The following is a 72,089-nucleotide window of genomic DNA, read 5'->3' on the forward strand; positions in this document are numbered from 1 at the left end:
CTACTCCTCCTTCAAAATTGGTCTAATTTTGTCCAAACATGTGCTCAAATGATCTTCGGACTGAGCCGCATAAAAGTACTGTCCCCGATTTTTTTTATTCTTCTCTGATCAAAAGTTATGACGTCACAAAGTTAACAAGTTCGACCTAAAATTGGTTCAGCGGCTGTATCTCGGCCAAACTTTGATCAATCGAAACGAAAATTGGTACGCTTCATCGGAAGCATGATCTGAGGTTCCATGCCAAAGTTGGGAACAGCGCCACCTACGGGTCATGAGATATGGAAAATGCATATTTTGGCCAATAACTTGTGAACGGTTTGTCAGAAAATTATAAACTTGGTGTCTATCGATTCCTTGGGTCATGATGAATCCGTGGATATTGATTTTGCCATGATGGGATGTACCACGTGTCCGCCATTTTGAATTTTGTCATAATTTGCAATATCTTTTAAACTATTTGAAATTTCTTCACCAAATTTGGTATGGATCGTCATTAGCATGGCCCGAAGGTACCTGAGAAGTTTGATCACAGCGCCTCCTAGTGTTCCAGAGATATCATTGTTTTTTTTAAAAACGCTTATAACTTTTGCTAACATTGCTTGAAATTTGATTTCTTTATGTCAATATATTCCTTGGCTTATGCCGATTTCAACGATATCTCATATGTTATTTTTCAACAATGTGACTGGCTGCCATATTGGAGTGAATGTAAAACAGTTTTTTCGCTACTCCTCCTTCAAAATTGGTCTAATTTTGTCCAAACATGTGCTCAAATGATCTTCGGACTGAGCCGCATAAAAGTACTGTCCCCGATTTTTTTGCTATACTGGAAAAAAAAAAGTTATGATGTCGCAAACTTAATGAGGTCGACCCATAATTGGTTCAGAGGCTGTAACTTGTGAACAGTTTGTCACAAAATCATAAAATTGGTGTCTATTGATTCCTTGCGTCATGTCGAATCCGAGGATATCTATTTTGCCAGGATTGGATGTACCATGTTATAAGCTACATTAGCATTAAGATAGCTTAGCATGCTAATCTGGTTAACTTGCTTTTGTGTGCTCATTCTTACACTGAAGCCTCTCCTCTGAAGTTTGTGATTGTACGTCCTCTGAGTGGTGCAATCTGCTAAACCATAAATCTAAAATCCTGAGCCATTCTGGTCGTGGGTTCGAGTCCCATGTGGGATGACTTTAAAGTTGTCATTTAAATTCCTTCCGGCTCTGCACTGCTGTTGGTGCTTAAATGCTCGCTGTGCTTCATTTACATTTAATTTCTGCTGTTTTTGTTCTTGCGCTCTGCACTGCTGTTGGTGCTTAAATGCTTGCTGCGCTGCTGTGCTTGATGTACATTTACATGTATATTCAATTTCTGCTCTTTTTGTTCTTCTGGCTCCGCACTGCTGTTGGTGCTTAAATGCTTGCTGTGTTGCTGTAATTGATGTGCTTACAGAACTTGCTGTGCTTGATGTACATTAAATTTCTGATGTTTTGCTCTTCTGGCTCCGCATTGCGCTACAGTGGCTTTTGCTTGCTGTGCCTTGCAGGGCTTGGCCCCGTATTGCTGCTTGCAGCTATATTTATTATTATTATTCTTCCCGGTGGAAGTCTATGGCAGCCCTATGAACCGTACACAGGAAAATGATGAAATTTGGCACACTTGTAGTGATGGTAATTAAAAGTAATTGTAGCAATTTTGGAGTCTCTAGGACCAACTCTATAGCGCCACCAGCAGTTCAAAAATTCAACATTGAAATGGTTATAACTTTTGAATCCTTTGATCTAGAAAAATGAAACTTAGTACACTTGATTCCTCTCATCATGCTGATCAGAACCAATATCTTACATTAAGACTCCGCCCATTACAGTAGTGGCCATTTTGAAAAGTACAGTATGCAGTTTTTTTGCTACTCCTCCTTCAAAATTGGTCTAATTTTGTCCAAACGTGCTCAAATGATCTTCGGACTGAGCCGCATAAAAGTACTGTCCCCGATTTTTTTGCTATACTGGAAAAAAAAAAGTTATGATGTCGCAAACTTAACGAGGTCGACCCAAAATTGGTTCAGAAGCTATAGTTCGGCCAAACTTTGATCAATCGAAACGAAAATTGGTACGCTTCATCGGAAGCATGATCTGAGGTTCCATGCCAAAGTTGGGAACAGCGCCACCTATGGGTCATGAGATATGGAAAATGCATATTTTGGCCAATAACTTGTGAACGGATTGTCAGAAAATTATAAACTTGGTGTCTATCGATTCCTTGGGTCATGACGAATCCGTGCATATCGATTTTGCCATGATGGGATGTACCACGTGTCCGCCATTTTGAATTATGTCATAATTTGCAATATCTTTTAAACTATTTGAAATTTCTTCACCAAATTTGGTATGGATCGTCGCGCAGTGGCGCAGTCTGCTAAACCATGTGTTACTAATCCTGAGCAGTTCCAGTTGTGGGTTCGAACACCATGTTGGATGACTATAAAACTTGTGTTGATTCTTGCATTGTTCTAATATTTTGCTCTGCATTGCGCTAAAGCGGCTTGTTTTGATTTCATCCATAAGTACTTCTGAACCTATCTCTTCTTCATGTACATTCTATTTCTGCTCTTTTTGCTCTTCTGGCTACACATTGGCTAACTATAAACTACATTAGAATTAAGCTCTGTTTTGCTCTTCCGGCTCTGCACTGCTGTTGATGCTTAAATGCTCACACTGAACACTCTTCTCTGCTGCTTTCAAATTCACGTTCTCTGAGTGGCGCAATCTGTTAAACCATTTAACTCGAATCCGAACCATTCTGGTTGTGGGTTCGAGTCCCATGTGGGATGACTTTAAAGTTGTCATTTAAATTCCTTCCGGCTCTGTACTGCTGTTGGTGCTTAAATGTTCGCTGTGCTTCATTTATATTTAATTTCTGCTGTTTTTGTTCTTGCGGCTCTGCACTGCTGTTGGTGCTTAAATGCTTGCTGCGCTGATTTCTGATGTTTTGCTCTTCTGGCTCCGCATTGCGCTACAGCGGCTTTTGCTTGCTGTGCCTTGCAGGGCTTGGCCCCGTATTGCTGCTTGCAGCTATATTTGTGGTTCTGTTTGTTTGAGAATATAATATGAATTAAATATTTGTCTGGCTTTGAAAGAAGATGTATGAAAATGATATATTCTATTTTTCATCCAGACCAAGTTCTGTATTAATACACTAAATTCAGCCTTTCACCTAGACCGTTTCTACTTGTCTGGTTGACATTTGGCTGCATTTAATTTTTGAGAAAATTAAATATGTACTTATCTGATCTCTGAGGAGTTAGATGTCTATATTAATGTAGTATTCAGCATTTCATCCAGACCGTTTCTACTTGTCTGGTTGATATTTGGCTGCATTTAATTTTTGAGAAAATTAAATATGTACTTATCTGATCTCTGAGGAGTTAGATGTCTATATTAATGTAGTATTCAGCATTTCATCCAGACCGTTTCTACTTGTCTGGTTGATATTTGGCTGCATTTAAATTTTGAGAAAATTAAATATGTACTTATCTGATCACTGAGGAGTTAGATTTCGTTATTAATATGCTATTCAGCCTTTCATCCAGACCGTGTTGATTGTCTGGTTGATCTTTGGCTGCATTTAATTCTGAGGAAATAAATGGTGAAATTCCTGGGGGGAAATTTATAACACCTCATTATACGGTGCCCATCTCCCTTCGGTGCTCTCAGGGGCCGTTCTGCCAACCCCATCATCTCGTGTGCTTTGGGGCGCAACAGTCTCCAGTGAATTCTAGTCTCAGACGAGCCTTTATCTCACTGTCCGCCCGGAAACGTAGCGGCGCTGGGATTCTTGCCCCCTCCGAGGAGGGTCTCAGAGCAATCATTTCGGCTATTCCCTGCCGGTGCGCCGTTTCAGGGCAACGAATTGGTCGCTTGATGATACCAGAGACCAGTCTTGAGAGGCTGGTTCTCTTAATTTCCGGGGGGAAGTGGTTAACACCTCACTATACGGATCCCATTTCCCTTTGATGTCTTCGGGGGGTCATTCTGCCAACCCCGCCACCTCGTGTGCGTCGGGGCGCAACGGTCTCTGACGAGCCCACATCTCCGTGTCTGCCCGGAAACGTAGCGGCACTGGGATGTACAGAGGACCACTTTTTCTAGGCGTGGTTGGGACTTAATGTTGATGCAGGCATACCTCTCACCTGCACGCATAGAGTACATCCTGTCAGCTGTGAAAATAATAAAGCTAGGCCAGTCACTCACTGTGAAACAGTTTCCGAGACCTATGGGGTCTGATGGCAGCAGTGTCCAACGTGATACCTTTTGGCCTGTTGTACATGAGACCCCTGCAGTGGTGGCTCAGGACCAAAGAGTTTCCCAGAGGGGCAACCCCTTTTGCATGATCAGGGTCACGCGGCGATGCTTACGTGCCCTAGTTATGTGGAAGAAGCCTTGGTTCTTGTCCCCAGGATCCTGTGCTGGGAGCTCATTGTCGTTGCTTAACGCTTACGACGGATGCTTCCCTCATGGGCTGGGGTGCGATCATGGATGGTCGCTCGGTGCCCGTGGATGGGTCACCATCTCACCTGGCACTTAATCACCTGGTGATGATGGCTCAGGCTCTACATCCCTGGGCACCAGATTCAGGGAGCAGACATCCTGTCGAGGCAGGGGCTGAGGCCCAGGGGAGGGAGACTCCACCCCGAGGCGGTGGAGCTCATATGGACTTGCAGACGTGGCAGTTCAGCATCTGTACATGGTTTCCCTGATTGTTCTACTTCCGGGAGTTCTGGAGAACAGAGTTATGGGAGTGTGGGTTTGGCCCCTGAGGGGGCCCGACTCATAGACTCGAGTCTCTCAACTGAGGTTGTTGAGGCCACAATCTCTCTAGAGCTCCCTGCACAGGAAACAAACCGGTTTCCTCCGTGGTGTGTTGGAGCAGGAGCAGTATGGCGGCTTTGTAGCCTTGTATTAGGGGTATCCCTACAAGAGGTGTGTGATGCGGCGGGCGGTTCCTTTCCGCACACACTCATTGGGTTTAAAACCTACTTTTGGGCTTCACTCCTGGGTCCCAGGTTATTCTGTCTTTGTTGTGCTCGCCTGATTTCACACAAGACAGGCACTGGTCACTATGGTGGCGTTGGTATAGACGTTCCCATAGCGTCAATCTCGACGCAACGCGAGTTCCCTTGAAAGGGAACGCCTCGGTTACGACTGTAACCTCGGTTCCCTGAAGAGGGAACGAGCGTTGCGTCACCTTGCCATACTTCCGGCGCGCCTGTGATCGACTTGTTTCGACCTATCAGAAGTTGACAATGTTTGGTCTGGGTGCGCTTTATAGCTTCCTGCCATGACGTCACCCGCCTATACGCCATTGGACTGATTTTACAAGTGCTTCATGATGCAATCACGCAATGCGTTCCCATAGCGTCAATCTCGACGCAACGCTCGTTCCCTCTTCAGGGAACCGAGGTTACAGTCGTAACCGAGGCGTTTTTATGGTAATCCTGAAAAATATTGCAGAATGTCCTTCTGTCTAACAGTATGTCATTCCGGCTAATGTAAGCTCGCGCTCGATCGGCCCAAAGTCCGGCATCCGACCAGCACGGAAGGTCTTAACGTGTTACTGTCCTTTTCTCGAGGCAAAGTATTTTTTGATTAAATGCAATACATTTGAATATGTATTCTCTCGTTATTTCATCTGACTCCATAAATGAAAAGGTTTTTAGATATCTTTAGCGAATGTTTGACTATCCCTTTTAACTCTTTAATGAAAATAATGTCAAAGTCAGTTAGAATAATCAAATGTAACAATTTATTTGTCAGGTAAATGTATCATGCCAATTTCATAATCAATTCAAAGATAATCGATACAAAACATAGAATTCTCTGGAATAAAGAAAAGAGATGCATACCCAACATTAAGAAATACATGAGGCTGAGAGATCTCTCTCTCAGCCTCACGGGCTAATCTGAGTTACAGAAAAGGCCTCGAACTCCCTGCTGCATTTCATTAAATAGCCAGACCTCTTTCACATGGAAACATGTGCTAACAAAATAAATTTGCATTCAGAGGTTGCACCTTTTGGGAGTGTGTGACCATTTGACTTGAGAGACCACCTTCCTTTGTAAGTCAGTTATCTTTAAACTCTTAAAAACCTTATTACCTTTTGTTTTACTTATTGGACATGAGACATTTGTACCAGTCGCACTGTGACATTTTAAATGATACCAAACATGAAAAATACTCTGTGATAATCATTCACATTAAACTATACATTTTCTTGGGTGAATTCAGGTGATCATCTGAGCATGAGAGAGAGGGGGTGAGGGGAGAGGTAAAGAGATGTAGATTAAGTTGACTCGGAGGTGGGACTTTCTTCTCAATGGTGCACGAGGGCCAGTTCAAATGGTAATCTCCAGACTGGTCCTTTTGTCCTCTAAGGGGGTCTGGTCACCCCCGAAACAGACTGTCTGGCATTTTGTAATTTCTCAATTCTTACACTAACAATGACAAAGGCAATTAACTTAATTTAACCCATATTTTTGTCTTAGATAACACAATTCTGTTTTTTGTTGAGTTAATGATAAAACAAGTCTTATTTACTTTATTGGAAAACATTTTTAAACATTTTTCAGCTTTTTTTATTTTTATTTGGTTCTGAATTTTGAGTTAACAGCAGCCAAAAATGAGCCCATGTCTATATGAAATCCCAAATTGATTATATTAATTGTGATTAAAATGTAGTTTTCCGAGCATTAATTGTTTGTTGAGCTCCATTTATGGATATCAGTACATTTGTATATGCCAACAATGGTAGAAATGTTATTAATTTAAAAATTCATTATGTTACCCAGGAATGACATTTTCATGGGGAAAAAGATCTGATTCAGCAACAAAATGGTTAATTACATTCTTGAAATGTGTACATAACATTGCATTACATACACAACACTCTAATAAGTATAGAAAGTCCTAAAATTTTATTTTCTTTGCCCGTTTTTTTTTTTTTTTTTCACATTTTAAATCCTTATCCGTCATTCGCCCTTTTACTGTATTGTACCTGGTGAGCATAAGAGATTTCTATAAAAACACACATCTGACAAACCCCAATCTTTTGAACAGTAGTGTGTCCTTTTACTGAAACAATTTTATGATCTTTAACTCATAAAAGAATGTCTAGTTAAGCATAACTTATGTAAGATAATGCATGTTAACATACTTAATGAGTTTTTAGGCAAGGCAAGTTTATTTATATAGCACATTTCATACACAATGGCAATTCAAAGTGCTTTACATAGAATAAATTAAAATAATAAAAAGAAATAAGAATAATTAAAATTAAAAATAAAATAAAATACAGTACAGTACAAACAGTCGGACGAACAGTGGCACAGTGCTCATTCATTAAATGCACAGCTAAACAGAAGTGTTTTGAGTCTGGATTTGAATGTGACTACTGTAGGAGCACATCTGATCTCTTCTGGAAGCTGGTTCCAGCTGCGGCTGGCATAGTAGCTAAAAGCAGACTCGCCATGCTTAGAGTGAACCCTTGGTATTTTCTTGGTACAAGTGATCTGTTGGGTTTATATTCAGTGAGCATATCTGCAATGTATTGAGGTCCTAGGCCATTGAATGATTTATATACCAGTAATAATACTTTAAAATCAATCCTAAATCTAACTATTTATATATAAATATATATATATATATATATATAAATATATATACTGTATATTTTTTTTTTTATTATTATTTTATTTTTTCTTAACACATACGTACAGAATGCATTCTCATTTTCTGAGTGACCTTTTAAAGGACATCAGTGCTTTGTGATCATCGGCTGTCAGTACTAGGATGGTCATAGCATCCCCCCGTGGAAAAGACAGGGCTGTCATAATGCATTTAAAATGTCTCATCACCATCGTAAACGGAGTAAAACAAACCAATTGTGCCCCTCTCGTTAGTGATGTAGAGGATGGGCGTCATATTGGTGCCTCTCACAGCGATGATGATGATGATAATTTGGGCTGCTATATTTAGATAGCAAACTCCCTGCAGGCTTGCTGCCATGTAGCTGCTTTTATGGAGAATCCAAACACAAAATTAGATCTTCAGGTGTGGTCCTGAAACTCAACAGACTGTATGTCTCTGATGTGAGACTGAATCTCTTTGTTTAATCTATGTTTGTGTTCACTCCAAAAACGAGCATTAAAAAAAATAACATATTAATGCATTTAGTTTTTGGTTAAAGGAATAGTTCACCCTCAAAACTTTTTAGTATAGTACTTTTTAGTATAATTTATGCACCCTTCATAGAACAACATTCAAATAAAATCTTCATTCCTCATATTTTATTAATTTATTATTTTTTAAATACTTGAATGTCCACATCAACACATGTAAGAAGCAGTTGAGTTTGGTGTCAATAACACCCAACCTGCCATGAGATGTCAGTGTGCACAGTTTCTGAAACTGATTACAGATGTGAATAAGATTTCAAAACTTTGTTGGGATGAGTGAATAAAGAATAACTTAAATTTGGGTCTGTTCCTTACACAAATCTAGTGTATGATTTGATAAGTGATGGAGAGGAAAGGATACTGCTAGGCTCTAGTTCTACTTAGTAGCAGTATACACTCCTGGGTGTCGGTCAGGACACAAAGAATGAGGAGACTGTTGCTTCTTTCCAAAGTGTATTGAATATTAGTCTAAAATAACACACAAAAAACATATTACATTAGTAAAAGTATAAATCTGTACATTTCACAGATGAATCAGTCACTTCTTAATTAAGAATACTAACATATTCAATATTACCTCGAAATCACAGTTAAATCTCACAATATGCATAGGATGAGCAATTGAAGACAATAAAACTATTGGTCTGGTAACAAAATGGCTTTGGCATTAACATATTAATGAATCCAGATGCATCACCAAACAATCTAATTTCCGAAATTAGTATAATCAAAAGGAAATAATACTGGATAATTCTTCTGCAGAATAATTAGTTAACAGATTACAGACATATAACTTAATGTTCTGCCCATTGTCATGGTATATAATCGCCATCTAGCGGACATTTGCAGTATTGCAGTTGTTATTTTTCCTGTACATGCGCACTTGCAATGTTGATTTAGTAGTTTGGCAGCAGTTCAACGTGCAGCATACTGTAGATTTTAATTCGACGCTCAAACAGTCTTTGCCCTGGATAAAGATATGCCTGTAAGTTTATTTACTATTTTAAGCGATGTTTAAAAGTGTTATGAGGTAACATAATCTTTCCTCTTGAAAAATAAGTTTGTGATCGATATGAAAATGTAAGGAAGTTTTCTATCACATGTATACGCATGTGCAGATTGTAATGCACACGTTTATTTGTATTTCAAACAGATTAATGTGCAAATTGTAATTTCATTTCTTGTTTATTGTATTTCAGTTTTACAAATAAGAAAAAGGATCACAGAAGTAAACATTGTGGAAAGGATAAACTGCTTCATGTGTGTTTGTTAGCTAGCTGTCTAGTTTCTTCAAAGTTGCAAGGACAGCATAGTAAAAAGGCATCAACACATCGGGAAAGATTAACAAGAGCTGTATTTACCATCATATGCTGCACAATTCTGTGATCAAAAAGTGAAAGATTGCACTTTACATGGAAGCAAGATGGATCCAGATAAGGATGCTGAAAAGGCCCAGCAAGCTTCTGAGAGGCGATCTCAAGTATCTGGCTCCAGATATTCTTCACGCTCGAGTAGATCATCTGCCAGTTCAGCAGCTATTCGTGCTAGAGCAAAAGCCAAGGCGGCCCGCGCAGAGGTGTCTTATGCTGAAAAAGAGGCAAAAATGATGAAAGAGAAAGCAGAATTGGAAGCGGAAGCAGCGAGACGCAAAGCAGAATTAGAAGCTAATTTGCATGTGCTACAAAAACAAAGGGCAGCGGTTGCAGCCTCGGCCGAAGCAGCAGTTTATGAAGCCGCAGTCGAACCGGAGGATCCACTTCAGGACTTCCCCAGAAAATTATTGGGCATGGAAGACATCATTCCGCAGTGTGATAAGAGACCTCAATTTAACCGCCAGAGAGGAGTTAGACCTGCTCATAAAGTGGCTCGGGCCAGAATCATCACAACAGGTCAAAAGAATCAGGTCAGTACATGTTCATAATGCAGCACAAGGTGTTCAGATGGCATGGCAGAGAATGGAGGAATGCTATGGTAGCACTGAGGTCATTGAGGATGCTCTGTTAAAGAAACTGGAGAATTTTCCTAAAATCTCTAATACAGACAATGTAAAGTTGAGAGAGCTTGGAGACCTTTTGTTAGAAATGGATGCAGTAAAGTCAGGAGGCCACTTACCAGGATTGGCTTATCTAGACGCAGCTCGTGGAGTTAAATCAATCATCGAAAAGCTGCCATACAGTTTGCAAGATAAGTGGATTGCACAAGGCTCCAAGTACAAGGAAGATTACCATGTTTCCTTTCCACCATTCAGTTTCTTCACCAGATTCATTGTTAATCAAGCAAAGATCAAGAATGATCCAAGTTTTTCATTCTCATCGAGTAGTAACCAAACTTCTGCAAAAACAGAGCCGTATGCAGCAAGGTACAGCAACCGATCATCTGTATCAGTTAGAAAGACAGACGTGTCAACTGTGCATACACCCTTTCAAAGGAAAAACCCTGAAAAGAAATCCATTGAACCAGACAGTCAGTGTCCAATCCACAGTAAACCTCATCCATTGGCAAAGTGTCGTGAGTTCAGAAGTAGACACATAGATGTAACGGCTTGCGAGTATGAACCAAACACAGACTAATCTTCTTCCAGAAAATTAATTCAAACTCTCCGCTTCTCGCAAATGAAGGGGGGGGGGGGGGGAGATTTGTTCAGAACGTCTCATGATCATCATCAATCTTGCCATCGGGTCCAGGCGCCAACCAGTCTGGCAATTTAAAAGAGCCCCCAGCACTAGCTGGTCAATGCTAGATTTGTTGCCGAATACTGATTGGTTAAGAGAATGACCAACGTCCCATGAGAGATGGACAAAACATATTTTAGCAGGAACTATCCATGACCTCAGATTGGAATGTCTTTACTGTCACAAACTTTACACACCAAGAGACTTTACATACATAAAACTCATCCCAGAACAATTCTTGACTGACCTATAATCAACTACATAATTCTTTGATGTCTACAACCTATGTGTCTATACTTTTAATATTTTATGTATATGTGTGTTTAGAACCCATACAAGTCAGGAAAATCGTTAGATATTAGATGTGTGAATGAAAGTGTGTACTGTTTCATATCAATACTATCTTACGAACACAACTAGCAAGATGGCTGGAATTAAATCTGTGTAAAATGTTTCATATTCTGATAATAAGAAATCATGCCTAAAACTGTTGCATCTGGTCTCTAATTAGAGCTAGAAAAACGACACCCCCAGGGAAGACATGATTTATGACTTTGCAAACAAAGCAGCAGTCAGAACTGCAGAAACCCTTTAAAAACCCAGCTCAGAGCGTTAGGAACTTTGGCATAAGTTGGGCAGAACTTGGGCAGAGGGCAGAGAAGTGAGCAGAACTTGAGCAGAACAGGGGCAGAACAAAGATGAAGAAGAGCAGACGATGGTTATAGCCTAACCATGTAACAGATGACCAGACCAACCCAAATTAAGATCAGATGGGTTAGATTAATTTCCAGTCATCTAACTACTTTCCGTATCTCATTTTATTTCTTTCTTTGTGTTATTCTTCTTTTCTGATTGAAAGTCTCGGTTTTAAGTTAAGTTTTGCTGCAAAGTTTCGGTCCACGATTCACGGCTGCAACGCACGCTTTCAACTTCAAAGACGCTTCAACCATCCGCCAGCCACCACGTGACTGGTTCTCCCTAAACTCTATCCAAGCACGAGGAGATCAACCAACGGACCCCGAAAAACACCCTTGTACCCAACAAAAGGGAACCCTCAAACGGAACGCAGAAACGCAAGTACCTCCAGACTCTTAACTGAAATGGTGCATTATACCCTTTTATAACCTGCATAAGGAACGACCAGGGTTAAGTTAATGATTGATGGTTCGTTCAGGTCATGTCTTGAGTGCATATAGAAATTCGGGATTTCTTCCTCTTACCCTTAAACTCATTCTTTCCAAACTCTTTCTTTCTTTCTTTCTTTATTTATTTCTTTCTTTCTTTCTGTAACTTGTATGAATGTGTGCGTATGCGTGTGCGTGTGTTTGTGTTAGATATTTTAGATATATTATGTTATGTGTTAGTATATAATCAATAAAGTATTGTTTGTATTTGAAAAGAGGAGTATTACTTGTGTTATGTGCTTACGAATTTATTGTCTTGAACTTCGATCTAAGTTACCTATGCTTTTACCCTTGATTATTTCTTAATTTATTGTTAGCTGGGGATTATTCTTTCTTGGCCAGGAAGATATTATATTTCCTAGAGTTAATAATTGTTTATGCTTTCTGTTCATTGGATGAACTGATAAAATGATCATACTATTGATTCTGCTACAGTAAATTCTGAAAATAATGAAAATATTAATTATTGATCATAATCCGTTATGAATAATAATTAATTATATTTATACGTGGGCGTATAAACGCTACATAGATGATCGCAAAAAGTACCTAAAAGAAAACGGCATTTGTTTTAGATGTTGTTTATCCACTCAGCATGTTGCCAAAGACTGTAAAGTCAACATAAAGTGCAAAGAATGCAACAGTGAGAAGCATACCACAGCACTGCATCCGGGTCAAGCTCCCTGGGTTACAGAACCGCCTGTGGGAGACAGCCAGCATGGCGGGGAGAAAGAAGAGGCTACTTCAACAGACATTGTATCCAAGTGTACAGAAATCTGTGGTAACATGACAAAGCCCAGATCGTGTTCTAAAATCTGCTTGGTGACAGTATATCCTTGTAACAGACCTGAAGATGTTGTGAGGATGTATGCAGTACTGGATGATCAAAGTAATCGATCATTAGCCAAATCAAAGTTTTTTGATGTTTTCGGCATCACAGGAGAATCATTCTCATATACCTTAAAAACATGCTCGGGATCTATGGAGAAAAAAGGGCGCAAATCAGCTGGCTTTACAATTCAATCCATCGATGGGAAAACTCAGGTAGAACTTCCCTCACTCATTGAATGTGATATGATCCCTGATGACCGATCTGAAATTCCAACACCTGATGTCACACGGTACTTCCCACATCTGAAATCTGTTGCAGATAAGATTCCAGAACATGATCCTGATGCACCAATCCTTCTGCTGTTGGGAAGAGATATCTTAAGTGTTCATAAAGCACGTGAGCAAATCAATGGACCTCTTAACATGCCTTACGCCCAGAGACTAGATTTAGGTTGGGTTATTGTCGGAGAAGTCTGCTTAGGGGGAGCTCATAAGCCGACGGATGTGAACGCATTCAAAACGAATGTGCTATCAAATGGACGACCATCTCTGTTCAACCCCTGCACAAATTACATGAAGGTAAAAGAGACTTTCAGTGCTCCTAAGCAACATGATAGTGCACATTCACTGTGTCATCTAGGCACTCCCACATGCAAAACTGAGAGTTTAGATGATAATGTGTTCATCAGAACTCCTCCATCCATCCATCCATCTTCTACCGCTTATCCGGGGCCGGGTCACGGGGGCAGCAGTCTAAGCAGGGATGCCCAGACTTCCCTCTCCCTAGACACTTCCTCCAGCTCTTCCGGGGGGACACCGAGGCGTTCCCAGGCCAGCCGGGAGACATAGTCTCTCCAGCGTGTCCTAGGTCTTCCCCGGGGTCTCCTCCCGTTGGGACATGCCCGGAACGCCTTCCCGGGAAGGCGTCCAGGAGGCATCCGGAAAAGATGCCCGAGCCACCTCAACTGACCCCTCTCGATGTGGAGGAGCAGCGGCTCTACTCTGAGCTCCTCCCGAGTGACCGAGCTTCTCACCCTATCTCTAAGGGATCGCCCAGCCACCCTGCGGAGAAAGCTCATTTCGGCCGCTTGTATCCGGGATCTTGTCCTTTCGGTCATGACCCACAGCTCATGACCATAGGTGAGAGTAGGAACGTAGATTGACTGGTAAATCGAGAGCTTCGCCTTGCGGCTCAGCTCCTTCTTCACCACGACAGACCGGTACAGGGACCGCATTACTGCAGAAGCTGCACCGATCCGCCTGTCAATCTCCCGTTCCATCCTTCCCTCACTCGTGAACAAGACCCCAAGATACTTGAACTCCTCCACTTGAGGCAGGAGCTCTCCACCAACCTGAAGCGGGCAAACCACCCTTTTCCGACTGAGAACCATGGCCTCGGATTTGGAGGTGCTGATTTTCATCCCAGCCGCTTCACACTCGGCTGCAAACCATCCCAGTGCATGCTGGAGGTCCTGGTTTGATGAGGCCAACACGACAACATCATCCACAAAGAGCAGAGATGAAATCGTGTGGTCCCCAAACCTGACCCCCTCCGGCCCCTGGCTGCGCCTAGAAATTCTGTCCATAAAAATTATGAACAGAACCGGCGACAAAGGGCAGCCCTGCCGGAGTCCAACACGCACCGGGAACAAGTCTGACTTACTGCTGGCAATACGAACCAAGCTCCTGCCCCGGTCGTACAGGGACCGGATAGCCCTTAGCAAAGGGCCCCGGACCCCATACTCCCGGAGCACCCTCCACAGGCCGCCGCGAGGGACACAGTCGAATGCCTTCTCCAAATCCACAAAGCACATGTGGATTGGTTGGGCAAACTCCCATGAGCCCTCCAGCACCCTGTAGAGGGTATAGAGCTGGTCCAGTGTTCCACGACCGGGACGAAAACCACACTGTTCCTCCTGAATCCGAGGTTCTACTATCGGCCGGATTCTCCTCTCCAGTACCCTGGCATAGACTTTCCCAGGTAGGCTGAGAAGTGTGATCCCCCTATGGTTGGAGCACACCCTCCGATCCCCCTTCTTGAAAAGAGGGACCACCACCCCGGTCTGCCAGTCCAAAGGTACTGTCCCCGACCGCCACGCGATGTTGCAGAGGCGTGTCAGCCAAGACAGCCCCACAACATCCAGAGACTTGAGGTACTCAGGGCGGATCTCATCCACCCCCGGTGCCTTGCCACCGAGGAGTTTCTTGACTACCTCGGTGACTTCAGCTTGGGTGATGGATGAGTCCGCCTCCGAGCCCTCAGCCTCTGCTTCCTCAATGGAAGACGTGACGGCGGGATTGAGGAGATCCTCGAAGTATTCCTTCCACCATCTGGTGATATCCCCAGTCGAGGTCAACAGCTGCCCACCTCCACTGTAAACAGCGTTGGTAGGGCACTGCTTCCCCCTCCTGAGGCGCCGGACGGTTTGCCAGAATCTCTTCGAGGCCGACCGATAGTCCTTCTCCATGGCCTCACCGAACTCCTCCCAGGCCCGGGTTTTTGCCTCCACAACCACCCGGGCTGCAGTCCGCTTGGCCCGTCGGTACCCATCAGCTGCCTCAGGAGTCCCACAAGCCAGCCAGGCCCGATAGGACTCCTTCTTCAGCTTGACGGCATCCCTTACTTCCGGTGTCCACCACCGGGTTCGGGGATTGACGCCACGACAGGCACCGGAGACCTTACGGCCACAGCTCCGAGTGGCCGCGTTGACAATGGAGGTGGAGAACATGGTCCACTCAGACTCAATATCTCCAGACTCCCTCGGGATCTGGTCGAAGCTCTGCCGGAGGTGGGAGTTGAAGATCTCTCTGACAGGAGATTCGGCCAAGCGTTCCCAACAGACCCTCACAGTACGTTTGGGTCTGCCGAGTCTGTCCAGCTTCCTCCCCCGCCATCGGATCCAACTCACCACCAGGTGGTGATCAGTTGACAGCTCCGCCCCTCTCTTCACCCGAGTGTCCAAGACATATGGCCGGAGGTCGGATGAAACGACCACAAAGTCGATCATCGACCTCCGGCCTAGGGTGTCCTGGTGCCATGTGCACTGATGGACACCCTTATGCTTGAACATGGTGTTCGTTATGGACAAGCTGTAACTAGCACAGAAGTCCAATAACAGAACACCACTCGGGTTCAGATCGGGGGGCCGTTCCTCCCAATCACGCCCCTCCAGGTGTCACTGTCGCTGCCCACGTGGGCGTTGAAGTCCCCCAGTAGAACGACGGAGTCCCCAGTCGGAGCACTTTCCAGCACCCCTCCCAGAGACTCCAAGAAGGCCGGGTACTCTGCACTGCCGTTCGGCCCGTAAGCACAAACGACAGTGAGAGACCTATCCCCGACCCGAAGGCGTAGGGAAACGACCCTCTCGTTCACCGGGGTGAACTCCAACACATGGCGGCTGAGCTGGGGGGCTATAAGCAAACCCACACCAGCCCGCCGCCTCTCACCATGGGCAACTCCAGAGTGGTGAAGAGTCCATCCTCTCTCGAGGAGTGTGGTTCCAGAGCCCAAGCCGTGCGTAGAGGTGATCCCAACTATCTCTAGTCGGAATCTCTGAACCTCACGCACAACCTCAGGCTCCTTCCCCGCCAGAGAGGTGACATTCCATGTCCCTAGAGCTAGATTCCGCGTCCAGGGATCGGGTTGTCTAGGCCCCCGCCTTCGACTGCCGCCCGATCCACTTAGCACCGGCCCCTTACGGTCCCTCCTGCAGGTGGTGGGTCCACGGGAGGGTGGCCCCACGTCGCTCCTTCGGGCTGAGCCCGGCCGGACCCCATGGGGGGAGGCCCGACCACCAGGCGCTCGCATACGAGCCCTAACCCCGGGCCTGGCTCCAGGGTGGGGCCCCGGCTGCGCCATACCGGGCGACGTCACGGTCCTCATTTTTTTTGGCATCATAAGGATTTTTGAACTGCTCTTAGTCTGACCCGTCGCCTAGGACCTGTTTGCCTTGGGAGACCCTACCAGGGGCATATAGCCCCAGACAACATAGCTCCTAGGTTCATTCGGGTACTCAAACCCCTCCACCACGGTAAGGTGGCAGTTCAAGGAGGGGCGTCAGAACTCCTAATGATGACAAACCTGCTCTGTCCATTGAAGATAGTGAATTCCTTCAAATAATGGAAAAAGAAGTATATTGATGAAACAAACCACTGGGTTGCACCACTACCATTTCGTTCACCCCATCGTCGACTACCGAATAACAGAGAGCTGGCACAAAAAACGTCTCCTTTCTTTACAACGTTCCTTTCAGAAAAATGCTGAGATGAAGAATCACTTCGTTAATTTCATGCAAAAGATCTTCGACAATGATCAAGCAGAACCAGCACCTCCATTAAACCAAGATGAAAAGTGTTGGTATTTACCAACCTTTGGTGTTTACCATCCCCAAAAGCCTGGGCAAATCAGAGTGGTCTTTGATTCAAGTGCCCAGTATCAAGGCATCTCATTGAATGATGTACTGCTTAGAGGCCCTGATCTGAATAACACACTTTTGGGTGTGTTACTGCGTTTTCGCAAAGAACAAGTTGCGATTACAGCTGATATACAACAGATGTTTTATTATTTTGTAGTTAGAGAGGACCACCGAAACTACTTAAGGTTTGTATGGTACAAAGATAATGATACCAGCAAAGACATTGTGGAGTTCAGAATGAAAGTACACGTTTTCGGAAACAGTCCATCTCCAGCAATAGCGATCTACGGACTAAAACGAACAGCTGATCAGTGATTCAGTGGAGTTCAGTGGATTCAAAGTTCAGTGGAGAGTGTGGACTGATGATTTACTTAATCTAGAAGCACTTAGTGTTCCCAGGCCTTACGTATCAGTGTCACTGACTTCAACTGTTCGGAAAGAGGTATGTGTGTTTTCTGATGCTTCTACCATGGCAATAGCTGCTGTAGCATACCTCAAAATTGTAGAGGATAATGTCCAGTGTCATGTAGGCTTTATTATGGGCAAATCGAAGCTGGCTCCAAAACCAGCCCATACAGTGCCACGTTTGGAGTTATGTGCAGCTGTTTTAGCAGTTGAACTTGCAGAATTGATAACCAGTGAAATGGACATTGATCTGCATTCAGTGAAATACTACACTGATAGCAAAATAGTACTGGGATACATTAACAATGCCTCTCGAAGATTCCATGTTTATGTGTCTAACAGGGTTGTACGTATCCGAAAATCTACCAACCCAGAGCAGTGGCATCACATTGCTACCACTCAAAATCCAGCGGACAATGCTACAAGACCAGTTTCAGTGGCTGAACTACAGAACACAAATTGGCTCACAGGTCCAGCGTTTCTACGTCAAACCCATGTAAGTGAACAAGCTGAACATGAAGTTTTCAATCTAATCGATCCAGAATCTGACAAAGAAATCAGGCCTGAAATAACAGCCTTGGCCACAAAGGTGAATAAATGTCAGCTGGGATCCCACAGATTTAGTAGATTTTCCAGGTGGAAATCTCTTGTGAGAGGAGTGGCTATTCTTACTCACATTGCTAAAACTTACTCCAGTAGCGGACAAAAGGACTGTAAAGGCTGGCATTGCTGCAAAATGGATCGTAGTGAATTTTGCACATGCAGAAACAACAATAATCAAATGTGTTCAACAAGAGATCTTTCAGGAAGAGTTTAAGTCTTTGTACAATGGCGAAAAGATATCTAGTCAAAGTACTATTAGGAATCTGAATCCCATTCTTGATGAAGATGGATTGATTAGAGTGGGAGGACGCTTGTCAAATGCAGACATTGCAGAAGGTGAGAAACGTCCTCTGATCATTCCAGCTAATCATCACATAAGCACTCTTTTGATCAAACACTACCATGAAAAGGTAGTCCACCAAGGTCGTCACTTTACCGAAGGTGCACTGCGTACAGCTGGCTTATGGATCATCAGAGCTAAAAAACTTGTCTCTAATGTCATCAAAGAGTGTATCATCTGTAAAAAACTCCCCTCCGTTCACATATGTGGGACTTGATGTTTTCGGCCCCTGGAATGTAGTGTCATGCCGCACTCGGGGAGGCAGTGCAGAAAGTAAGAGATGGGCAGTCATGTTCACTTGTTTATGTACAAGAGCAGTCCACCTAGAGATACTTGAATCTATGTCCTCTTCAAGCTTTATAAATGCTCTGAGAAGATTTCTGTGTCTGCGTGGGCCTGTCAGGCAATTCAGGTCGGACAGAGGAACAAACTTTGTAGGACCTTGTAAGGAACTCAAAATCAATTCGGATGATCCTGAGATTCAGAACTACCTTCTGGATCAAGGATGTACCTGGACATTCAATGCACCTCATTCATCTCACATGGGAGGAGTGTGGGAACGAATGATAGGAATAGCCAGGCGCATTCTAGACGCAATGCTGTCAGCAAACACTCGACTTACAAATGAGGTTCTTACCACATTGATGGGTGAAGTAACAGCTATAATGAATGCACGTCCCTTGGTTCCTATTTCTACAGACTGTGAGAAAACAGAGATTCTTACCCCAGCGATGTTATTAACTCAAAAGGCTTGCGCAGTATCAGCACCACCTGGAGAGTTCAGCATTAAGGATATGTACAAGTGTCAATGGAAGCAAGTTCAGAATCTTGCAGATACATTCTGGAAACGTTGGAAACATGAATACTTGTCTACACTTCAGACTCGAAGGAAGTGGACAGATGAAAAACCAAATGACCAAGAAGGAGATGTTGTGTTGTTGAAGGACTCTCAAGTAAAACGCAACGAGTGGCCAATGGGACTTGTTACAAAGGTCATTCCAAGTACTGATGGGAAAGTTCGCAAAATTGAAGTGAAAATAATTAAACAAGGGACTGCTAGAGTATATCTTAGACCAATATCAAGTGTAATTGTTCTTCTGTCATGTGAGAAATAACTTGATAAATTGGTAAACTTATAAACTGTGATTGTACAAACAAAAATAATAATGGTATAACAGTTTATACCAGGCGAGGAGTGTTCTGCCCATTGTCATGGTATATAATCGCCATCTAGCGGACATTTGCAGTATTGCAGTTGTTATTTTTCCTGTACATGTGCACTTGCAATGTTGATTTAGTAGTTTGGCAGCAGTTCAACGTGCAGCATACTGTAGATTTTAATTCGATGCTCAAACAGTCTTTGCCCTGGATAAAGATATGCCTGTAAGTTTATTTACTAATTTAAGCGATGTTTAAAAGTGTTATGAGGTAACATAATCTTTCCTCTTGAAAAATAAGTTTGTGATCGATATGAAAATGTAAGGAAGTTTTCTATCACATGTATACGCATGTGCAGATTGTAATGCACGCGTTTATATGTATTTCAAACAGATTAATGTGCAAATTGTAATTTCATTTCTTGTTTATTGTATTTCAGTTTTACAAATAAGAAAAAGGATCACAGAAGTAAACATTCTGGAAAGGATAAACTGCTTCATGTGTGTTTGTTAGCTAGCTGTCTAGTTTCTTCAAAGTGACGCAGTTGCAAGGACAGCATACTTAAACTGTCACATTTGACTATATCTAGCAGAAATCACGTATTAGTTTTCTGTCAGACAATCGCACATGAATCGGTACATGTCCGGGCATGCACATTTAAATGCACAAAGCTCAATATCCACTGAAAACACGGTTAAAACATAGAGAAATCAGAGAAAACTTACTCTATGGTCATGTACTAATAGTTTTAAAGGTCCCGTTCTTCGTGATCCCATGTTTCAAACTTTAGTTAGTGTGTAATGTTGCTGTTAGAGCATAAATAATATCTGTAAAATTATAAAGCTCAAAGTTCAATGCCAAGCGAGATATTTTATTTAACAGAAGTCGCCTACATCGAACGGCCCGTTTGGACTACATCCCTCTACTTCCTTCTTTAATGACGTCACTAGAACCGTTTTTTGACTAACCTCCGCCCACAGGAATGCTCCCTCAACTCTACCGAAATTCGTTTATTTACTTGCGCACTTCTTATAACTTACTGTGTTTACTCAGCTCTTACGGTGATTTTCTGAAGTAAAACTGACGCTTCATCTTTTGTGTGATGTACAATAAACTTTATTAAACTCATCAGTATATGTTTGATCATCATTCAGACAGCAGACTTGTAGGCTATTAATAAATAATGGATACATACAAGCAGATGACAAATACGTTATAATAACCGTAATTAAACTACTAAACTATACCTGTTTCATCTCTATACAACACTCTGACTCTGTAGGCATTATTGTCCGACTCGAAATGAACACCGTTACTGAGAGTTTCTGATATTATCATCATTCCGTGAGATGAAATTGTCCTGACAGACTGAGCGCGAGCTCATGAAGCTCCGCCCCCTGGGTCGTCCAGCAGCAGCTTATTTGCATTTAAAGGGCACACACTAAAACAGCGCATTTTTCTGTGCCCCCAAAAATGACAATTTAAACATGCTGTAAAAAATGATCTGTTGGGTATTTTGAGCTGAAACTTCACATACACACTCTGGGGACATCAGACACTTATTTTACATCTTGTGAAAAGGGGCATAATACGGGACCTTTAACACCAAAACGCCAACGAACATCCAAATAACAGGCAGGAATAAACTTCTAGGTGAGCAGTTGCCGTTCTCTCAGGAATCTATATTGACGCAGCATACAGCAAACAATAACAACAATGCCTCCTACTGGAAACATCGGGTATCGCACTCTAAAATAACTATCAAAATAAAAGTCCCACAATAGAAGTCTTCTTTCTTCAGGAGCCTTTTATACAGCCGCCCCCAAAGATGCTAGGCAACTTTGCTCCTTCTAAAAGGCGACTTAATTTAAGGCGAGTTTGCAGAACTGTTTCTGTCATCTGGCAGAGCTGGGAGGATCACTAGACGTGCTACTGGTCGAGTGTATACTTGTCCCTTTATTTCTACATCAGCAGACCTGACATGTCCATCAGGCCAGAGGGCCCTAGGCATCTGTGGATCTACAACCATGACAACCGTTTTCTCAGTTAGGTCTGGGGGAGAGGACTCCCACTTTTGCCGGGTCTGAAGGCCTGGGAGGTAGTTTCGGATGAATCTTGTCCAGAAGTTATCTGATAGGACCTGTGAGTGCCTCCAGTGTCTGCGACTCAACAACTCAGATGCCGGGTAGATTATCTGAGGCAAGGAACCATCTGGCCGCCCCATGAGCAAACCGTTTGGTGTCACTGGGTCAATGTCTGCAACATCAGAGGACACATACCCTAAAGGCTTTGAGTTAAGAATAGCTTCCACCTCTAGAAGGACTGTGAGCAGGACTTCTTCAGGAACTGATTGAGCTCCTACTGTGGTATAAAGGGCTGACTTTACCGATCGTACTTCTCTCTCCCACACTCCTCTGAAATGTGGGGCCGCTGGAGGATTGAAGTGAAATTGGATCCTTTGACAAGCAAGCTGTTTCTGTAAGTCAGGAGCCATTTCAGCAAAGGCTTCTCTGAGCTCTCTTTCACCCCCTTTGAAGTTTGTTCCCTGGTCTGACCACAGTTCCGCAGGTGTTCCCCGCCGTGCAACAAACCGCCTAAGGGCCATTAAGAAGGAATCAGCATTCATGGTGCTGAGGAGGTCCAAGTGCACCGCTCTAGTTGTTAGACACTTGAAGATTATACCCCAGCGTTTTTCTGTGCGTCTCCCAATCTTAATAAGCATTGGCCCAAAGCAGTCTACTCCACATGAGTAAAAAGCAGGTTTGTAGAGACGGAGACAGGCAGAAAGCAAGTCTGCCATCTTCGGGACAGTTGGCTTTGCCCTCCAACGCTGACAGTCTAGACACCCATGCTGATGCCGACGAATGGCTTCACGTCCACGGATGATCCAATAATAACGCCGGATTTCGGCAAAGACTCACTCAGGCCCTGGATGATGCAGCTTGCAATCATAATGTTTAATCAGTAGTCGGGTGACTGGGTGATGAGCATCCAACACAATGGGGTGTAAGGTAGATTCTTCCATGGACTCCGCTCTCCTCAATCGACCTCCCACTCGGATTAAACCATTGAATCTGTCCAATTCAGGAGCTAAGGTAAGAAGACGACACTGGTTTCCCAGTAACCAAACGCTGATATTCGCTGGGAAAAGACTCCTGCTGAACCCGCTTAAGAATAAGGTTCTCAGCCTGACGATAGTCTTCTGCATTCGGAAAGGATTCAGGAGTAGGGTTTCCTTTACAGTGGCATCCATGAGTTCCTGCCAAGTATTGTGGTTCCAGACATCTGGGATGACTGATTGGGGTGGCACTGCAGTGGCTCCGCAGAAGATAGATTTCCGTAGCTCTGTGTGATCATCTTTCAGGTCTGTTCTAGGCAATTCTGGCCAGGTAACTGGATCTTGGAGTAAGCAGGGAGGACCTTGAGACCATCTGTTCATCTCTGTAAGGACATTCAGAGGTTTGCCTCTAGTGAGGTCGTCTGCAGGATTGCTGGCTGAATCCACATAACGCCAGGAACACTGCTCTGTTAGCTCTTGGATTTCGGCGACTCTATTGCCAACAAAGACTTTGTAGTGGCAGGAATCAGAGTTCAGCCAGGTAAGAACTGTAGAGGAGTCCGTCCACAACACTGTGGTCTCTATTTGCAGGGTCAGTTCCTTCTTGAGCAATCTAGCTAACTGAGCGGCCACCAGAGCTCCACAAAGCTCCAATCGAGGAATTGAAAGATAACGTTTGGGGGCCACTCGGGATCGAGCCACCACAAAAGACAGGTACACTTGGCCTCTCTCGTCAGTGGTCCTTAAGTATGCCACAGCTCCATATGCCTGCTCGGAAGCATCTGAAAATATGTGGACTTCATGTGTGGCACCATCCTTTACCTCAGGAGGGACATAAGTCCTAGGGAGAATGATGTTTGGTAGGTACTGAAGCTCATTCTCCCAGACACGCCATGACTGCAGTAGCTCAGGTGGTAGGTTCGGGTCGTCCCAACCCCGCTGTTTGCTCCATAGCTGCCTAATAATGATCTTCGCTCGAGTGGTGTAGGGCAAAAGAAGTCCCAAAGGGTCGTACTGAGTGGCTAGGACCTTGTAGATATTCCTGAGGGTGGGAGTCTCATAAACAACAGGTCGGTGCTTGTACGCCAGGGTATCAGTCTGCCAGTTCCAACTTAGGCCTAAGGTTGACTCTGGTATGTCAGCTTTGTCTTGAGCCAACCAAAGTTCCAAGCTCTCAGCTCGAGCTTCTGGGGGTAAGTGACTCAGAACACTGGGAACATCGCTGGCCCATTGGCGTATCTCAAATCCAGCTTTGGAAAGCATCTCCCTCAGTCTGTCGACCAAGTGCCTGGCAGCCTCAGGGGTAGATAGACTCTGAAGGCAGTTGTCCACATAAAAACATTTCTCCACTGAGAACCTGAGGGACTCATCGACAATACTGTGCTCGATCACATGGTGCTGCAGAGCATAAGTGGCACAGCATGGACTGCATGTAGTGCCGAAGGGTAACACCTGCCATTCAAAGACTTTAGGAGGCTCATCCACTTTCAGATCACGCCAAAGGAACCGCAGTAGGGGGCGATCTTCAGGAAGGAGGCGAACCTGATGGAACATTGCCTTGATGTCACCACTTACTGCAGTTGGATGCTCCCTGAATCTGATGAGTACACCTAGCAATGATGCTCCAAGGGTAGGGCCAGGCAACAGATACTGGTTGAGACTTTGCCCCTGATATTGGTGGGAACAGTTGAAAACAACACGGGATTTCCCATTATGACTGACAAGGTGGTGGGGTATATACCAACATTCGTCAGAGTCTAACTCCTCAGTTACTTCCTGGACAGCTCCTGTCTGAATGAGCTTCTCCATCTCGGCACTATAGGTCTTTGCTTTCACTGGATCCTTTAACAAACGCTTCTCGATACTGCGCAGATTTGGCATGACTGACTCCTTAGGGGCATGCAACCGAGGCATAGACTTCTGTCGTAGTAATGGTGTCCCCAGTCGAAGAATTCCATTCACTTCTGTGCGGATGGTCTTGGTTTCAAGTAACTTGAAAGCCTCCTGATCCTGTTTGGATCGAGTAACCTCTTTCTCATCCCTGGGTGGAACAGCTTCTATTTGCCACAATCTTTGGACATTCTTAAAGAGCTCATCTTGTGGTGGAAGGACAGATGTCAGTAGACATTGTTGGGAGGATTTAGGCCGCCCCATGAATGATGCGGGGCCCTGGAGGGTCCATCCCAGGCGTGTGTGGACAGCAGCAGGTCCACCTGGAGAACCTAATCTGGCTCAATTGGGGTAATGAGATGTGGCTGATCTGAACCAATCAGGAGTAGAGGCTGAGCATCTTTCACAGGCAGGATAGGAAGACCACGTAAGTGTTTATACTTCCTCTGCAGATGATCCATGGGATAAGACTGCCGGGACAGATTGAGGCGATCTGCAGTGAAGGCATATTCAATCTTGTAAGAGGTTTGAGGCTTATGGGATGGGGATACTTGAAATGATATAGATGTCCCATGAAGAATTTCAATGTCTTGTCGCACCGTGTGCAATGGGAGATCTTCAGGTGTACCCGGTATGCCAAGGGCTTTAGCAGCAGTTGGGAGCAGGATGGTTCTCTCAGAACCATCATCCAGAAGCGCAAAGGTGTCTAAAGTACGGTCTTCATAATGGATATGTACAGGTACTACCTTGAGCATGACACGGGTCCCAACAACAGGTTTGTCCAGGTAAAATCTGTCTGGAGAGGAACTGGTAAGGCAACTCTTCTCATCACTGACCGTATCCTCTTGGGAGGATCTCACATTTACATTGTGAAGAGGGCGAAGGTGTTTGCCTTGACACAGGTTACAGGGCTTCTTCAGGTCACACTGCGCAGCATGATGCGTCCTTGCACAGCGCCAACAACGATTATTACTTCGGATCCAGTCTTTGGCCTGGTCAGTGGTAAGTTTAGCAAATGGTTTGCATTGATTCAAATAATGCTCTGTACTATCGCAGAAGGGACAGAATCGTTTCACTTCGACGGCCTTGGTCAGTGGAGTCATACCCTTCTGAGGGGACAGGGAAGTTACATTTTGAGCCCCTCCAACCCCATGAAGAATGGCTACAGTCTTTTTACTTTGTACAGGTCTAGAAGTCTGTCGGTCCTGAGCTCCTCGGGAGGAAATCTCTACATCAAAGTCATGGCATCAGGCTTCATAACGGAGCCAGTTTGAGAGATTATGTAAAGTAGGTACAGTTCCAGGCTGTCGAAACATGTGACGGTGGAACTCCGCTCGCTGTTCAGAAGGAAGTCTGCTCAAAAGGCGTGCGACGTGTGACCCACAATTCAGTTCAATGTCACCTTCAGGTCCTAAAGTCTTCAACAAACCCACCAATGACTGTACCTGAAGAGCAAACTTCTGGAATGCAACTGCATCCCCACGCTTTACATCAGGGGCTTCCAGGACACTGGCAATTTTCCTCAAAGCTAGTTGGTGGGGCTGACCAAACTTCTCATGGAGGGCCACCATGGTGTCAGTAAATGGGGTAGGCGAGTTCAAAAAAGCATCGGCAATCAGTTTAGCTTCATCCAACTTTAAGTGGTCAACCAGTATTTGATATTTAAAATACGTGCGCATTGTTGTGGCATGTTTGACTCTACCTTGACCACAGGTGCTGGACTCCTCGAATGAGTTGGTATGGACCCAACTCGGGGAGAAGAAACTGTAATTTGGGCACATAAGGGTTTCCGATACGAGGTCTGTGCTGCCGAAGATAATAACACACTGAGGTCTTCGGGTGTTGGAGGCGGTGGTAGCCAATCTGGATTCTGAGAGCAATACTGAGAATGACTGTATGATTGTGCAGGGTGAGCCTGGGAGATCCTTGAATACTTTGGTAACTCTGGTTGGTATGTAGCTGTGTCAGGTTTTGTTAACTTTAAAGCCTCCATAGCTCTTCTCAATTCTGATTCTGGCTCGGGCCAGGGCGGAAGCTCAGGCCAGTCTTCACAATCAGCTGATGTACTCAGCTCTGTCTGGACTACACGACAGGAAGGACTGGATGGCAGTTGGGGTTCTGGTCGCACTGGAGGATGGTCATGACTTTTAGTTGTGCTGAGGTCTGCTCTAAGGGTTTGGGCAACTTTGACCAGTTCTTTGATCTCATTACGAACCTCCTTCAACTCCATCAGGTCTGCACGAAAAGCTTCCTGTGATTTCAGCAGCTGTACATTTTCTCTGCGAATGGCTTGGAGCTCGTTATAGAATTCAGGCTCTGTAAAAGGGTTCTGCTGGACTGATGTGAATGACTGAGGTAGGTTTTCGCTGCGCTCTGCATAACTGAAACTTGGAGGTCTGAGCCAGGGGCCTTCGCGAGGAGGAGCAGCATCATCATAGGGGTAGTCAGGATGATCCCATGATGACTGGAGAGGTGTCATGTGGGCAGGTACCTCCCAGGGTTGTGAAATAGCATGTTCACTTACAGGTCTGCCTCCTACATACTGCACTTCAAAATCTTGAAGTCGAACTGGTGGACGCGTTCGGCGTTTAGGTCTGGTTGCGCCAACAATCTCCTCATCGGATTCCATGGTACCAGGAATGAACACTACAATCCGGCTCGAAGGACCACTTTGATGGAGAGGAAAGGATACTGCTAGGCTCTAGTTCTACTTTGTATACAGTATACAGTATACAATCCTGGGTGTCGGTCAGGACACAAAGAATGAGGAGACTGTTGCTTCTTTCCAAAGTGTATTGAATATTAGTCTAAAATAACACACAAAAAACATATTACATTAGTAAAAGTATAAATCTGTACATTTCACAGATGAATCAGTCAATTCTTAATTAAGAATACTAACATATTCAGTATTACCTCGAAATCACAGTTAAATCTCACAATATGCATAGGATGAGCAATTGAAGACAGTAAAACTATTGGTCTGGTAACAAAATGGCTTTGGCATTAACATATTAATGAATCCAGATGCATCACCAAACAATCTAATTTCCGAAATTAGTATAATCAAAAGGAAATAATACTGGATAATTCTTCTGCAGAATAATTAGTTAACAAATTACAGACATATAACTTAAACTGTCACATTTGACTATATCTAGCAGAAATCACGTATTAGTTTTCTGTCAGACGATCGCACATGAATCGGTACATGTCCGGGCATGCACATTTAAATGCACAAAGCTCAATATCCACTGAAAACACGGTTAAAACATAGAGAAATCAGAGAAAACTTACTTTATGGTCATGTACTAATACTTTTAACACCAAAACGCCAACGAACATCCAAATAACAGGCAGGAATAAACTTCTAGGTGAGCAGTTGCCGTTCTCTCAGGAATCTATATTGACGCAGCAGACAGCAAACAATAACAACAATGCCTCCTACTGGAAACATCGTGTATCGCACTCTAAAATAACTATCAAAATAAAAGTCCCACAATAGAAGTCTTCTTTCTTCAGGAGCCTTTTATACAATAAGACTTACAACACACATCATATGGACTACTTTTAAGATACATTTATAGCATTTTTATGGTTTTTACTTTTTACAGATGTTTACTATCAACTATCTTTGCTGTATGAAACAAAGCTGCATAACGATTTCACTTTACGTTTAATATAATAAACAGGGGGAAAAAAAACTGAATGCAAGGTTTGAAACAACATAAGGCATTTTTATTTTTGGGTGAATTTGACTGAAAACATGAAAAAAACTGTTGATACTAGTTGGGAAAACGCAACTAACAGTAGGGATATTAACTGTAAAAGTTGTATGTCTTAAGTAGGAGATTTTGTCTATTTTAAGCAATTTATTTATTCCCTTGTTTACGCACTTTTAATTTTAGAATAATTCATTTGTCAGACTTAGTGCATTCAAGGTATGAACTTGTGATATGTTCACCTGTAATTGAACCAGTGATTAAAGTCAAGTCAAGTCAAGTCATGTTCATTTATATAGCGCTTTTAACAATGTAGATTGTTTCAAAGCAGCTTTACAGAGATAAACGTATAATTTAAGGTAACAGAGATTGTTTTGGCTTTATAGCGGTTCTTTAATAAAGTTATTTTCCAGCTAAAGTTAGTTTTGATTGATTCACTTCCGTCGCATTTGTTATTAAATTAGGGGCCGCTAAGACGACACCATTCTCTCTACACAGACTTTAAACGCGAACCTGTGATAAACGCTGATGGTGTTCACATGCGCATTAAGAATTGTTTCTATAGTTATGTGCATTTGAATATATTTGCGCAGGTTTGTAATTCCCTACAAACCAAGCCTAAACAAAGTACTGGTCTTTCCTTATAAATTTTGATACAGAATTTTATTTTATTTTATCACTTCGGGGTAGGTACGCGAAACGAATTTCCCGACAACGCTTTATCTGGAGTGGTAAAGGGATCCTCCATAGGGAGAGATTAGTTGGCACTTCAGCACTGCGTTGTCAACGGGTCCAGGCAAAGGTCCTTCATCAGATCTGGATACGGCCTGGATCCGGCAGGCTGTGGGAAAACCTCGGGATAAACAAAGACACTAAAATTAGCGTAGATGCCATTTTTCTTATGATGTAACGAGTACATCAGGATTTATGGGAAGTGTTCCCGGTTCCGGCTGACCTAATCTATGCAGCCTAACATTGAATTATAGAAGTTTATAATGTATTATGTGAATGCTAGGTCAAAGAGATGTGTCTTTAATCTTACTTTGAACTGTGTGTCTGCTTCCAATGGTAGGAAGACTGTTCCAAAGTTTTGGTGCTAAATAGGAAAAGGATCTACCGCCAGCAGTCGATTTTGATATTCTAGGTATTATCAACTGGCCGGAATTTTGAGATCGCAATAGAGGTGAAGGACTACAATGCGTTAAGAGCTCGCTCAAGTACTGCGGAGCTAAACCATTTAGTGCTTTGTAAGTAATCAGCAATATTTTAAAATTTATACGATGTTTAATAGGGAGCCAATGCAGTGTGGACAGAACCGGGCTAATATGGTCATACTTCCTGGTTCTGGTAAAAACTCGAGCTGCTGCGTTTTAAAGACATTTGGGATTGTTTGAGGATTTCCAGCATGTATTCATAGTGAAACTTGAGCACACGCAGTATATAGCATGTTTTTTTTTCATTGTATTGAATGCATTTTAGTAATAAAAGTTCAAAAGATATTTTAAAAAAATATTATTGATTTACATATTCAAGATACTGCGCATAAACGGTTAAAAAAAAGTCTTAACTTCTGTAAATGTTGCTTTTCAAGAGAGACATTTATGTTTGTTTTTTCTTCCTGAAAGAATATAATATAATGTTTAAGAAGAGGATTTTGTGCTGTGCACGTTGTGTTGTTGAGTGTATTAGTTTGTGTGTGTGTATTTGTAAAGCACTTATGAACTTGTTAGCCCTCTATGGTTCAGATTAAATATTTGCAGGTAGTTTCATTCAACAGCAGGAAATACGCTGTCGAGACAGATTTGCTTATCGAGTCAAGCCAGCTTGTTTTCAGACTGTGTTTGAGGGGCTCTTGTTCTCTGGCATCTCTCCGGCTTCAGTCAGCCGAGACACTGCTGTGGTCTAAATAGAACAGAGAGCAGAGATACAGATTTATGGGAACAAAGTGATTTTTTGTTTTTTACATTTATATGTTGTTACATAGCATTTCTTTATTCTTCAATAAAGCACAGGTGCAGCTAAACTCCATAACTTACAGTTCACTTGATCTCGATAAGCACTTAAAGTCACCATGAAATCAAAATGTACAATTCTTATTTTTTTAATGGAATTTTGCAGTATTTATTATAGGCCTAAATTATTGATTTGTGCACAGGATTATGTTTGTTTTTTTATTCATGTGCCTTGTAATCTTTTAATCAAAATAACTTCCCCTCCCTCTTGCAGCGACATATTCTCTGATGACGTTTGTATTGGCATAAGGGTGGGACAACCTGTCTCTCACATGAGATCCATCCAATCAACTCCAGATAGACAAAATCAATTCCTGGACTACAATTTTTCTTTTTCCAGAAGCTTTCACTTGGATATACAGTCATGGCCAGCACCCCTTGGTAAATAAGATGGCTGTAAAAATAAATTTACATTGTTTATCCTTTTGATCTTTCATTCAAAAAAATCACAACAATCTTGGTACCCCTATTATATTGGCACCCCTAGAATTCTTTTTTTTTATGAGTAAAATATCTCTGAAGTACATTCCCATTCATATTTACTTTTTTTTTTAGCACACCAGGGTGACTAGGAACATGAAATTGTCTAACTATGACTTCTTGTTTCACAGGAGTATACATATGAGGAAACACAAAGGCCAAATTCCCTTGAGTAAATGGGTAAATAAGTAATGAGTAAATGAGTAAAACTGGCACGTCTTTTTTTGGTTCATGTTTCATGTCAGTCATGTTTCATGTCTTGTCATGTGATTTCCTGTGTTAGTCCTGTAATAAAGCACAGGTGCAGCTGAACTCTATAACTATAACAGTTCACTTGATCTCGGTAAGCACTTAAAGTCACCATGAAATCAAAATGTACAATTCTTATTTTTTTTTACAATTTGCCTTTGTTTTATGTTTGATAATGTTTTTGAAGTAAAGCTGCACTTGGGTTCTTACTTCAACTTGCTTCGGTGGACATGACAGAGTACTTAACCGACAAAAATGAACCCAGCAGTTGCCCTCCTTCATCTCAGTCAAGGCAATCAGACTATTGAGCATTATGTAGAGGACTTTCTGGAACTCAGTGATTGCACAGAGTTTAATAATATGGCTCTTAAAGACATTTTTCATTGGGTTTAAACGAAACCCATTCGTTTCAAGCTACCTATAGGGGAAAAATCCATTTCTCACTTGCTCAGTACATTCACTATGCTTTATTGCTAAGTGGTTCCTCATTTATTGTGGGTTTTGTGGATGAGGAACCCTGCAACTCCACAGTACTCACCAAGCCTGAGTCACTTCACGTCATGCCTGCCAAGCCTAAGTTTCTTCACGTTAGTGATGGGAAGTCCGGCTCTTTTCAAAGAAGAGCCAGCTCTTACGGCTCACAAATGGCTTTTCATTTAGTATCACTCGGAGCTTTCTATTTTAGCCCAATTTAGCAATTGTGAATGATTTGTGTGTTGGTAAGCAATTTTTTATTCATTGTTTTCATAAAAGCCAAATTTTTTATGCATTTTTTTTGGTACAAAAAATACACAGTTACTATTATTTAACATTTTAATAAAACTTTAATTGAACAATTAAACACAGAACCACAGCAAACAAATCAAATAAATAAAGGCAAAAGTCTTAACATTAGCATTTAAAAATCCGCCTCCCCGCCTCTCTCTGTCACTCTGCACTGTAAAAACTAAAGGAGCCTCAAATATCCTGTCGGATACTCAAGGAACTTCAAAATGTAATTTTGGTGCCTCAAAGCTCTTTCTCCTATAGTAGGGTTACTGGAGGAGCATTGACAATCTTTGAGGTTCTTGCTGGAACTTATGGGATCCTTTAAGCACTTTGTATTTAGTTCAGAGGTTCTGGAGTCACCTTTTCATTACCATGAGACCTCGAAGTGCTTTGGGGGAAAATAGAGGAACTTGAATGCGATAAAAGGGTTATTGGAAGATCTTTTAACATTGAAGTGGTTCCTGGAAGATCTCTTATGTTAAAGCCAGCATCTGGAGGAACCCAATGGTTCAGTGAGGCCAGAATAAGATTATTATTATCCTATTATTATTATTATTATTATTATTATTATAGGCTATACTTAAATTTGATTCAGTATACATACCCAGGTGAAAAAGACATAGGCCTACTATTAAATGTATTAAAAATGTACTTGAGTGTGTTTTTAGTAGACCTACAATACAAATATACTTTAATGCATTTTTAATACATTTAACAGTAGCCTACGTCTTTTTCACTTGGGTAGCTTACATTTATTTAGTATAGGCCTATTTTATTGAGTAATTTAAACCTTAAACAACAACACTAAATAATAATAATATTAATAATATGAAGAAGAAGAACCAGGAGGAGAGAAGTTTTATTCTGTCACGAAACTGCTGCTATTCCTCTGCTGTCGTCGCTTCAGCGCTGCTCGCGCGCAACAAAGCTCAGCTGATCGACGTCATCGGGTTTGAAAGTAACGGCTCCTCTCTCATCGATGCCTGCCGCAGCTTTCGCCATTTGTTCGGCTCTTCGTTACAAGGTTTGTAAACTCGCCAAATACATATAAATACAGAGTATACTCACTATATATTCAAACACACATATATATAAACTAAATGTATTATACATTACTACGTTTTTACAGTGTTTACCACTCGTTTATTGCACAGTATCTGGTATGAAGGTTTTAGCCGCGATGTTAACTACGTTGATCTAACGTTAATGAACAAATGGAAATTACTGACTTATTGTCTTAGATTGATTTAGTCATTCAGTTCAACATATTCTGTACAACTGTGTCTTCAAATTGCTGATATAGCCTACACTGTTAAAAATTTATTGTAATTTTACAGGAAATTCCTGGCAACTAATTGCAGTAAATTTACAGCAAGTAATATACAGGATTATTACTGTTTATGATTACAATAAAGTAATGTATTTATACAGCAGTGCTACTGTGATTATAGTAGCATTATTACAGTAAAATGCTGTAATTTATTTCAATTTACTGTATATTTACTGCAACTCAGTTGCCAGGAATTTCCTGTATTTTCACAGGACAGAATTACAATTTTATATTGTAATTCAATGTACTGTATCCTGTTATTTGTAAATATTACAATACAATGCTGTAATTATCCGTATAAGGCAATTAAAAACACAACAATAAATCTTTTTAATCTTTTATTAAAAACTGTTTTCTTATGAGGGTGTAAACAGGTGCGTTGAGCCCGTATCTCTTCTCTGCTTTGCAGCCCATCTGGGAGTTGATTCCACAAAAAGTTCTGAAAACCGAGAGAGAGGAAAAAAAGTTTTAAGTTTTCATATCTGTTAAATAATGACAAATACTTTGTAAAAAACAAAAGTAACCTATTCCTACTTTGTCATAAAAGAAAATTACTTTGATGTACAACTTAACATTTAGAATTACATTGGCTTTTACATTGTTTTTTGTAAATATATGGAAAAAAGCATCTGCTAAATACCTTAACCACACTTCAAAATGTTTTATTTAATTAATGAAAGTCGTAATGTTAAACTGCTGTCCGTCAGACTCTTCTGTTTACACATAAATGTCCTGCATGGGAATACCAACTCTAGGTAGAACAGACACTTAACAGTAATAGCTGGGTCTCCATCCAACTTTTTAATGCACATTTTAACCATTTGAAAAAGAAATCCTGACCTGAAACGGATAAAATTCACAATATATTTACAATCGTAGTTATATTAATAAACACCCTGATGCTTCCGAGCTTTATAATGGCAGTGGATTGCAACATCAGTTTGAAGCTCAAAAAAGTCCATCTATCCATCATAAAAGTGCTTTACACAGCTCTGAGGGGTTAATAAAGGCCTTCTGAAGCAAAGCAATGAGTTTGTAAAGTTTTAAATATTAATATTTTTCTTACATGAAGTAAAATAACTAGCTTCCGGCCAAAAGAACAATAACATACAGATTTTACTCTAAAGTGCAACTTACTGCTGATATTTACACTACGCCATGACGCACTACGTTACTTCTGACGTCATAAGTTGCGTAAGTTGCACTTTGAATGCAAGTAGACTGCGTTTTTTTGCGCAAGTAAACTACTATTTTAACCGCTCAGAGCCGCGTGGAGCTCTTTTATGATGGATAAATGCACTTTTTTGAGCTTCGAACTGATCCACTGCCATTATAAAGCTTGGAAGTGTCAGTTTTTTTTTTTTTTATAACTCCGATTGTATTTGTCTGAAAGAATGGCTTGGAGGTAAGTAAATCATGGGGTAATTTTCATTTAGGGAAGAATATACCTTGTACAATTAAGCAAGGTGTGCTTGGTAGGGTCTCTCTCTGGATATCAGCAGCTGTGGCAGAGGGCTAGGGAATAAAAAATGTTTTTACCAAATTACCAAATGTATTACCAATTACACAAATACCAATTACAAATCTATTATTATTTTAATATTCCATACAGTCTGCCAGGCAGCCACATATAATTTGAGACATACAAAATGGTTAACTTGATTTTAATACTACTGATAATTTGCTGCCTTCTCTGAAGACAAAGAGAGCAGTGAAAGCCTTTCAACAGAACCCAGGATCCGAAAAAATATTTAATGACTATGCTGGTTGGTTTAAGTTGCGCACGCGCAGTTTATTTTAGATAAAGACAGCTTACATGACTGCTCTTTCACCCTGGACTGGTTGGCCAAGCACAAAGTAAAGTTATAACATCTGAACATACCAGATGCTATATTCAGCTTTTATCACAGTTAACGTTATAGCTAACTTACAGAATTAAATGAAGATACCAACATTGTCATTTAATTAAAGCCCATATTTCAATCTCGTTATTTGAAATATTAATTAAATTAAAATCCTAGTATCTTCATTTAATTCTGTAAGTAACGTTATTCAGTGACCGTAAAGTCTACAAGCTACGTTTATGCTAGTGTGCAAACCACGACTTCAAGACCCCCGATTACAAGACAGCAAAACAGAAGTCCTAATAACGTTACAACAGCCTGTCCGGTAGCAAGTGTAATCAATGCAATAATAACCTGAGCTAAGGAAGCTTACCGGGCTAACGTTAATGCTTATTTTTACAGTCTGGGCTAACGTTATTTGAGCTATCGTCATTGTGGTGGTTTTCCATTAACGTTAAAAGCTCAGTTCGACTCGATTCTACTCACCATGTTTGTTTTTCCATTGTGAATATCTAGTGTCTTGTACCTGATGTGGTAACTTACCTTTTTCCTTATGGATTGGGCAAGACGCCGCCACTTCACCGGGGTCAGTTCAGGTTGTTTATACCGGGAGTGAGCGAGTCGAGTCGGGGCGAGTTGAGCTAACGTTATAGGGATCTAACGTGTCTAGCTAATGTCACTGAAATATACCAAACGAAAAATTGTGAATATCTCGTACCTTTACACCTGCATGTGGTTCCTTTTCCGTATGGATTGAGTAAGAAGACGCCACTTCACCGCGGTCAGTTCAGGTTGTTTTTTTTAGTCGACTCGGGGCGAACGTCACTGAAGCTAATGTCACTGAAATATACCAAACGAAACAATCAGCAGCACTCACTCATATCAACGGTATTAATATATCCATATACTTATATAATAGATTTCATGTTAACGTTTCATACCTGAGATGTGTTCTTCTTCCAAAAATGTTTGATTCTCTGGTACCGTTGGCCGCGCAATTTCAAAATTCAAACAGCAGCTATCCCACAATGCTATGCGGTGGCTGTAAAATAATGCTTCTACAGTGTAGTTGCAATAAAATTACAGGACTGTCCATAAATTTCCCATCATGCATTTGCATTTACAATAAAAACATGAATACAATATGTTGTTGTAAAATTTATTGTAAAAATTACATCAATTGCTAACAGTGTAACTCATTTATTTCGTCATTGGCGTTTGTTATGAATAACAAAAGCAGGTTAATATAGTTTGGTCTGTTTTTGTTTAGCCTAACTTTAACTTACTTACTACATGTTCCCTCATTCTCTCAAATACCATTTTAAAGCCATTTACTGGTCAATAAATATTTTGCTTTGTTCTTTTGTTTCCCCAGAACAACTATTACATTTCTAAAATAATCTGAACATTTCAGTGGCAACATTAAATTACAATAAGTTACCTGCACCACATGTAAGTACTATGAACTGTATCTGTGTGAAATTGTATTGTTTGACTGTGTACTTGTGTTTTTTAATCAGTTATTCTCTGAAAATCTTTTCTCATGCTCTCAAATCTCATTCACGTTACTCAGAAAAATAATATCACAGGCTTGGTTCACAAATAATGCTATGCATTTTTTCTTATCTTTATCATTTGCATTTGAATATAAGACATTTTAACTCTGAATTATAACTTCAAGTTTAGTCTTTTTCGACAAAAAAAAGGGAAAAAGCTATTATATGGCCTCAGAAGACTTACAACACAACCCATAACACATGAGTTGTGAACTCATTGATTATTTTTAGGATCTTTTCTGGGACATTTTTGGAGCTTAACCATTTTTACATAAATTGTTTCATTGAATTGAACTAGACAAGTGTACATAAGAATGGTTTTTATGAATGATTTAAACAATTTTTTTCTTCTTGTGTTTCATGCAGTGAAATTGAATGGTGACTGGGGTCACATTATGCCTGAGATCTGCTTTTGGGTTCCACAGACAGAAAGTCAAACAGGTTTGGAACGTCACAAGGCTGAGAAAATTATTTAAATTTCACAACTATAACTTTAATAACCTTACTAACAGTACATTTTGTACTTTGCAGGGATCTCGGTAAGCTGAAATACAAGTTTGATCAAGAATAAAAATCCTCCTGCAGACCTGAAAATCATTGAAGTGCCTGGACCATCCACCAGAAAAGAGGAAAAACAAACGGAAAACGAATCTGCTGTACCTTTTCACTTTTCTAACTCTTTAAGTACCTCACACCAACTTGGTCCCATAGTGACATTTTTGACCACAAACGAAATTGCTGATCATGTTGATTCTTATTGAAATGACTGGAATTCACCAGTAAACATTCACAGAACAACAGATAATTTTACTGCACCTTAATGTTTCCGGGTCGAAGCCTCTACTTCCTCTATCTTGTTTCATGAGAATACTCAACAACCATTTATGAACACTGTTGATTCAAGTCACACATTTAAGCTTTTCAAAAGCCAAAGTGTACATTACAGTCTCCAGTCTAACGACATCCCAGACTTCAACATTTTATGATTCAAAATAGCTGAAAAACTAACCATCTGAGATTTCGGTATAGAGATAAAGGTTAGGATCTTTATTTTCAGGAATATTACAGCACAATGAGTGCATATTAGCACTGTTTGTTTGTTTTTGGCATCTGATAGAGCTTTTGGACTTGGAAACAGTGATGTCAGACTTACCATCGGACTGAAAAACAAATGTTTTAAAGTTAAATTTAAGACATTTTTAATTAGTCAAAATGTATTTATTTTTTTACGTTGATTTATTTCGTGGAATATATGTGTTTCCATGCATTTTGTTGAGATGTCATTTCTTATCTATTGTATATACATGGTTGATTATTCATGTTGCTTATGTATTATACTATTTTTTTGTGTATTCATTGATATTAATCTATAGTTAGCTTTTTTTTTTTCATGTGCATGGAAGTGTATGTATAAAAATGAATATCAAATATGTAATAAACAGTTCTTATTTTGTATTTGGTTCAATTTGTTTATTATAATAGAAGTCAAAGGTAACCATAGTATGAAAAATGAAAAAAAATGAAATTTGGTTCCTGGAGGCACCCAAAGTGGTTCCACACAGTGCCTAATATAAGAGTTCCTCAGGAAACCTGTGTGGTTCCTCAGAGAACCGCCCCTTTTTAAAGGGTGCCTAGAGGATCTACAGACGGTTCCGCCGGTGTGGCAAAGTGAAGAACCCCAAAAGGTTCCTCCAGGCACCTTTTATTTTTACAGTGTGTGTCCCTGGCCTGTACCACTACACTCGCTATCTTTGGAGTGCGTCCCCCCTTCCTTCTTTCACATAATGGTATGATCCTATTAGGGCCTTTGTTAGCGCCACTGAGATTGCCTCTGTGCATTCCCACGCTCCACGGCCCAGGCCTGCCATGCCATGGTCTTAGTCCCTGCACGGGCCTGACCTGTCATGTATATGTCACATCTTTTTTTAGTTCATGTTTCATGTCTTGTCATGTGATTCCCTGTGTTAGTCATGTGATCCTGCCACATGTTCTCCATGTCATTGTGTCATTGGTTCATTGTTTCATTGTGTACAGGGGCACGTTCAAGTTCAAAACGGTGGCAACGTTTTGCTACGATTTCTGGGTTGAACGTCGTGTTTCCTGGAAACGGCGTGCACTGGTGTGCAACGGGGTTTGAGATACGTTTTCTCTTGTTTGGTGGGTGTGTCAGAACTGCAGTCCAATCAGCAGCAACATGTATATAAAGCACGCGGTATTAAAGTGAACTCGCACAATGGGTTCAAGGAAAGTAATTTACAAATGTGTTCGATGCAGCTCGGTATATGCAACAACTGAGGATATTAGAAGACATGTTTGTCGTAAGTTTTATTGTAAAAATATAGGATATCAACATAATGATGTAGTTGTTTATATTTTTAGCTTCATTGCAAGTGTATGACATTTGGTATAGAAATAAACAATGGTAATTAAGTGCTTTTCCTAAAAATGAGAAAGAAAATACAGGGTATTAAAACAGTATGAACTACAAATAAAGTCAGTATGTGAGGCTAAATAGATGTGTTTTAGTCTGAATTAGGTAAGATGTGTGCTTCCATTTCAGTTTCAGCAATCCCTTCACTCGATTTTTGTTCTCTTTTGTTCTGGGCGGCAAGTGCAGTAACTGTAACATCAGGCATATTTTGTAGTATTAAACACATATTTATACCGACTTCATCAGGCTCCGAAAATTCTTCACAAAGAACACAAAGAATGGCCTTCTCAGCTGCCATAGTTGCAACTCTTGCGTCATTAGAACAGTGTGTTCAAAGCATCACCGTTTCTGGTTAAAAAACGTTGTGCAACGTTTTGTCGGGGCTGAACGCAGCCCAGGTGTCCCTTGTCTTGTCATTAGTCTTGTGTGTATTTAAGCCCTCATGTTTGCCACGTGTCCTTGCCACGCCACGCCACCTCACGCCTTGCCACACTTTGCCTTTGTTTTATGTTTGATCATGTATTTGAAATAAAGCTGCACTTGGGTTCTCGCTTCAACTTGCTTCAGTGGACTTCATAACAAAAACCAAAGAATACAGTTCTGATGTGCAGAAAATTATTGTTGAGCTTCACAAAATAGAAAGTGTGAAGAAAGTGTGGTTGTTAGAAAATAGCTAAAGCATTGAAAATTCCCATTTCCACCATCAGGGCAATAATTAAGAAGTTCCGATCAACTAAAGATGTTACAAATCTGCCTGGAAGAGGATGTGAGTCTATATCGTCCCAAGGATCACAGATGGAGATTTCCAGGTATTAGTTGAGTCTTGGGGTCAGAAAGCCTAAAAAAAAATCAAACACATCGCATGTTGTTTGGGAGGGTCTCAATAAAAATCCTCCTCACTCATCCAAAAACAAACTCCAGCATATTCAATTGTCAGACACGACTGGAACTTCAAACGGGACCGGATTCTATGGTCAGATGAAACAAAACAAAAAAACAAAAAAGCCACTAGATGGCTTGCCACTAGATTGTCATGGCCGTCCCAGTCCCCTGACCTGGGACCTCATTTATAACCGTTGCATACGCACAAAACAGGCCCCGAAATAGGCGTACGCCACTTCCGACGCATAAGTTGTGATTTATAAAAACAAACTTAACTGGAAAACTTGCGCACCTGCACGCAAACTCTGACCCATGCGTACAAACATTTTGGAGACGGGGCAGTTTGGCGACACCGATGGTTAAGAAAATTATACATATACAGAAAGATAATACAAATATAATTTCACTCACCAAGCCTGTCACATGAAGTAGCTAAACATCCATCCATTCTTAAATGTCCGCGCCAGGGAGCGCGTTGGGCCGTTTAGTGAAACTGACGCATATTTATCTAACGGCAGATGAAGGAAAACCGTAAATATACATTATGAGTCCTAAACATAAAGTCCTAAACACAATAACAGTTTAAATAAATGAATGACTGAAACTATGTTTTACTTCTGATATAAACATTTAGATTAAATATGCCATTTATGAGTTAAACACTTAAATTACATGAAATCATTACTGAGAAGTTACAACATTTTGTTATATTCAATAAATATAAATATTTGTAGTGGATGCAATGCTTTTGAACACTTTTCCTTTGGCATGTTGTGTTTTAATGTTTTAACTACAGAGAGAATTGCTTATCATGATAACAGCAGATTTTCTGAGAAAATATTTCCGTGCAAATAATGCACAACATGGCCTATCTGTTCCCATTAAAAATATAAATCAATTAAAAATACTATTTGGCCAGTGGAAAAGATTGAGAAAAACTTTCTCTGAAATGTATTTTACACTTGTTGGTTTATTTATTCAAAAACAAGGCAAGGATAGGCTACTAAATTATTTTTTATCAATGTAATGTGTATCTCATATTTTCCTAATGTCTTGTACCGTTAAATGTGGTTTCACGTGGATAAATATGCAAATGATATGCAGATGAGGATATGCATAGTAAAACTAGGCGTTGCAAGCTCCATATATGTTTATTTCGGGGAGGAGTGTGCGCACAATATTTCTCTGACTGGGATTTATAAAGGGAATTTTGCGCAGGTTCTGGCGTACGCACGGTTTTATAAGTCTGAATATTTTTTTGGCGTACGTCATTTCGGGCGCACGTACACTTTTAGTAAGGATCCTACGCACAGTTTTATAAATGAGACCCCTGAACCCTATAGAAAATGAGTGGGGTGAACTGAAGAGAAGAAGCACCAGCATGGACCTGGGAATCTGTATGAATGGTCTCTGTTCTCTTGTCAGGTGTTCAAACTCATCACCCATTATGAAGAATCAGAGCTGTTATCTTGGCAAAACAAGGTTGCAAAAAGTATTTAATAAAAGGGTGCCAATAATTGTGTCCAACGTGTTTTGGAGAAAAACATTTATTTCATAATGTGATTTACCCCCCACTTTAAATTCTTTTACTTCAATGAAATGTTAGATGTTTGAATTTTTTTGAATGAAATATCAAAAGGTAAAACAATGCAGATGAATTTTTACAGCCATCTTTGATTATATTTTCCAGGGGTGACAATAATTTTGGCCATGACTGTATGTCACAATAGGGAAGAAAAGACTGCAACTTACGTTTCATGCCGACTTTGATGGATGTTAAGACTTAAGACAACCTATTAAGACAATCTACGTTGATTTGTGTCCATATGGCTTCCTTCTTCACTTTGATGGTTTATGCTTAATAAATCCCAAAAGATTTACACAAGGCTGGCATTAATCATTAGCTCAGGGCCGTCCACACACCTCACTGATTAATAATTTTACTGCTTTAATTTGCACTAAATAAGCTACAGATATCTTTTTATAATTAATTATCACAGGTGTGTATGAATAACAATAAACTATGTTTATATGTCAACGTGTCAACAGGCTTGAGTCTTAGCAGGCATTTACACAACACCATTTTCAACTAAAAATGTAAAACTTTTTATTCATTTAGCCGTTTATTTACACTACCACTGCGTTTTGGGGGACTGAAAACGCAAACTTTAGTTTCAAAGTGCAAGTTTGTGAAAAAGATACCGATATAGTGTAAACGTCTCCGTATTATCGTCTCGGTGTAAACGTACCCTTAATAATATATTAAAATAAGCAATATGTTCATTGTCAGTCAGCAAAGAATCGTTAATGATTGATTGGATTTTTTTTACTGTGCAATTCTGGGAATAGCTTTTGCTATATGTAAATGAGCTGTAAAGCTTGTGCACAATCAAATAACCTGTGAATGTAATTACAATTGCAATTGTAAGTGCAATAATAAAGTTAAGGATGTACGGTAAATTATTTAAGTTGGGTATGTAATGACTTTGTAGGATGATTACAGATGTTTGTGTGAGATTAATTGTTTGTGTTGTGTGAAGGTGGAAGCACATTAAGGAACTTCCACAGAACTATTAAAATCTTTAATGAAGTTAACTTCAAATCTGTACATTATTTTTATGCAACTTTAAATGTGTAAATAAAAGAGAATTAATTGTTCTGGACATTGTTTATTTTTGTAATGACAGTCATAATTTCTACATGAAACAATTTTTTTTCAAATAAAATTGGTAAATTAAAATCATTTGTTCTACGGGCTACATTAAAGTACTTTTTCCAACTATTAACAACTGTCACGAATCCGGTCTGTGGCCTTCCGCCCGATAGCCACCAGAGGTCGCTTCTCCATCATATTGACTCTCACACCACACAGCACACTGGACTGCATTTCCCATCATCCATTGCACGGATGACACACACAGCTGATTACACTAATCACGCTCACAGCTGAGAACTGTCTCACAATCACTATCACCCAATCACACACTCTTCATAAGCCTTGGACTTTCTCTCTGTGATTGCAGAGTATTGTATAGCGCATATCCTAGCGATAGCTACTCTACGGAGCCCACTCAGTTGTTTTATGCCTTGCCTTGCCTTGCCTTGCCTTGCCTTGCCTTGCCTTGCCTTGCCTTGCCTTGCCTTGCCTTGCCTTGCCTTGCCTTGCCGGACTCTGTTTGCCCCTCGTTTGGATCATTGCTTGTGTACCTCTCTGCCTTGCCCTGTTGGATATTGTTCACCGATCGTAGACCCACGCTTGCCCTAGGATCTCTCTTGTGTCTTGCCCATACTATACCTGTTTACCGTTGTCGGACCCTTGCCTGTTTACTATGTTTATAAATAAAAGCTTGCACATGGATCCGCACGCCTCACGTCTTGTTCGCCCCGTTACAGAATACTCGGCCACACAAGGATCCAGCAACTTTTCAGATGGACATTTGTCAGGTATGGACACTACAAGACTATTGTTTGCCCTCAAACAAGGCCCACGATCACTAGAGAACCATATTAGAGAGTTTTTAGCCTTCGCTCATTATTCTGATTTACCGGACATTATCTTGATTGAGATTTTTTGTGATGGCATTAATCAACCATTGAAATCTCAGCTTAGACGTGTTTTTTTTATTATTTTGCTTTGACTGTTGGCTCACTATTCACTGTGTGTTGCGGATGAGGATCACGTCATGCCACCCATCATGCCCATCACTGGATCGGTCTCTGGACGTCCTAGATTAATGTCCAGCGTGATGGACCCACCGCTCATGTCAGCACGGAGGGCCAAGAAGATCGGCCGAACGGGGTCTCGTCCTGCCAAAACCACCGTTCCAGAGTCTCTTTCCGTCGAAGTCTCTGCCGAGCCTGCGCTCCATGCCAGCCCTGCTGAGTCTGCACCTCACGTCAGTCCCGCCGAGCCAGAGCTTCTCCACGTCAGTCCCGCCGAGCCAGAGCTTCACGTCAGTCCCGCCGAGCCAGAGCTTCACGTCAGTCCCGCCGAGCCAGAGCTTCACGTCAGTCCCGCCGAGCCAGAGCTTCACGTCAGTCCCGCCGAGCCAGAGCTTCACGTCAGTCCCGCCGAGCCAGAGCTTCACGTCAGTCCCGCCGAGCCAGAGCTTCACGTCAGTCCCGCCGAGCCAGAGCTTCACGTCAGTCCCGCCGAGCCAGAGCTTCACGTCAGTCCCGCCGAGCCAGAGCTTCACGTCAGTCCCGCCGAGCCAGAGCTTCACGTCAGTCCCGCCGAGCCAGAGCTTCACGTCAAGATGGTCTCCGCCGAGCCAGTATCTCCGGACAAGATGGCCACCACCGAGCCAGTATCTCCGGACAAGATGGCCACCGCCGCCGAACCAGTGTCTCAGGACGAGATGGTCGCCACCGAGCCAGTGTCTCTGGACGAGATGGCCGCCGCCGAGCCAGTGTCTCCGGACGAGATGGCCGCTTCCACGTCGCCTGAGCCCTCAGCAGAGATGGCTGCCGACATGCCTGAACCTGAGCCCTCAGCAGAGATGGCCGCCGACACGCCTGAATCTGAGCCCTCAGCAGAGATGGCCGCTGCCACGGTGTCTGTTCCTGTCCCTGAGCCGGTGTCTGTTCCTGTCCCTGAGCCGGTGTCTGTCCCTGAGCTGGTGTCTGTTCCTGTTCCTGTTCCTGAGCCAGTGTCTGTTCCTGAGCCGGTGTCTGTTCCTGTGCCATGGCCGCCTGAAGGGTCGTCTCCGCCCTGGCCGCCTGAAGGGTCGTCTCCTCCCTGGCCGTCTGAAGGGTCGTCTCCTCCCTGGCCTCCTGAACCGTCTGCTCCGCCCTGGTCGCCTGAGGGTTCGTCTCCTCCCTGGCCACCTGAGGGTTTGTCTCCTCCCTGGCCGCCTGAAGGGTCGTCTCCTCCCTGGTCGCCTGCACTGCCTGCTCCGTCCTGGCCTGCCGCCCTGTCGCAGTCTCCAGGCCCTCTTCCGCTCCACGGGCCTGGCCCTCCAGCCCGCCCCCGGGTCCGCCTCCGCTCCACCGCCCTCCTGGATTGTATTGGAGCGTCTGGAAGCCGATCCTTGTTTGGATTCTGTGTCACAAATCCGGTCTGTGGCCTTCCGCCCAATAGCCACCAGAAGTCGCTCCTCCAAGAGTCGCTTGACTCTCACACCACACAGCACACTGGACTGCATTTCCCATCATCCATTGCACGGACGACACACACAGCTGATTACACTAATCATGCTCACAGCTGAGAACTATCTCACAATCACTATCACCCAATCACACACTCTTCATAAGCCTTGGACTTTCTCTCTGTGATCGCCGAGTATTGTATAGCGCATATCCTAGCGATAGCTACTCTACGAAGCCCACTCAGTTGTTTTAAGCCTTGCCTGTTTTCTTGTGTTTTGATATCTGCCTGTGTTTCCAGGATTAACCCTTTGCCTTGCCCTTCGGACTCTGTTTGCCCCTCGTTTGGATCATTGCTTGTGTACCTGGATTATCTCTCTGCCTTGCCCTGTTGGATATTGTTCACCGATCGTAGACCCATGCTTGCCCTAGGATCTCTCTTGTGTCTTGCCCGTACTATACCTGTTTACCGTTGTCGGACCCTTGCCTGTTTACTATGTTTAATAAATAAAAGCTTGCACATGGATCCGCAGGCCTCACGTCTTGTTTGCCCCGTTACAACAACATATCAAAATCAACAAACATTTAAATTTACAGTACATAAAATAAGAAAAAAAAATGATGTAGACTTTTATTCAGATGAGCAGGGAGACTGGGATGGGCTGCCACAATAGAGACCCTGGTAAGGCCTCCCTAATACTGCATTGGGGAAAAACTACTAAAACCTTAGTTAAGCAAAATTATCTTGCATACTCTAATGTACTTAAAGTTTCAAGAGTAAAACAAAAAAAAAAGTTAAAAAAAAAGGTATGTATTCTGCAGGGGAAAAAAACTGGGTTTTATGATGGTTTTGCATTTATATTATGCTACTACTGCATTACTGCGTATGTTGCATTTTACTTCTGAATATTTTCAAGGTTGTTACATTTAAACTATATACTTTTGTGTAGTTTAATGTAAAATCATATGTGAGGGAAAAAAAGTACTTCAGTAGGTTACTTCACATTTGTACGTGAATACTTAACGAAATATGCAGTTCCGAAAATTAAAGTAACAAAATGTAGGCCTATTGTCACAATATTATCAAATTGTTGCTAACTACAGCTGCGTCCCATATCAAAGGGCGCATCTTTTATATTCAAACAGGGCTAAACTGAAAATACATGACCTGGCAGCGCCGGGGCTGAAACATCCTCACCATGTCCTCCAGTAAAATATAAAACAAAAAAATGACAATAGCCAATTCTGGCGTCCATAGCTATTTACTCAATTATATCAAATGAATTATCAGGATGGCAGCTGTCCTCTCGCACCGTTGCTTGGCGCCAAGAGCGGTGATCGTTAACATCTGGTTGCGCAATTAGGAAATCCTACGAAGGCTACATGGTGCGTCCTTCGAAGGAAGCATAGGCTGCATCCTTCGAAGTCTGCGTCCTTCGAAGGATGCAGCCTTCACATTGGGACATAGCTACAGATTAAAAATGCTTTGACTAATGTTGTCATGGGAAATCCCCTTAACTGTTAAAAGGACAAAGACAAATATATCGCTTTCTTCAGCGGACATTCAAACTGATTTTGTGATTATGAATGTGATTATGACCTGAAGAATATCAGATAGATGCAGGTAATGCACTCACTTATCACTTATTTGTCGATCTCTCTCTCTCTCTCTCTCTCATAATACTCTACATTGCATAATATAAGAAGCTTTAGTGAAGCAACTTAGCATTTCTTCCTTACTAGTTCTAAAGTGACGTTTTCGAATTAGTAACAGAGGCTTGGGCTCAACTGTCAAACCGTCAACTTGAGATTTGTATCCTTGGCAGAAGGATTTAGTTCCACCTAAAAGAGGATTTTAAGACACTCCGTTGTTGTTTCTTATTTATATACACACTTGTGCCGTCGAACTGTTTATAAATGCTATATTAAACTCATAGCCATGCGTTATGTCTTTGAAATCACACAGCTACTCCTGTGATATTTCTTATTTATTCAAAAATAGAGTTGTCAAAAGTAGCCTACTGACTTTGGTACCAAGTCGGTACTGAAATTTAAAAAAATCTGACAATACCAGCATTTCCATCTAGCATTTTGAGCACTGTTGAACGGATTCTTAAACACCTCTGATTGGCCATTGTGTTGACGTGCTCAACATATATGTCTGTGATTGGCTACAATGATCAATGCTTCAAAAAACATGTTGTCTTTGACACTCTTCATCATTTGACGCGCTTACACAGATACACACGGGAGCGTTTGAAAGCAGCATCTATCAGCGGATCCGTCTATCAGCGGATATATTAGGGCGCTCGGTGAAGACTGTCAAATATGTCTCTGTAGCCTATCACAGACATATATGTTGACTGTTGAGTGTGTCAACACAATGGCCAATCAGAGCTGTTTAAGAATCCGTTAAACAGCGCTCAAAATGCTAGAGGGTAATGCTGGTACCGAAGTCGGTACTTTTTGACAACTCTGTTCAGAAATAAAGTGGGCCCGAAAAGCTCCATTGTAATAGTTGTATATTTTAGTTGTTTTAAAATATTTAGTTCCACTCTCACTTTAACTGTTATGATGATGATGATGATGATGATGATAACATAATGATAATATAATTTGTAATGGTATAAAAAAGAAAAAAGAAAAACAATGTATTAAAAAAAAAAAAGCAAAATACAAGCATATTTAACAAAATGTTTACAAAATACAAGCACTTTTACAATGGAGCTGGTTTTAGGACAGTTTGAGAAAAGGTTAAAGGTCATCATAGGGTTACGTCTCATCTGATGGGTTATTGGGGTCAAACTGGGATTTGAGGAGGTTTGTTTTAGCTTGTTCTGCTGTTAAAATAGAGGGAGAAAGTGAATCACTGGTCAAATGTTGTGAAACAGAGACAAAGACCCAGAGTTTTGCCCTGTAGTGGTAATTAGTGGTGTGACAGATGGCTTCTGTTTTGAACGGAGTAACATACACATGCTAATATTTATCATTCACTCTGCTTCTCACTGCAGCTTGAGCAATACTCATAACTGTGGGTCTTTCAATTGAGTTGCAGACAAATCTACAGCCTTGAGTTGGTGTTTTGTGTCTAGATTGTCTAATTGTTTAAATGACTCAATGCATCATTATAGACAATACAATTCTTTGTCCCCCTGTGGTGAAAATATTTTAATGGTGTTTATATGTCTATGTGGTGTTTTTAATATGCTTTAAGACAAACCATGTGAACGTTGTTTGAAATCGCTGGTGTTTCTGACGTCACAAACTTTGTAACCAATCACGTCAACATTTCATCGTCAACGAGTGGATCTCTGAGCTGGTGTGAGTGAGTGGAGATGGGGCTAATTTGCATATTCATAGAACTGCATATACTAAAGGTTGTAGTTACATTCAAGCTATTTTAAGGCATGACGTTTTATTTTAAGGAAAAAACTGAAGGTGATCAAAGATGAGTTTTAAGGGATACAATTATTGACTACAGGGGGACATTAAATTGATCAAAAGTGATAATAAAGATTTATTATATTACAAAATATTTTAAATTTCAAATGAATGTTGTTCTTGTGAACTTTCTATTCACCAAAGAATCCTGAAAAAAATCACCTTTTCTATAAAAAATATGAAGCAGCACAACATAATTAGAAATGTTTCTTGATTAGCAAATTAGCATATTAGGATGATTTATGAAGGATCATGTGACACTGAAGACTGGAGTAATGAAAATTCAGCTTTGATCACAGGAATAAATTATGTTTTAAAATACATTTACATAGAACATATAGGACAGTTATTTTAAATTGTGAAAATATTTTAAAATATTACTTTTTTATGTAGCCTATATTTGATCAAATAAATACAGCCTTGGTGAGCATGAGACTACTGTAGATAGATAGATAGATAGATAGATAGATAGATAGATAGATAGATAGATAGATAGATAGATAGATAGATAGATAGATAGATAGATAGATAGATAGATAGATAGATAGATCTTACAGACCCTAAACTATTGAACCAATAGAATTTGGCTAAAGTAAAGAACAATTCAGAACAAAATAAAGCTCTCCTGAAGTTTTGTATTAAATTTAGCTAGAAAACCTCTAGCTTGTAATAATAATAATGTCTCACTCCATGGGACAACATGTCCCGCAATATTTTAACCTTAATGTGTCATAAATTATTTTTCAAATATAAATATACTCTGAAGTAAAACGTAATAACTAGCCCCGAACTGCTCAATAAGAGTTTTCAATCACCCAAAATCATACGAGCACCTAGCGTCTCCTCTCGGCATGGGCCACAATCGGGACAGCTGGCGTCTTCCTCGCAGATGACAGATTTGGCAGAGATTGAACAGTAAGCCGGCAGATCTGTGTGTGATTAAACAGGACATAGATCCAGGCGGCGAGTGCATGAATGGATGAGCACTTGAATGATCCGACGGTCTCAGGTGCCAAAACCCCTCCGAAAGCATCACACCAGGATCAATAGAATGAAGTACAGCTTAAGAGAGCCGTACTTCAGCTGAAACGTGGCCCTTATGCTGATCTACGACAACTGTTAGGCTGTAAATCTGAGTAAACGTCTGTAAATCTACAGTAGCTTGATGAATCTGGGTTTTGTAGTGTAGTTAGGCTACTGTCTGATTCTGCTGATCTGAACTCACATTATACAATAGGCTAGTTTAATGTTTATAGTCTGAGTGACAGTCATTATCAATTAATTCAATTGTCTGCAATAGGCAAAAAAAATTCCCTTTTGTTGGTTGTTGGTGTAATCCATCTTTAATCATGTTATCAGTTTATGTTATCAAAGAGAAGTCAGTTTTCTGCAGTCATTATTTACAGGAAATGTAGGTGAAAAAATGCTACGTTTGCTCTCCATTTAATGACATTGCTGTCTAGGAAAACAATTAATTGAAGATATTTAAGAAACACCATTAGTGATTTATCTTTCCTGTGGGAGAGGTTGTGTAACTAAACAAAAGCAGGCTGGAGTTGTTTGTTTAGTTGATTTTGCATTATAACTGATAAAAGCATCATGACGGTGAATAGGCCTACTCCTGACCTGAACAGATTTCTGCTGTCATTTGGTTTCATTGTACCAGCGAGCGAATGTGTGTCAAACCCTGCGATTTTGTTTTGTTTTTATGAATTACTGTATAGTCACAAATTGAATTAGTAATTCATGTCCCAAATACAAAACACAGTTTAGCACTTTAGCTGGTTTATTTTTGCATTCCACGGCACATTGTATTATGTAAAATAATGAGCTCACAACAGAAGCTTATTACAGGACATTTTTGGGTCGTAGAATTTCTGGCTTGTTACAGTAAAATAAAGGTTTTCACAGTAATGCCAAGAAAATCTTCTCTTGTAGCCAGTAGAAAAGACTAACCTGACAGAAATAATTAGCTGGAATGGATGGTCTGAAATGTGTGAAGTCATTAGCTTCTCAAGAAACACAGAGTCTTTAACAGATCTGACAATAATACTGTTGGTCTATTTTTCATTTTGATTATGTATCGCTCTTGTAGAGTGCTGTGGATTTGTTGTTGCATTTTCTGTTCCTCTCAGAGTTGTTCAACGCTTTGTGCTCCTTATCCAGGGAACCGGAACCGTGTGAACATGAGCAGAAAGAGACTGATCAGAACAATCACAAGCCAAGAGTGAAACTCTTTCCATCTCTGTTTCCACTGCAGGAACTTTTAGTTATTTGAATGAAAGATACAGATTTTCCGCGGAAGCAATGTCTTATCTTTGCGAACTTCTTGAGCCGCACATAAAGAATTTAACACGTCAAATTCATGCACTTACTGTACCGCAAATATTGCGTTGCGTTTTTTTGCAAGTGGTACATTCTTGCACGATGACGCACAGAAGCTAGGGGAAAACACGGTTTGTCAAACCATTCGCAAGGTCGCTCTGCAGGAGTAGCCTACAGAATAGTTTCATTAATAGTGTTCCCCAGACATTTATCGACCATGTCCATAAAAGAGGGCTTTTATAAAATTGCCGGTAAGATATATTGATAGGGTGACATCACATGAACACAACACATTTTTTTTTTTTTTCAAAAAGCAAATTTCACAAATGTACTATACAATACATGTTAAGAATTATTTTAAATCATTTTTATTATTCTGTTAATCTTATGATAGGATTCCCTAGAGTCATTGCAACATGTATGCAGTCTATTGCTCCAATCTCCACTGCTAGGGGAACATGAGGCAGATTATGTTAATAGGAAGTCCTATCACAGCCTTAATGTTCAGGTAGAGATGATGTGAATATGTGAGATGATTATTTTCTGTGAGATGAATCTTTAAATTAATAGTAACATTAACAGATATAACAATGATCTACTAAACATTTCATCTGCAGACGACTTGTGGTGGTCATGCACGTATGATCACAAGTTTGGATGCCAAATGGCCTGGCTCCAGTGCTTGTCTCACGAATTTTCCGTGAGTCTTTGTTGTGTCAGCGCTTTGAGGAAAGCAAGTTAAATTTGGTACAGTACAAAACACTCAATTTGAACTGAGATAGAAAAACCTACACAATAACCCCCTATCATGACTCTCAGACAGGGCCACAGCACCGCTTCAGTGTGGCCCTCAGTAAAACCAGAGTGAAGATAGAGATGACCTTCGGCATCCTAAAGGCACGTTTCAACTGTGTTCAGCGCTTCAGAGTCACCAGAGCGGACCACCCAGCTGGTGCAGATGTAGATGCAATCACCGGTTGACGAATGCGCATGCGTCGCGTCTGAACGCGTTGTTGTTGTCTTTGGAGCTCCATCGATTTGATTTATAATTCTTGATTTTTCTCTTTAAACTCACTTACAACGAACATTTTCTACTTTTCCTCACTGAGAAGCACTGCTGCTCAAACCTCATAGTCACAACGCGGACTGTTGAGCAGACGCGTCTCAAGCCTTTTAGTGATCCAACGCCGGATACTCTTAAAGGTTACTCCTGGGGATCACGGCTGAACGCGTCTTCTCCACACTCACTTACAAACAAACAATTTTTCGCCTATCGTGCATCTACTCTACACTCGTACCACTAAAAAGATGGATTATATCCAAGACTTCAGTCATAAATTAGTATCAATATTGATAGCATCACTGGTAGCGTTGTTGCTAACTTACTGACCATCTGTTAAAATGACGAATATATCAGATGTAAGTAGTCTATCTTTTGGTGCAGGTGAGGACACATTTGAGCTTCACGCATTGCAGTCTGAGCTGGAAGCTGTTGAGAAACAGATCCACGACCTTTTAGTGAGACAAGCCGAGCTGATAGACCGGCGTTTAGCTCTTGAAACATCACGCGCCGATGCACACAAATCAGTGATTAACGTTACTAACCCGCTAACTCCGACCTCGTCTACCCCGTGCGTTTCTCAACATCGGTCCCGAGCGCCGAGGTCGCAATCAGCCATGGTCTCGTTCACTCCGGCTCCAACACGCCACCACGAAGCCTGGATGGTTCCGCAGCGGAAGACGCGAGTCAGGTCTAGACCAAGAAGACTCTCTCCGACCCTCCCGGTTTTCGAGATATCCACCCAAAACCGCTTCTCCCCTCTTCGCGAAACTGAACGCGATGCTGTGATCATCGGCGATTCCATCGTTCGGCACGTACACGCTACGTTAGGTAAAAGTAAGGTGCACAGTCACTGCTTTCCTGCTGCTCGTGTTTCTGAAATCGCTGCTCGCGTTCCCGAGATTCTGAATGGTGACAAGCTCGTCGGAACTGTGGTCCTGCACGCGGGAGTGAACGACATCAGGCTGCGCCAGACGGAGGTTCTGAAGAAAGACTTCAGGAATCTGATCGATACGGTACGCAGCACATCGCCTGAAACAACGATTATTGTGTCAGGACCACTTCCCACGAACCGACTAGGACAAGAAAAGTTTAGTAGATTATTCGCGCTAAATGAATGGTTAATGTCATGGTGCAATGAGCACAAACTGCTCTTTGTAAATAATTGGAATCTGTTTTGGGAGCGTCCTAGGCTTTTCCGTGCTGATGGCTTACACCCAAGCAGATTCGGAGCGGATCTTCTGTCGGATAACATCTCCAAAATGTTAAATACCTTTTGACTAGTAACCAAAAGTCCAAATCATAGTCTTTGCTGCACCAATTTAACTGATATAAATTCTAGTGTAGAACATGGCATAGAAACTGTGTCTATTCCTCGTTTAGTGAGATCAAATAATAAATTTACTGCAGGATCTAGGAAAAATTGAATTGTTATTAAAACAGAAAATGTTGCTATTAGTAAACAAAAACAATTTCTAAAGCTAGGTCTTCTAAACATTAGATCACTCACACCTAAGGCAGTTATTGTAAATGAAATAGTCACAGATAATAGCTTCGATGTACTTTGCCTTACTGAAACATGGCTTAAACCAAATGATTATTTCGGCCTAAATGAGTCTACCCCAGCAGGATACTCCTATAAGCATGAGCCCCGTCTGATTGGTCGTGGCGGCGGTGTTGCAACAATCTATAGAGATATTCTCAATGTTAGTCAGAAAACGGGTTATAAGTTTATTTCGTTTGAAGTACTTGTACTAAATGTTACGCTCTTAGATGTTAGAAAAACTTTCCTATTATCTCTAGCCTTTGCAAGAGTTTGCAAATTTTCTCTCAGACCTATTAGTCAATGTCGATAAAGCATTAATTGTTGGAGATTTTAACAAACACGTAGATAATCCAAATGATGCGTTAGGGGCTGCGTTTACAGATTTATTAAACTCCTTTGGGGTCAAGCAAAACGTTACCGGACCAACTCATCGTTTTAATCATACACTCGATTTAATTATATCACATGGAACCGATCCAACCGATATAGATATCATTCCACAAAGTGATGATGTCACTGACCATTACATGGTAACTTGCATATTACGTACTCCTGTAATATATCATGCTGCGCCGCGTTATCGATCAGGCAGAACAATCCTTCCATCCACCTTAGATAATTTTTCAAATTGCTTATCTGATCTGTCTCAGCTGCTCAGTGAACCCAAACAAACAGATGAACTAGAGGAATTAACTAGCACTATGAGCACCATTCTCTCTGGAACATTGGATATTTTTGCACCCATTAGATTAAAAAAGGTCAGAGAGAAAAGTAAAGCACCATGGTACAACAATACTACACATGTTCTAAAGAGAGAAACCCGTAATTTAGAGCGTAAATGGAAACAAACTAATTTAGATGTCTTTAGAATCGCATGGAAAGACAGTATGTCACGTTATAAAAAGGCCCTTAAAGCGGCCAGGGCTGAGCACCTCCGCAAACTAATAGAAAACAACCAAAACAATCCTAGGTTTTTATTTAGCACCGTGGCTAGACTAACAAATAAACAGATGTCACCTGAACAAAATATTCCATTACAGTTTAGTAGTAATGATTTCATGAAGTTCTTCACTGAGAAAATAGAAAACATCAGAACCACAATTGTAAACGTTCAATCCTCAATCGCGCCTTATAATTCAGCCTCAATTATCACGACGCAAGAACAATTACAGTGCTTTACAACTATAGAACAAAAAGAGTTAAATAAACTTATCATTTCATCTAAAACAACAACATGTTTATTAGATCCTATACCAACTAAACTACTGAAAGAAGTGTTACCTATAGTGGAAGAGCCTCTCCTCAATATTATTAACTCATCTTTATCTTTAGGTCATGTTCCAAGAACATTTAAACTGGCAGTTATAAAACCTCTCATTAAGAAACCACAATTAGACCCGCATAATCTAGCAAATTATAGACCCATTTCAAATCTTCCTTTTATGTCTAAAATACTAGAAAAAGTGGTGTCCGCTCAACTGGGCTCTTTCTTGCAAGAAAATGACATCTATGAAAAGTTTCAGTCTGGATTCAGACCGCACCATAGCACTGAAACTGCGCTCGTTAAAATTACAAATGACTTACTTTTAGCATCTGACCAAGGCTGTATCTCAATACTAGTTTTACTTCATCTTAGTGCTGCGTTCGATACTATAGATCACACAATACTCTTAGATCGACTACAAAATTATACTGGTGTTCAAGGACAAGCATTAAGTTAGTTCAGATCATACTTATCTGACCGCTACCATTTTGTCTATTTAAATGGAGAAAAATCGATCATAACTCCAGTAAACTATGGAGTGCCGCAGGGATCTGTGTTAGGCCCTCTGTTATTCTCAGTATATATGCTGCCACTTGGAAATATTATAAGGAAACATGGAATTAGTTTCCATTGTTATGCTGATGACACTCAAATCTATATTTCATCACGGCCAGATGAAAACGCTAAATTATCCAATTTGACAGAGTGTGTTAAAGATATAAAAGATTGGATGACGCACAATTTTCTTTTATTAAATCCAGACAAGACAGAGGTACTAATCATCGGTTTAAAAAACCGCCCACAAAACCTCTCACACTACAACTTTAACATAGGATGTCCTGTTACTTTATCCTCTACAGCAGGGGTGCCCAACCCTGCTCCTGCCGATCGACTGTCCTGCACAGTTCAGCTCCAACCCTAATCAAACACACCTGCCTTTAATTTTCATGTGATCCTGAAGACCTTAATTGGTTGTTTCAGGTGTGTTTGATTAGGGTTGGAGATAAACTCTGCAGGACAGTCGATCGGCAGGAGCAGGGTTGGGCACCCCTGCTCTACAGTAAAAGACCTAGGTGTTATACTAGACTGCAACCTGTCTTTTGAAAATTTGATTTGATTTGATTTGATGTGATTTATTTTTATTTTCACAATTTTACATACAAACTGAAAAGCAATCTGCCAATAACAATAATACATTGTGAAAAAAGGACTCCCTCTGAAGCAACAAGCTTATAAAACAGGGATCCTAGACACCACCACCCAACATACAGCATGACCTAACACAACACTGTGTTAACGCACGCCAAAAGTAAGATCCCATCTCTCAGTCACAGTCCATAGAACCTTCAATAACAATTTCAATACAATGATAAAGTATATATATACTCGTAACCTCCCTCTAATCCATATACAAGGAGAGAACCCTGTTTGCATGCCCAAAACAAAAATCCCGTCTCTCAATCATGGTTCATAAATCCTTCAATTCAGCAAATACAATGCAATACAATCATTTCAATATAATCATAAACGATACATAGCTACACATCACCTCCCTCATATACAGGTAGAAAATTTCGACCTTATGAATGTCAAACCTCGAAACCATCAGACGCATAACTCCCCAGTAGATAGTGCTTTAAATTTCTTTTAAATATAGAAAATGTAGTAGATTGTTTTATGTTGTTTTCCAACTCATTCCATATTTGTGGTCCTCTAAAACCTATGCTAAAACGAGTACATTTTAATTTCCTGTATTTTCCTTTTAGAAGAAATTTATTCCTCGTGTTTTGTTGGTGAAAGGATGAATATAATGGAATGAGTTCACATAAGTGAGTATTTAACCTGTGAACAACCTGATACATAACGCATGCATTTTGATAAAAATTATATTCAGGAAGTTTAAGGAGACCATATCTGTGGAAGAGAGGATTTGTAGGAGAAATTTGCTTGGACCAAGAAATCGCTCTTATGGCTTTTTTTTTGTAATATAAGTATTTTTTTAGTATAGGTAGGGTATGTATTATTCCAGATAATATTACAGTAGCACAAATGAGGCTCAAACAGTGATCTATATAATGATAACAATGCTTCTAGTGGAAGCACATGTCTTAATTTAAAAAATAGACCCACTAGTTTAGATAATTTTTTTGTCAACTCATCAATATGTTTCCTAAAATTCAAAGATTTGTCAATGTGGATTCCCAGGAATTTAATGTAATCAACTTTATTGATTGATCTGCCATCTATGGTTATATTTATATTACGGTCATTGCATATATGTCTATTTGAACTGAAGACAATATAGCAGGTTTTGGTAATATTCAAGGATAATTTGTTACATTTAAACCAAAAATTGACTTTAGATAGTTGTTCATTTAAATGCTTTTCAAGCTGATCCATGCGTTTATGTGAAACAAACAAACTTGTGTCATCAGCAAAAAGTATTTTATGAATGTCGTTTGAACAATTCACAAAATCATTAATATAGACAAGAAACAAAAGAGGGCCCAAGATTGATCCCTGAGGGACCCCAAAGTCTATATTTGTAATTCCTGAGTTTGACCCATTTATGTTCACATATTGTTGTCTACCATAAACATAGTCCTTGAACCAATGAAGTGCTATGCCCCTGACACCATAATGACATAACTTTCCAAGTAAAATTTTATGATCGATTGTATCAAAAGCCTTTGAGAGATCAAGAAATACTCCAATACTAAATTTTCCTCTATCAAAAGCATCATTAATTTTTTCAACCAGATCTAAAATGGCCATATATGTACTACTGTGTTTCCGAAAGCCATATTGTGAAGGTACCAAAATATTGTGTTTTTCCAGATATTCCATCAATCTTGAACAGACCACTCTTTCAAGAACTTTAGACAAGGTTGGTAAGATCGATATAGGTCGGTAATTTTGAACATCATTTTTATCCCCAGCCTTATATATTGGTATTATTTTTGCCACTTTAGTCAGTTTTGGTACAATACCATACTGTAGAGATTTATTTATTATATAGGCAAGTGGTTCAGCTATCACATCTACTATGGCTTTGAGAATCTTACTGCAGATTCCGTCAGCACCGGCTGTATAGGAACATTTCATTTTATTTATGATGTTGGTTACTTCCACTTTACAGGTAGGTTTGAAAAAGCATGAGCTGGGATAACTATTTTTAAGAAAGAAACTATAATTTTCAGCCCCTGATGGATTTATTTGTTGAGACAAATTTTACCAATAGATGCAAAGAAACTATTGAACTTATCTGGAAGCTCAACGCTCTTTGTCATATTATTTACTTTGGTCTGCACTGCTATGTCTGGGGTAACTGACGACTTCGTATTCTGGCCTAGTATCTCATTTAACACATTCCATGATTTTTTTTGATCCCCAGAAGCTTTTTTAAATCGGTCAGTGTAATAGTTTTGTTTACTTGCTCGTATTAAACTAGTTAATTTATTTTTATATATTTTGTATGTGGCCTCATTTATGCTATTTGGGTTTTTCTGATATTGGTTGTAAAGTTTATTTTTCTTTTGAATATACTTCAGAATTCCTTTTGTAATCCATAGGTTTTTTTTACCATTTTGTTTTATTGTCCGTTCTGGGATAGTTTCATTAATTGATTTAGTTATTTCATAGATTAAGTTGTTATATGCCTTATTGGGATCAGTAGTGCTATAAAATTCATCCCAGTTTTTAGTTAGGAGATGTTGAGTTAGCTTTGTAAGGGTTTTGTTATTAAGAATTTTTATTTTTCTCCTTATACATGGATCAGCTGCTCTTTGGATCCATTTTGTAAAAAATATAATTGGGTAATGATCTGAGATATCGGAGTATACAACACCTGATTTACTCCCCGTACTCAGTACATTTGTTATTATATTGTCAATAACTGACTTGCTTTTCTCTGTAACCCGTGTATATTTATCGATAGTTGGGTAGAAACATGAGGAATAGAGGGTATTTAGAAAATCAGTTCCTATTTTGTCTCCTTTTGATATATCAATATTAAAATCACCCATGATGATACTCTTCTTTTTCATCTGATTTATGTCAAGTAAAAGATTTTCAAAGCGATCCTTAAATGTTTCATAATCAGAGTCAGGTGGTCGGTATATTACTCCAATGATGAAACTTGTCCCATTTGCTGTTTTTAATTCAAGGAATAATGAATCAGAGCAATCATCATCTATAGTCATCTCGTTTAGCTCCTTGACTAAGTAATTTGATCGTACATATAGACACACCCCTCCTCCAATTTTGTGAAGTCTATTTTTGAAATATAATGAGTAGCCCTCTAATTTGTAAATGTCTAAAAATGTTTGTTCATTCACCCAAGTTTCACTGCAAGCTATAATATCAAAACTATTGCCTGTGCTTGCAAGTAATGAAACCAGCTCATCATGATGTTTTTTGAGACTTCTAATATTTAGATGCATTAAAGAGAATGAAAAATCATCATTCTGTTTTAAATCTTCAGGGCTATAGTAGTCACAGGTTATATTTATAGAGGTACGAAGGTAACATTCAAATTTCTCGAAGTCATCACCGCAATTGATGTCAATTATTCCCATAATTTTATTAACATTTTATTTAGGTTTTTGGTATGCATTCTGTATTTGGGACCCTGGATCCTACTGTTATTAATAATTAAAGCACCCAGTGAGTTTAAATAATAAAAAAATAAACATAACATTAGGCAAACCATAAACAAATATAAAGTTACTCAAAACTTGTCAATTTCCAGCTCTCCATACAGTAACATACATCAAAAGGAAAGAAGAAAAATAAAATAAACAGACCAAAAAACAAAATGAGAGTCCCATATGCCACATGTATAATTAGATTTCGATAGTTCAAACATACGGGACAATAAGCACTCATCACCGATCATCACGGAACGACTGAAAGAAAGGCCTCAGCCTCATTTGGGTCTTTAACCCTCCTGTTACCCTCAAATCTACCAACATCTTTTACCCACTGGGGTCAATTTGACCCCACCAATTTAAACCCCCACAATTTGATTTTTTTCCCCAAAGGTTTAAGTCAGGTACTTTATGTTTCTTTGTTGACTACTTAAATAGCCCTTTAAATAAAACACCACCAACCCCCCACCCCCACCCCCACCCCCACCCCTTATACATCCAGAATACCTATTGCACGACTATGGACAAATTAGCAAATCACTATAAAATGTCACTGATTTATCTAAAATTCAAAAATGATATATATTTTTGGTGTTTTAATAGCTATTTATTTATTATATTATATAATATATTTTATCAAGGATAGGTTTGGGGTCAATATGACACTCCCATTGATAGTCTCAGGATGCCTCACTGTTGGCACGACACAGGACTCATGGTAGCGTTCACCTTTTCTTCTCTGGACAATCGATTTTCCAGATGTTCTAATCAGATACATTAACTTTGCACCAGTCTTCTGCTGTCCAATTCTTGTACTTCCTGCAGAATTTCAGCCAATATTTGATGTTTTTATTGGAGAGAAGTGGCTTCTTTGCTGCCCTTCTTGACACCAGGTCGTTGTCCAAAAGTCTTGGCCTCGCTGTGTGTGCAGATGCTCTCACACCCACCTGCTGCCAATATTGAGCAGTTCTGCACTGGTGGTGACACGATTCCCTAGCTGATTCCTCAGGAGGAGAAGTTCCTGGTACTTGCTGGACACTCTGGGACATCCTAAAGCCTTCTTCACTGCAGCCGAACCTCTATTCTTGAAGCTCTTGATGATCTGGTAAATGGAGGCCATTTTGATGCAAAGATGATCCTCCATCTTTCTTTGGAGGAAACCATTGCTAACAGAAGAACACAATGATTGGAAGCACTTCTTCCTTCCTTATAGCAATCATGTGCTGATGATATGATTAGTAAAATGATGTTAGCTGGTAATTTGGTGCCAAGGACAAAAACAGTGAAATTTGGGGTTTTGTGATAAAGCTTTTTGAAATTATGTAAAATGCCTCTGATCACTCTGCACAATAATCTAGAAAAATGTGAATCAACATCATAACAACTGAAGCAGCAAAAATTTCAAATTTGGCCACAGCTGTACCCTGTCATTCAAGTGGGAAGTGTCCGGTCTAACAAGGTGATGTTGGTGGCGCATCCGCTGTTCAGCTCCCGCAAAAGGTCCACGTACTCGTAGGAGATGCCCAGTTGTTGTAGGGCGAGCAGTACGGCATTGATCTCTATGCTGTCGAAGGCTTTCTCGTAGTCTATGAAGGCCAGTACCAAGGGCATCTTGTACTTCCGGCAGCGTTCGAGCAGTTGGTTCAGCACGTGGATGTGGTCCATTGTGCTGTAGCCAGACCAGAAGCCGGCCTGTTCGGGTGGCTGTTGTTCGTCCAACTGCCTGGCTAGTCGGTTGTACAGCACCTTGGTGAAAACCTTGTACACGGTCGGCAGGAGCCAGATTGGCCGATAATTCCTCAGCTGTTCGCCGGTCACCCTTCTTGTACAACAGCACTGTCTTGGCCGTCTTCCATTGATCTGGTGTTCTTCTCTGCGCCATGTAGCGGCTGAAACGGCTGGCCAATGCTGCCCAAAGCATCGGTCCACCCTCTTTGAGCAGCTCGGCCTCGATTCCGTCCAGCCCTGGCGCCGGTCTTTCTGGATGTTCTGGATCGCATGCCTGACCTCACTGGTCAACACTGACGGGATGGCTGGTATGGCGTCGTCCTGCATTTCGGGCGGGTCGACTGGTGTCTTGCTGGCGAATCATAAACGATACATAGCTACACATCACCTCCCTCATATACAGGTAGAAAATTTCGACCTTATGAATGTCAAACCTCGAAACCATCAGACGCATAACTCCCCAGTAGATAGTGCTTTAAATTTCTTTTAAATATAGAAAATGTAGTAGATTGTTTTATGTTGTTTTCCAACTCATTCCATATTTGTGGTCCTCTAAAACCTATGCTAAAACGAGTACATTTTAATTTCCTGTATTTTCCTTTTAGAAGAAATTTATTCCTCGTGTTTTGTTGGTGAAAGGATGAATATAATGGAATGAGTTCACATAAGTGAGTATTTAACCTGTGAACAACCTGATACATAACGCATGCATTTTGATAAAAATTATATTCAGGAAGTTTAAGGAGACCATATCTGTGGAAGAGAGGATTTGTAGGAGAAATTTGCTTGGACCAAGAAATCGCTCTTATGGCTTTTTTTTTGTAATATAAGTATTTTTTTAGTATAGGTAGGGTATGTATTATTCCAGATAATATTACAGTAGCACAAATGAGGCTCAAACAGTGATCTATATAATGATAACAATGCTTCTAGTGGAAGCACATGTCTTAATTTAAAAAATAGACCCACTAGTTTAGATAATTTTTTTGTCAACTCATCAATATGTTTCCTAAAATTCAAAGATTTGTCAATGTGGATTCCCAGGAATTTAATGTAATCAACTTTATTGATTGATCTGCCATCTATGGTTATATTTATATTACGGTCATTGCATATATGTCTATTTGAACTGAAGACAATATAGCAGGTTTTGGTAATATTCAAGGATAATTTGTTACATTTAAACCAAAAATTGACTTTAGATAGTTGTTCATTTAAATGCTTTTCAAGCTGATCCATGCATTTATGTGAAACAAACAAACTTGTGTCATCAGCAAAAAGTATTTTATGAATGTCGTTTGAACAATTCACAAAACCATTAATATAGACAAGAAACAAAAGAGGGCCCAAGATTGATCCCTGAGGGACCCCAAAGTCTATATTTGTAATTCCTGAGTTTGACCCATTTATGTTCACATATTGTTGTCTACCATAAACATAGTCCTTGAACCAATGAAGTGCTATGCCCCTGACACCATAATGACATAACTTTCCAAGTAAAATTTTATGATCGATTGTATCAAAAGCCTTTGAGAGATCAAGAAATACTCCAATACTAAATTTTCCTCTATCAAAAGCATCATTAATTTTTTCAACCAGATCTAAAATGGCCATATATGTACTACTGTGTTTCCGAAAGCCATATTGTGAAGGTACCAAAATATTGTGTTTTTCCAGATATTCCATCAATCTTGAACAGACCACTCTTTCAAGAACTTTAGACAAGGTTGGTAAGATCGATATAGGTCGGTAATTTTGAACATCATTTTTATCCCCAGCCTTATATATTGGTATTATTTTTGCCACTTTAGTCAGTTTTGGTACAATACCATACTGTAGAGATTTATTTATTATATAGGCAAGTGGTTCAGCTATCACATCTACTATGGCTTTGAGAATCTTACTGCAGATTCCGTCAGCACCGGCTGTATAGGAACATTTCATTTTATTTATGATGTTGGTTACTTCCACTTTACAGGTAGGTTTGAAAAAGCATGAGCTGGGATAACTATTTTTAAGAAAGAAACTATAATTTTCAGCCCCTGATGGATTTATTTGTTGAGACAAATTTTACCAATAGATGCAAAGAAACTATTGAACTTATCTGGAAGCTCAACGCTCTTTGTCATATTATTTACTTTGGTCTGCACTGCTATGTCTGGGGTAACTGACGACTTCGTATTCTGGCCTAGTATCTCATTTAACACATTCCATGATTTTTTTTGATCCCCAGAAGCTTTTTTAAATCGGTCAGTGTAATAGTTTTGTTTACTTGCTCGTATTAAACTAGTTAATTTATTTTTATATATTTTGTATGTGGCCTCATTTATGCTATTTGGGTTTTTCTGATATTGGTTGTAAAGTTTATTTTTCTTTTGAATATACTTCAGAATTCCTTTTGTAATCCATAGGTTTTTTTTACCATTTTGTTTTATTGTCCGTTCTGGGATAGTTTCATTAATTGATTTAGTTATTTCATAGATTAAGTTGTTATATGCCTTATTGGGATCAGTAGTGCTATAAAATTCATCCCAGTTTTTAGTTAGGAGATGTTGAGTTAGCTTTGTAAGGGTTTTGTTATTAAGAATTTTTATTTTTCTCCTTATACATGGATCAGCTGCTCTTTGGATCCATTTTGTAAAAAATATAATTGGGTAATGATCTGAGATATCGGAGTATACAACACCTGATTTACTCCCCGTACTCAGTACATTTGTTATTATATTGTCAATAACTGACTTGCTTTTCTCTGTAACCCGTGTATATTTATCGATAGTTGGGTAGAAACATGAGGAATAGAGGGTATTTAGAAAATCAGTTCCTATTTTGTCTCCTTTTGATATATCAATATTAAAATCACCCATGATGATACTCTTCTTTTTCATCTGATTTATGTCAAGTAAAAGATTTTCAAAGCGATCCTTAAATGTTTCATAATCAGAGTCAGGTGGTCGGTATATTACTCCAATGATGAAACTTGTCCCATTTGCTGTTTTTAATTCAAGGAATAATGAATCAGAGCAATCATCATCTATAGTCATCTCGTTTAGCTCCTTGACTAAGTAATTTGATCGTACATATAGACACACCCCTCCTCCAATTTTGTGAAGTCTATTTTTGAAATATAATGAGTAGCCCTCTAATTTGTAAATGTCTAAAAATGTTTGTTCATTCACCCAAGTTTCACTGCAAGCTATAATATCAAAACTATTGCCTGTGCTTGCAAGAAATGAAACCAGCTCATCATGATGTTTTTTGAGACTTCTAATATTTAGATGCATTAAAGAGAATGAAAAATCATCATTCTGTTTTAAATCTTCAGGGCTATAGTAGTCACAGGTTATATTTATAGAGGTACGAAGGTAACATTCAAATTTCTCGAAGTCATCACCGCAATTGATGTCAATTATTCCCATAATTTTATTAACATTTTATTTAGGTTTTTGGTATGCATTCTGTATTTGGGACCCTGGATCCTACTGTTATTAATAATTAAAGCACCCAGTGAGTTTAAATAATAAAAAAATAAACATAACATTAGGCAAACCATAAACAAATATAAAGTTACTCAAAACTTGTCAATTTCCAGCTCTCCATACAGTAACATACATCAAAAGGAAAGAAGAAAAATAAAATAAACAGACCAAAAAACAAAATGAGAGTCCCATATGCCACATGTATAATTAGATTTCGATAGTTCAAACATACGGGACAATAAGCACTCATCACCGATCATCACGGAACGACTGAAAGAAAGGCCTCAGCCTCATTTGGGTCTTTAAATGTCTTAAATATGCCATTTACCTTGAAGGACAAGATAGCTGGATAAGCCATCCTGAAGCGCATGTTCTTTTTGATAAGCTCCGCACATACCGAGTTGAAGGCTCGTCTCGCAGCCCGGACATCAGGTGGGATGTCCCGGACAATCCGCAGAGGACGTCCCTCATGCTGAAGATTCCCGAGGCGTTTGACAGCCTCCAAAATCACTGAGACGTCTCTAGAGCGCTGAAGTTTCACGATAACTGGGCGCGGACGACCATCTCCAGGTGTTCCGAAGCCCCGATGGGCCCGGTCAATGGGTACAGACGGAACAGGTAGATGTAGTAGTTCGGGAATAAACCCCTCGAAAAACCCATTCGGGTCATTCCCTTCCATTGACTCCTTTAAGTTGAGCAGCCTGATATTTTTCCGTCTCTGTCGACATTCTAGATCCGTAACTTTATCTTTTAACTCCTTATTTGTTTTTTCCAGGGCATCCAGTCGCTTTATTATCGGAACTATGTCATCCTCCAAGTGAGAGACGCGTATTTCAACCTCAGCCTGACGAGCAACAAGTGCCGCTGAGGTGGCTACCGCGTCATCAATGCGCTTTACCAAATTGTCCATCTTGATCTCAAGCTTCCCGATTGTTTCATTTACAGACGTTAAGATGCGCTGTCCCTCATCTGCGACCGCCGCTGAGATACTTTTTAACAGAGCCTCAGTCATGGAGACAGAGGTTGATTCGGGACTAGAATTAGAACTATCAGTACTAAAAATAGCACAGTTACTAGCCTGATTTAGAGCACTGCAAACTTCGGAAGCGTCGTGATCCTTGCTCAGTTTTTTCGATGGTTTGGGCATTTTGGTAATAAAGTTCGTTCAATCACATGTACCTTGACTCTTGGGTATAATGATCGAGTGCAATTAGTGGATAAAGTTTAAAGTGGAGTGAGCTGGAAAGAGCTGTCTGCCGTCACATTCACACCGCCGCCATCTTGGCGGTGACTTGGTTGAATTTACTTAATAATTAATTTAATTTGTTGAATTTACGCGAAATCTACAGACGCAAACAGACAAAGTGTAATAAAATAAAGACCTAAATGTGTATTTCGGACTTTTGAAATCATATTTCATATGTTACAAGAACAGCCTTTTTCCACCTTAGAAACATTGCTAAGCTACGTAACATGCTATCAGTTTCTGATGCAGAAAAATTAGTTCATGCATTCATGCCCTCGAGACTAGATTACTGTAATGCTTTATTAGCCGGTTGTCCTGCATCCTCAATAAACAAGCTACAGTTAGTCCAAAATGCCGCCGCTAGAGTTCTTACTAGATCAAGAAAATATGATCATATAACACCAATTTTATCATCACTACATTGGTTACCTATAAAGTTCCGTATTAATTACAAGGTATTGCTACTGACTTATAAAGCCCTAAACGGTTTAGCTCCAGTCTATTTAATGGATCTTCTATCGCCCTATAATCCATCGCGCTCTTTAAGATCACTAAATTCGAGGCTTTTGGTCATACCTAGGATATACAGATCCACCAAAGGAGGGAGAGCATTTTCACATTTAGCTCCAAAACTCTGGAATAGTCTTCCTGATACTGTTCGTTGCTCAGACTCGCTCTCCCAGTTTAAAACTAGATTAAAGACGCATCTCTTCAGCCAGGCATTCATATAATACTTTTAATCTTACAGTTAAATCCAACCTCTAGTTAATAAACGCCAGAGGAGAACTGGCCCCCGACTGAGCCTGGGTTCTCCCAAGGTTTTTTTTTTTTTCTCCATGAGGTCACCTGATGGAGTTTTTCGGTTCCTTGTCACTGTTGCCTTTGGCTTGCTCAGTTGGGGATATTTGGGATATTTAATTTAATTAATCAATCAACAATACTATTGATCAGCATTACCAAACGTGGACATTTTCCACTAGAAACAAGCATTGATGTATTATTTTAATTTAATACTGTGAAGCTGCTTTGATACAATCTGTATTGTGAAAAGCGCTATATAAATAAACTTGACTTGACTTGACCATACAATATTACACTTAATAAAAACACATTGAAACTGCAGATAGGTCTCAAACTGTTTTACTGGTTTTGTGGGTTGGGAGGGAGAAAGAGAGCAAGACAAAGTTGCATTAATAATTATTCATACTCAAGTGTTACTTGGTTAAATAAGTTCACATACTGAGATCAGTTTTATCCAGCTGTTTGATCTCCAATTTTTTTTTTTTTTTTTTTTTTTTTTTTTGGAGCCTCCTCAGCTCAGTCCAGCTCCTTTAGTGAACAGTCTAGTTCAAGTCTCCTTTAGTGTGCAGTCTAGTTCAAGACTCCTTTAGTGTGCAGTCTAGTTCAAGTCTCCTTTTGTACAGGGCCCTGAGTCTGTTTCCACCTGAAACATAATTCCACCACAAACATGATCATTACAAGTTTTCTGGAGGCTCATCAAATCACAAAAAGTTCCTTGACTTCCTACAAACACAGGACTGACTGTAATTTATGTCAAGGGTTTTAAATCCTTACACATTTCTTCTGAAGCCCATTGAGGTAGAGGCCTCAGTTTCTGGGGCAGGTTGTGAAAAATCCTATAATAAAAGAGATGTGTAAGGGCCAGTCCCTTTTTTATGCCACACATTCAAATGTTTGCCATAATAAAAAGCCCAGTGCATTCACATCAGCAACTGTCTGAGAACACATAGACAGAGTGTCTTCATCATTTCCTCCACCCTAATAAATAAAAATAGGCCAATGTAAAGCATAACTGTTGTAAAGCAGGTTATGTTTGGTGTTCTGTCTGCTGCCTGCTGCATACTGACCTCTGTCTGGGAGACTGTGTGCATGTGTGCTGGCTTCAACAGGGACACTGTATTTCCCTCTAGTGCAGAACATACAGTCAGCCATATTTAAAACTTAAAAAAGTAGTAATGTATTGCACACGTACCCAGTGTTACTTGCTTAGAGGAGCCAGCACCAGGGTCAGATTGTACAGCACCTGTAATCCCATCCATAATCGGCCGTCCCTTATTGCCTATACTCAGAGCCAACTCCTCCGCCACAGTGTATTCTGGTTTTCTGAATTTAACTCTTTATTTCTGTTTGCTGCAAACAAGTGTTTGTGATAAAATGTTCACAAAATAAAATAATAAAAGGTTGTGGTAAATACTCACCACTTTGAATTATATTTTTATATTTTGTCTTTATCTGCTGCCAAGAACATTTGGAGTTGGGGTTGCATCTAAAAATCAATGAATATTAATCTTTCTTAGTACATGCACATTTTTATATATTATAAAAATAGGCTATAGGCTATATTACACGTATAGGCTACACATACATATATACATAATTTTACATAAATATAGAACGTATTTGTTTAACTTACACAATCAGCAATCTTTCTCCAGCAGTCTTCTCTTGCTTTGGCAGCAGAGACCGTATTGTTTCGAGATTGAAATACATATTTAAATTCATCGTAATTATGAATGATTATCTCTTGCTCCTCCGCAGAAAAATATATCGCTCTCGCTCTACCCGCAATTGGTTGTTCAGTGTCGACGTCACTCTTTTATGTGCACGCGCGCGTGGAGTAATCATAGCTTGAGGATCCCATAGAGAAAGTTGATGAGCTGCATCATGGTACCAATAAAGCCTGATTGCATCGGTTTGGTTTTGTCAACTCAAAACTAATCCTTTAACCCCGAGTTTGTTCAGCTACCTTCATGGTACAGGCCCCTGTTTTGTCTTGTCTTTGTCTGAGCACGCGGTTTTGAGCGTCAGTTTCGTCAGATCTGTGTCGGGATTCGGACATTCGGACTAATGAGTTCTCATTAGCTGCGTGTTCATGTCTCGTTTTTGTGAGCACATGGCTTGTCATGTTTTTCTTCTTCTTCTTCTAGGATTTAATGGCGGTTGGCAAACCAACTTAAAAGGTGCATTCCCGCCACCTACTGAAATGGAGTGTGAAGCGCATATTTGGAAAGGAAGTTTAAACTAGATATACTCTTTCAAAAAAAAAAAAATAAATAAATAAATAAAAAAAAAAAATCATACATAATATATATATATATATATATATATATATATATATATATATATATATATATATAGTCATGTTTTTCCTTGTGCCATGTGCTCTCCTGTAGATTGTCTAGCCCCGCCCATCTTGTTACCTGATTATTGGTTCATTTTCCCCACCTGTCCACTCTCATTACCTGTTTTGTTTGCTCTCCCTATTTATTCTCCTTGTGTTTGCAGTCCTGTGCTGGTAATCTCAAACGATAGATATTCAGATTAAATTAAGTAAAGCTGAAGCCAAGACTATCATATATAATATTATAATGTTCAAAGCAAAGTCGGTGAAGGAAGAGAAATGGGTAAAAATCGGAGGGAGGATACAGTTATTACTCGTCTCAGAATAGGGCATACAGGACTCAATAAAACTCTGCATTTAATAGGTAAACATATAAATGGTTTATGTACACATTGTAATCAACCTGAATCAGTAAAACATGTAATAATAGAATGTCATGCATATGAAAATAAGAGAATAATATTAAAAGAAGTATGTGAAAAATATAAAATTAAATTTACTTTGGAAAATATACTTGGGAAAGCACTAAGGGAAACACATGTACAGTTAATTTCATATCTAAAAGAAATAGGTATACTAGAACGAATATAAAGATAATAGAATGGGCTATAATAAAATTATTATTATTATTTTTTTTCGTTATCTTTCTCAGTTAGACTTTTGTTCCACACTCCAGTTCAACAGGTGGCGGTAAAGCACCTTTCAGCTGGTTTGCCAACCGCCAAAAGCGCTTAAGAAGAAGAAGAAGAAGAAGAAGAAGAAGAAGTCCTGTGCTGGTTTGTCGTTGTACTGTATGTACCCCTTGTGTCCTGCCCTGCTAGATCCTGTTGCCATGTCTAGCTGCCAGTCTGTGGTTTCCCCCTCTATGGGGTAGTTTATGTTTGTATTTTTATTATAAATAAAAGCCCTTCATTCCTGCGATTGAGTCCTCACTTCATCCCTTACCCACAACCCGACAGGACGTCACTTTTGGTGACTACTATTACTGTAAGTTCACAAAATGATAGTAACTCAAAAACATAATGTTGAATCAATTAAAGGGGCTATATGTAGTTTTCAGCGGCCTCTAGCGGTGATGTTTCAGATTGCAAACAATAAGTTTACAAGCGAGTGCTTGTGCGCATGCTCGAACTCATGAGCGAGCACTCTGGGTACCGGCCAGACTGAGACGCAACACACCGGAGAAAGCATCACACAACATGCTGGAAACTCAGGTAAACTCCCACTGCAACGTTACAATAATAGGCTACTTTTATCAGCTTTTATCAGCTTGACGTTGAACTAATGCTCCATGCTCGTACCATGATAAGTATGGAACCCTAGCAACCTTGCCGATTTTTGCCACTGCAAGCACCACTTAGCATTTTCTTCAGGAAATGTACATTCTAGGTTTGCAGATAAGGTTTCTCCATGATTCAAATGCCCTGCCGATGTTGATCCGTGTTTTCGTCCGAAGTTGATCCGATTCACGTCTGGCCTTACGAGCTTCAGCAGAAAAAACTTTTCTGTCATAAGTTAAAGTTAAAACTTAAAGTCATAAGTCCATGTCATAAGTTGCAGTGTCGTCGCTGTTGAGTGCAAAGTCAGTAGACGAGGCGAGAGGCTCAGAAGCGCGCATGCAGGTCACGTCACTGGATTTCGCGGTAAATCTGACCCGGCACCTTCACATAAAAATAAGAATACTTGCTTTCCGAGGTAATAGCAAAACCCGCAAAGTGGATCATTTTAATGTGAGATTACAACCCCTTCACACACAGGCAATAAAAAAAGGATTCATTTTAGTAGAAAAACTACATATAGCACCTTTAAATAATATATCACATTCTCAACATCATTTATCACAAGATCTTGTGAAGACTGATGCAGACCGAAGATCGCCAGCTATCAGATTTGTCTGCTGCCTTGGTGAGTTTATCTGCAAAGTTTGAAAATTTTCACCATCAGAAAATGTATTTGTCCTTAACGGTTTAAAAATGTGTAAAAACCATTTATATGGTCTAAGAAGTAACTTGAGATGGCTGAAATAAATTACTTGCACACAAATGCAAAAATGATTGGACACCAAACCACACAAACACAAACTTCAGCTGCTAGTTTAATGCTTGTTGGTAGTTATGTCATGTGAAATAATAATCTAGCATATATCATACTTTCTCATTACTTCACTGTGATGGAATATAAAACAAAAGTCGGAAATAATTAGTCCATGTTAATTAGCCCAGTCAGCAACGTGTCGGCCCAGATCCGGCCCACATCTGGTAGGCATGGAATCCACATGTACCAGATGTGGCCCGGATCTGGGCCAACACTTTGTTACTGTCTGGGAGTTCATGTCAGAATGTTCAAAGTTTAGGATGATTCGATTTTTCTGCTTAATTTCAATTGATGTTGGGTGTTTGAATTCAGAATGCTGCATTTTTCACGGTATATCAAACTTTTGTTTGGAATATTTGACTTTTCTTGAAATGACTGAACCATATGTATGTCCATATTTTGTGTGGTGCTTGTAAAACTGATTATGAGCAGTAATGGTGATGCTGACTTTACCAAACACAACAAACAACGACTTAATATTCTATCTGTGGCGCTGCATTAAACCTTTGACGTGTTCCAATAATCAAACAGAAAGTCATCAAAGCTCAGCCTGCTGTTGGGAGGGACTCAAGGTGTACTTGTCCTTTATTAGATGACATTGAGGAGTTTATCCATATTTCTTAAATGACTGAGACACTCTCTCATTACAGTTTGAGTTCTTATCTCTTGTGCAACAGCTTGTGAGAACTGGACCAGCAGGAGGACGGGCGGATCTTTGTCATTCCTCTAGCACCCTGTGGAGCATCATCATGATACTAACGTCTTTCACACATCCCTGCTTAAGATTTTCTCAAAACATGATCTCATTCACTCCGCTTATGCTTTCTGAAGGGAAACCCATCATACAGTAAAACAGTTAATCTTTAAAAGATCATGTACATTTTTAGACATTTACATTTATGCATTTGGCAGGTGCTTTTATCTAAAGTGACTCACATTTCATTCACGGAATACATTTTATGACTTTCCTGG

This window comes from Abramis brama (genome assembly GCF_963993115.1).
Source record: "Abramis brama genome assembly, chromosome: 9".
NCBI classification, from domain to species: domain Eukaryota; kingdom Metazoa; phylum Chordata; class Actinopteri; order Cypriniformes; family Leuciscidae; genus Abramis; species Abramis brama.